At 45.9% G+C, this 72,089-nt stretch overlaps 1 protein-coding gene across 1 annotated transcript; it reads left to right on the top strand.

Moving 5' to 3' along the window:
- Positions 1-16,738: 16,738 nt before the first annotated feature.
- On the top strand, positions 16,739-63,414 carry sspn (sarcospan (Kras oncogene-associated gene)). The gene is made up of 3 exons (XM_041201903.1): positions 16,739-17,305; positions 36,431-36,517; positions 61,441-63,414. Exons 1-3 carry the CDS (start codon positions 17,024-17,026, stop codon positions 61,801-61,803), a joined length of 732 nt encoding a protein of 243 aa, XP_041057837.1. The 5' UTR covers positions 16,739-17,023; the 3' UTR covers positions 61,804-63,414.
- Positions 63,415-72,089: the final 8,675 nt, after the last annotated feature.

Genomic DNA, 72,089 nt, shown 5'->3' with positions numbered 1-72,089 from the left:
CCAGCGACGCCCACATCCTATGAGTGAATAAAAAAAAGGAACCAGGGTTGATTCCCCAGCTTGATGGTAAGGGTAGAGTGGGGGATATGCTGGGCAATGAGGCTACAGATTGTGCTTTTATACAATTTTGCTGCTGCTTATGACCCACAGTGCCTCATGCATGCCCAATTTAAGTTGCTTAATCTGTTCTGAATCTATACCATTTAATATGGTGGTAGCGCCACACAACACAACTGAGGGCAATATCAGTGTGAAGAATTGAAGGACCTCTATCTGAATACTACCAGCATTCTTTAACAAGATGGATGAATTGATAGCACAAATAGAAATAAATGGGTATAATATGAAAGCCATTACATAGACACAGTTGGAAGGGAGCAAGGCTTGGACCTGAATATTCAAAGGTATTTGACATTTCAGAAGGACAGGAGGAAGGAAAAGGAGGTGGGGTAGCTCTGTTCATAAAGGACAAGATCAGTATAGTAATCTTGGTTCAGAAGATCAAGATGTAGAATCAGATTGGGTGGAGATAAGAAATAGCAAAGGAAATAATTCACTTTTGGGAGTATAGGCCTTCTAACAGTAACTGTACAGTAGGACAGAGTATACATCAAGATATAATGGGAGCTTGCAAGAAACGTGCTGCAATAATCACAAGTGATTTCTAATACTCACACTGATTGGGCAAATCAAATTGGCAAAAGTAGCCAGGATGATGAGTTCATAGAGTGTATTTGGGACAGTTCCTTAGAACAATACATTTTGCAACCTGCCAGGATCCAGACGATTTTGGATCTGGTATCGTGTTATGAGACAGGATTAATTAATGACCACCTCATAGTAAAGGATCCTCTAGGCAAGAGTGGTCATAACATGATAGAATTTTGCATTCAATTTGAAAGTGAGAAATGTGTGTCCATAATTAGTGTCTTAAACTTAAATGAAGATCATTACAAGGGTATGAAGACAGGGTTGGCTAAAATGGACTAGGTAAATAGGTTAAAAGGTAAGGCAAGAAGTAGACTTGTAAGGAGATATTTCATAACTCTCAACAAAGATATAATCAATTGAGGAAGAAAGACCATCAGAAGGGCACACAATCCATAGCTTATTAAGGAAGTTAAGGATGGTTTCAAATTGAAAGAAAAGGTGTAAATTTCTGCAAAGATTAGTGATAGGTCAGAGGACTAGGAAAGTTTTAAAAACCAGCAAAGACTGACTAAAAAAATAATTAAGTTAGAGAACTTGGAGTATGAGGGAAAACTAGCAAGGAATATAAAAACAGAGGGCAAACGCTTCTACAAGTATATAAAAAGGAAGAGAGTAGTTAAAGTGAGCATTGGTCCCTTAGGGAATGAGACTGGGGAAATAATAATGGGAAATGAGGAAATGGCAGAGGCTTGAAGACATATCTTTCATAGTGGAAGACACAAAGAACAACCCAAGAATAGTAGAAAATCAAAAGGGAGGGAGGAACTTAAAACAATCACTAGAGAAAAAGTAATGGAACACCAATAGGACTGAAGGCTGACAAGTCCCCTGGTCCTGATAACCTGCATCCCAAGGACTTAAAATAAGTGGCTGCAGAGATAGGGGTTCATTGGTTGTAATCTTCCAAAATTCCCTACATTCTGCAAAGGTTCCAGCAGATTGAAAAACTGCAAATGTAACACTTCTGTTCAAGAAAGAAGGGAAACAGAAAGCATGAAGCTATAGTAATAAAAACAGAACATGCTGGAAGAACTCAGCAGGTCTGGCAGCATCTGTGGAGAGTTCTGAAAAAGAGTCATATGGATACGAAATGTTAACTCTGTTTTTCTCTCCACAAATGCTGCCAGACCTGCTGAGTTTTTCCAGCATTTTCTGTTTTTATTTCAGATTTCCACATCTGCAGTATTTTGCTTTTATCTTAGCAGGAAACTATAGGCCGGTTAGCCTAATGTCTTTCATTGGGAAACTACTAAAATCCATTATTAAAGAGGAAGTAGCAGGACATTTAGAAAATCAGAATACAATCAGGCAGGGTCAACATGGTTTTGTGAAAGGGAAATAGTTTTTGACAAATTTATTAGAGTTCCTTGAGGACGTAACAAGCAGGACCGATAGAGAGGAACCAATAGGTGTAGTGCATTTGGATTTCCAAAAGGCATTCAATAAGTTGCCACATAAAAGTCCCATACAAAATAAGAACTCATGATGTTGGGGGTGATATATTAGTATGGATAGAAGACTGGCTAACTAACAGGAAACAGAGTCAGGGTAAATGGGCCATTTTCAGGATGGTAAACTAATTAGTGAGTGCCACAGGGATCAGAGCTGGGGTCTTAACTATTTGCAATGTATATTAATGATTTGGATGAAGGGACTGGCTGTATTAAAGCCAAATTTGCTGATGATATGAAGATAGGAAAGCAAGTTTTGGGGAGGATAAAAAGAGTCTACAAAGGAATATAAATAAGTGAGTAGGTAAAAATTTGGCAGATGGAGTATAATGTGGAAAAATGTGAAGCTGTTCACTTTGGCAGGAAGAATAGAAAAGTAGAGTATCATTTAAATGGAGAGAGACTGCAGAATGCTCCAGTACAGATAGGGATCTGGGTGTCCTTGTACAAGAATCACAAAATGTCAACATGCAGATACAGCAACTAATTAGGAAGGCAAGCAGAATGTTGGCCTTTATTGCCAGGGGCATGGAGTATAAATGTAGGAAGTCTTACTACAGCTGTACAGGGCATTGGTGAGGCTACATACAGGCCATTGGTGAGGCAACACCCAGAGTTCAGTGTACAGTTTTGGTCACCTTACTTAAGGAGGAACACACTGTCATTGGAAACAATTTAAAGAAGGTGACTCCTGGGATGAAAGGCTTGTGGTCGTATGAGGAAGGGTTAGGAACATAGGAGCAAGAGTAGGCCATTTGGCCTGTCGAGCCTGCTTCACCATTCAAACAGATCATGGCTAAGCAACTACCTCTACGCCATTTTTCCCCACTATCTCTATGTCGCTTGATGTCATTACCATCCAGGAGTCTATCGATTTCTGTATGGAACATGTTCAATGATTGAATTCCAAAGATTCACCACCCACTGAGTGAAGAAATTCCTCCTCATCCCAATCTTAAATGTCCTACCCCTTATCCTGAGATTATGTCCCCTGGTTTTAGACTCACCAGCCAGGAGAAACATCCTGTCCACATGCACCTTGTCACACCCTGTAAGAATTTTGCAATTTTGAGATCACCTCTCATTCTTTGAAACTCTAGAGAATGCCGGCCCAGTTTGGTGATCCTCTGTTACACTCCCTCCACGGTAAGTATATCGTTTCTTAGATAAGGAGACCAAGACTGTACACCATACTCCAGGTGAGGTCTCACCAAAGCTCTAGACAATTGCAGCAAGACTCCTTGCTCCTGTATTCAATTCCTCTTGTGGTGAAGGCTAATTGTTTGCTGCACCTGCATGCTAGCTTTTAGTGATTCATGAACAAGGGCACCCAGGTCCCTTTGGACATCAACACTTGCCAACCTCTCACCATTTCTGAAATACTCAGCCTTTCTGTTTTTTACTACCAAAGTGGATAACTTCACACTTATTCACATTATATTCCATCTGCCATGTTCTAGCCCATTCACTTAACCTGATGAAATCCCTTGAAGCCTCCTTGCATCCTCCTCACAACTTACATTCCCACCTAGTTTTGTGTCATCAGTAAGTTTAGAAATATTATACATGGTCCCCAGATCCAAATCATTTATATAGATTGTGAACAGCTGTGGACCTAGCAGGGATCCTTGTGGTACCCCATGAGTAACAGCCTGCCATCCTGAGAATGATCTGTTTACTCCTACTCTCTGTTTTCTGTCTGTTAACAATTCTCAGTCCATACCAGTACATTTCCCCCAATCCCATGTGCTCTAATTTTGTTTGCTAACCTCCTGTGTGGGACCTTATCAAAAGCTTTCTGAAAATTCAACTACAACACATCCACTGGCTCCCCTTTATCTATGCTGCCAGTAACATCCTCAAAAAAACTCTAACAGGTTTGTCAAACATAATTTTCCTCTCATAAATCCATGTCAACTCTGCCCAATCATAACATTATTTTTTAAGTGTCCAGTTATCACATCTTTTATAACAGATTCTAACATTTTCCCACTACTAATGTCAAACTAACAGGTCTATAGTTCTCCATTTTCTCCCTCCCTTGTTTTTTAAATAATGAGGTTACATTTGCTACTTTCCAGTCTGCGGGAATATTTCCAGAAGCTACTGAATTTTGAAAGATAACCACCAATGCATCTGTTATCTCTCTAGCCACCTCTTTCAGCACTTAGCTCATCTGGTCCAGGGGCTTTATCAACCTTCAATCCAGTTAACTTTTCAAATACTACCTCTTTATTAACACTAATTTCTTTCAGTTCCTCATTTTCAAAAATCCCTTGGTTCCCTAGTATCTCTGGGAGATTTTCTGTATCTTCCTCCATGAAGACAAATACAAAATAATTGTTTAGTTTCTCCACCATTTCCCTATTCTCCACTATAAATTCTCCTGTCTCCACCTATAATGGGCCCACATTTGTCCTTGCTAATCTTTTCCTTTCCACATACCTAAAGAAGCCTTTATGTTTCTTGCTAAATTGCATTCATATTCTCTTTTCCCTTTCTTTATCAGTTTCTTAGTCCTCCTTTGCCAATCCTTGGGTTTACCACCTTTTGGCAGCATTATAAGCCTCTTAGTTTGATCTAATACAAACTTTAGTTTCTTTTGTTAACCATGGTTAATTTAGCTTTCTTGCTGGGTTTTTGTGTCTAAGAAAAATTTATATTTGTTGTTGACCATGTAGTAGTTCTTTAAATGCTAGCCATTGCCTGTCTGCAGTCAAATCTTTTAATGCATTTTCCCAGGTGATGGCGTTGCAGTTGGCTGCCATATGACCAGATTTGGCACAGAAATGACAAACATTGAGTTGCCTGGCATAGACAGGGTAGGCGCAGCTCCCCCTGATAGTGGAGCTGGACAGAGGGTGGAGGACTGCTCCCTTATCATCCATCTTCAGAGTCACCTTGACCTGCCGTTTGCTGGTCCAAATCCTGAAGGCATCCTTGACCTCAGTGCAGTTGCCCACCTTGCCGACATGCCTGGCAAGCAAGGTGAGCATGTCAATAACAGGAACATGGGAGTTGTAGAGGTGCACGGTCACCACTTGGAACTGTTGTGATGGCAGAGTACACAGCGGCTCTGTCCCTGAGGGTTCTCAGCTGTGGCTGGTCTCTCTTCTTCTCAAACACTTTCAGGAACTCCATTCAGGCAGCAACATTCTTGAAGACCACGTCAACGTATCCAGCGCTGGGGAACTCCTGCAGTCAGTGGATATGTGCAGCTTTGAATCTACAGAAATCTACAGGATTCCAAGAGGATTCTCTTCATGAAGAAAATGGACGTACCTCCTTCAATGTCTTTCGCCACCACCCTAATGGTGTTACTTACCCACTGGTTTGGGCTTGACTGGTTGCAGCCAGTTCCCGATGTTAGGCACTGAAACCCCTTCAAGGAGAACAAACAAACCCAGGGGCAGGAAATTCCCCTCATCAGGCGGGCGCGGGTACAGCCGCGAAACCTGCTGCCCGCACTGGCCGGGAAGGGCAGATGGGGGTGGGACCTGTTGGCCGCCGGGTCCAATGGTGACCTGGCAGCCAGTTTAAAAGCAGCCCAGGCAGTGACAGAAAGGCTGCCAGGGAAAGACTTCTGTCTGCCGTTCTAATGATGGACTCGAGTGAGGCTGCAAACGCCAGGTGGGAGGGCAGGTTGGGTGGGCACTCGGCCCCTCTCCCACTTTCCTGATGACTGACTTGCTGTACTCGTGTAGAAGGTTACTGCCAGGAGGGGCGCCCTTGTCCCCAGAGGAGGAAGCCACTGCACCTTACCAAGGGGGCATGGGAGGAGGTGGCAGCACTGGTCAGCAGCCATAACAGGGTGCAGCACTTCTGGGTGCAGTGCCAGAAGCGCTTCAATGACCTGCTGTGCTCAGGAAGGATGAGTACCGTGTCGGTATGGGTCAGTGTGCAGAAGTGTTAAGCTGTGGCCGTTCCTCCTGTGGACCTCAGGGGTGTTAGAGTCTGAGTGCCAACTGTCAATGATGTCGGAGCTGGCCAAGGGGGTGAGCCCTGGCTGCTTGGACTGAGTGCCTTGTGGCTCGAAGGCCATGACTCAGATGTGCCCTGCGACCTGTTCCTCAGGTGGGGTTGGCCAGGCTGCAATGGTGCTGCAGGTAGAGAATGGACTAATCAATGCTCCTCTGTCCTTTCAGGAGAAGACAAGCCATAATCAAGCCAAGATGGCACCCACTGATGGAGAGCACCCCCCAACCTCCTGCTGCTCAGCAGGTTCGAGCGAGGTGCCCTGGAACTCGAGAGCCGGCACGCTCCCCGTGCAACCGGGCGTGGAGAGGCAGGGATGCTGGACAAAGGTTAGAGTGCAGTGCACAGAGGTGAGAATTTTGGATTGTGCATCCATTCTAGTGTAGTCTCTTCATTGATAGGAGCCTCGAACCTGGAGTCCCCATTGATCATTGAAAGATGATGGCACCATGATGCAGATCTCCATTGTCTCTCCAGGGTGCCTGGCAGGCACAGTGACAGGGTGATGACGTAAACTAATGACATGTCCTTCTTCTCCCTTTTAGGTTCACCAGCAGGCGTTCATTCTGCAGACCCCGAAGGGCCACCCCTGACACTGGAGGACCATAGGGCTTCATTTTCACCTGCATCACACCCGCTCTCTGAAGCAGGTACCAGCGACTTGGTGGGCATTAGAGTGTCAGCTAGTACATCGGAGAACATTGATGAGGGCACTTCACACTTACTTGAGGGACAGGCGGAGGCAGAGATTGCTGAGGGTGCTGGCAGTCGGGGGACTGCTGGGGACCAGGACAATCCTTACTTGAAGGCTGATGATGAGCCTCTGGAGTTGTCCATTAGGCGGCAGATGCTGGATGACCAGCGGGATGTGTGGAAGGATCTGGCAGAGATCCATGAGGGTCTGTGTCATGGCCTCCGTGATGGAGGAGTCCGTGCGGAGCATGAGCACTGCGTTGACCCTCATGGCCGAGCGCATTGACTCCTCCATTGAGAGTGGCGACTCTTAGGGAGAGGCAGCTCCAGGGACAGAATGAAGGGTTCCTGGTGTTGCGCTTGGACCTGCAAGCCCTCACACAGGTAATGGCCTCAGGTGGTCAGTGTCTGTTTGGGAGATGGTTGAGACACCCAGTATCCCAGCTAGGTGCCCATCCATCAATGATGTGCAGGGAGGTCCAAAGCGACCTCACGTTGGCACACGAGCTGCCTGTCGTCTCTGTGGGCTCCTCTCAGGGCACTCTGTATGATGACAGCAGCTCCTCTGCCCCTCTGCCAGTGACTGTGGCATCTGATGAGGCTGCGGCAACTGGAGAGATGCCAGGCGTGTCACTGGCTGCTGCCTGCCAGACAGGCTCCACTGGTCAAAGGATGATTGCCAAGTTCATCAAGGCCAACAGGACAGCAGAGTCAGCAGGCTGTCTCCAATGCCAGTGCCAGTAAGGGGGGAGCACCAAGATGTAGCACTTGCAGTTAAGGGCACCATGAGCACAAGATGGACAGGTCATGGGTGATTTTATGTTCATTTCTGTTTACTTTACCTAAACTGTCTGGGATTGAAGACCAGAAACATTTATGTAAATAGTTTTGAAGTGTCACAAGGAGATAACTTTTGTTTTTGTCGTCATGGCCTGAGTATGCTTCACCTTTTTATTTTATTGGTGCAGAGAACACCAGTATGTAATGCTGGACGTGGATGGTTCTGAACTTTATTGCACAGGCACTGAGTGTTCTTCGTGTTAAAATGAAAGGCTCCTTTCGGACATCCGGGATGGAAGAGGCAGCCCTGGCATGTGTTTGAAGCTGATCTTTTGCAGCTTAGCTGAAGGAGTGTTGGATCAAGGTGTCCCTGGTGTCCCTGGAGGTTACCGAGCTCTGGCTCCACACTCTCAGCATTCTCCTCACTGTGCTTATCTTCTGATTCATGACTGAACTCATCATCTGTGGCCTGTGCATCTGCATCAAGATCCTCTTCCTCCAGTGGCTCCCCCCTTGCCAGTGCCAGATTGTGGAGTGTGCAGCATGCAACCACTATCAGTGACACCCGCTCTGGGGGTTATTGGAGTGTTCCCCCTGAACGGTCCAGGCATCGGAAGTGCATCTTGAGAAGACCTATGGTCCTCTCTACTGCCACCCTTGTGGAGGCGTGGCTCCTATTGCAACACTGCTCTTGGGTGGCTGAGAGTCACCCAGCAGCCATCCATCCAGTCGGGCTGGAACAATGAACAGCCAGTGTCTGAGGATTTACACGTCATGGGAGCTGCCAGGGTACCTTGCACAGACTTGCAGAATCTGCATCCTATGGTCACACACTGTCTATATGTTCATGGAGTGGAAGCCCTTCCTGTTGACGAAGGCACCCGGCTGACCCGCTGGCACCTTGATGGCCACAGTTGATCGCACCCTGGATGTGGGGGAACCCAGCAATCACTGCAAAACCTCTGACTCGTCCAGCTTGGCTGGCTTCATCTGTATGGTAAAAAATAAAGATCAGTACCCGCCTGAACCAAGCTTCTGTTACCAGCTGGGCAGCTGATTGGGAGACTCCACACAGATCCCCCACTGACCCCTGGAAAGAGCTGGAGGCATAGAAGTTGAGGGCCACTGTGACTTTCAGAGCTACTGGCATGGGGTGTCCACCCACACAGTTGGAGCTGATCTCAGGCCCAATCATCTGGCAAATGGAGGTCACAGTCTCCCTTGAGAGGCGGAGCTTCCTTCGGCATTGCACCTCAGACTTATTGAGGTAACTGCATTGCCGCCTGTAAACCCTGGCAACAGGATAGTGTGTCTTCTGTGGCCCCTTCCCCCTTGGACTTCCTGCTGGCCCTGCACCCCTTGTGTCTGCACCTCTCCTCCCACAGGTCTCTCCCCTGGAAGCTGAATAGGGACACCTGGCCTCCTCTCCATTCTACCCCTCTCTTCCTCCTCAATCCCCATTACCAGGGTAAGGGAAGGCTGTCTGATACCTGGAAGGGTCCACACGGTCAAAATCCTCCAGGAACCTGGCAAACAGCAATGAGGCCTGAAATGAGGCCTAAAATGCTAGAATGAAGCCGTGAACAGAGGTGAAGCTGCCAAGTACCAATAAGCAACTAGCTGCAAACTATCTCCAAAACTGCTCACTACTCACACTGGCAATGCTGCTGCTGACCCTTTTTATCCCGCCTGGGATGAGGTTTATGAAAATGTCTATACAATTCCCAGCCCCTCGGTGCCCTGTGGCAGAAAGGTCTTAGACAGTGACCTTTCCCCATTGCGCCTTTGTGGTGGCTGCCCCAAGCTTAAATGCGTCCCTCAGCACGTAGTCCTGGACTTTGGAATGTTCCAATCTGCAACACTCGGTCGGGGACAACTCTTTGCGCTGGAAAACCAACAAGTTTCAGGCAGACCAAAGAGTGTCTTTCACCAAGTTGATGATCCTCCAGCTGCAGTTGATGTTTGTCTCGGTGTGTGTCCCTGGGAACAGCCCGTAGAGCACAGAGTCCTGTGTCACAGAACTGCTCAGGATGAACCTTGACAGAAACCACTGCATCTCTCTCCAGACCTTCTTTGCAAAGGCACAATCCACAAGGAGGTGAACAACAGTCTCTTCCCCACCACAGCCACCTCGAGGGCAACGTGCCAAGGGGGTGAGACTCCTGGCGTGTTGGAAGGATCTGATGGGGAGGGCCTTTCTCACTACCAGACAATCTACATCTTGGTGCTTGTTGGAAAGTTCTGGCGATGAGGCATTCTGCCAAATGACTTTGCGAGTCTGCTCGGGGAACCATCCCACAGGATCCACCATCTACTTTTCCCTCAGGGCCTCTAAGACGTTACATGCCGACCACTGCCTGATGGACTTGTAGTCAAAGGTGTTTCGCTGCATAAATTGTTCCATGTGTACCAGGTTGTACGGCACGGTCCAACTACTTGGAGCGTTCCACAGCAGCGTGGCCAGACCCATCCTTCACAACACCAGGGACAGGTAGAACCTCAGCACCTAGTGAGACTTGGTGTTTGCATATTGAGGGTCTACGAACTGCTTGATGCAGCTGCACACAAAGGTGGCCATCAGTATGAGGGCAATGTTGGGCACATTTCTCCCCCTTTATCTAGAGGCTTGTACATTGTGTCCCTGCGGACATAATCCATTTTCAATCTCCAGACAAAGTGAAAGATGGCTCAGGTGATTGCCGCAGCGCTGGAGTGTGGCATGGGCCAGACCTGCGCCATGTACAGCAACAGTAAGAGTGCCTCACACCTGATGACCAGGTTCTTACCCACAATGGCGAGGGAGCATCACGCTCACATGCTCATTTTCTTACCACCAGAGCCACTCGCTCCTTCCAGTTTCTAATGCACAACCTGATCCCTCCGAACCATATCCCCAGCACTTTAAGGCATTCTGACCTGATAGTAAAGGGGATGAAGAATCAATCAGCCCAGTTCCCAAAGAACATGGCCTCACTTTTGCCATGATTTATCTTCACTCCTGAGGCCAGTTCAAACTGGTCACAGATGTGGATCAGTCTGCGGATCCCGGCAGAAGATGGCGACATCATCCATGTACAGGGAGGCTTTGATCTGAGTGCCTCCACTACCTGGGATCATCACTTCTCTTATGCCCAGATCCTTCCTGATGGACTCAGCAAACGGTTCTATGCAACACACAAACAGGACAGAAGAGAGAGGGCAACCTTGCCTGACTCCAGATTTAATTGGAAAGCTATCTGATTCCCATCCATTGATTGAGACTGCGCTACTGATGTTAGTGTAGAGCAGTTAGATCCAGTTGCCGATTCCCTCCCCAAACCCCATTTTGGAGAGCACATCCACCATGTAGGTGTGCGATATTCTGTCAAAGGCCTTCTCCTGATCCAGGCTGATGAGGCAGGTATCCACACCCCTGTCCTGCACATAGGCAATCGTATCCCTGAGCAGCACGAGGCTGTTAGAGATCTTCCTGCCCGGCACAGTGCAGGTCTGGTCAGGGTGGATCACCAATTCCAGAGTGGATTTGACCCGATTGGCAATGACCTTGGACAGAGTCTTATAGTCCACATTCAACAGTGAAATGGGTCATAAATTTCTAATTTCCTCCCTTCCCCCCTTGTGCTTGTAAATGAGGGTGATAATGCCTTTCCTAATGGATTCTGATATGCTGCTGGCCAGAAGCATACCTTGTACACTTCTAGCAGGTCTGGGCCGATCCAGTCCCACAGAGCTGAATACAACTCCGCCAGTAAACCATCACTTCCGGGAGTTTTAGTCTTCTCAAAGGACTCAAGGGCCTTAGTTCATCAGGAGTTAGTGGTTTGTCCAGACTCTCCTGAGTACTGTCGTCTAAGACCTTCGTGATAGAGGACAGGTAGGACTGGGAGGCTGTGCTGTCTGTGGGCTTCACATCATACAATCAAACAATACAATAAAAGGATTTGCTGACCATCAAAATGTTGGACTGTGATGACTTTACTGAGCTGTCTTCTATCTTCAGGCTGCTGATCACAGAGCTCTCTCTGTGTATCTTTTGGAAGAAGAAATGTGAACACATCTCATCCTGCTCCACGGAGCTGACACTGGACCGGAAGATGATCTTGGAGGCCCCTGTGGCAAAGAGCGAGGGTTGCTGGCTCCTCACCGCTTGGAGTTCCTCCTTGACATCGACACCCATCGACTGTAGCCGGAGCAGGTTCTGCATGTTTTTCTGGAGTCGGGACATTTCCCTCTGTTCCTTTCCAGCCTTCTGGAGACATTTCAAACACATGTCCAGGTGATCATGTTCTCTCTGCTACCAGTTACATATCCCTGACTGCCTCTGGATCCAGCTCTCAAGCAGATTGGGCCTATACTCACTGGAGTTTAGAAGAATGAGAGGTGATCTTACTGAAATATAACAGATTCTGAGGGGGCTTGACAGGGTAGATGCTGAATGGGACTTGGTATGAGTTACGATACAGGCGGTAGAATAATTGTATTCCACGTTTGCATGATTTATTCACTTACAGTGACAGACTAATTTCTTACTGGTTCCTCTGCACTGTAAGTAGTTCATTTTTAAACACAAAAATATCTTGCAAATGATTAAGAAAATTATGAATTTTAATATAGGATAGCACAAAGGTACTTCTTACACCTTATTAATTAAGGGTGATTATTTGTCATTAAGTCCTAATACTCATGTGAGCCTGAACAAGTGGATGTTAATTGTGTAATGAGAAGCAGTTTCCCTGTCCAATAAATGTTGTTACCAGCATTTAAGACTTCAAGAAAGATGATTTAATAAATAATGTGCTGGTGGGTCATTACATTAACTGGAATTGAACATAACATTCTTCACAACCAGACACAGTTTTAACGCACTCTTTAATTAAGATAAAATAAGCTGATGTTGCTGTCTCGAAGAAAAGGAACTGGAATTCTACTGGAGCAAAATCAGAGCAATGCAGGACTTTGTGGCTGAAATTAGTGCCAAATATGCCAAGTGGAGTGCCTAGTAAATCGGTGAGATCTATCTTTGTTGTATCTGCTATTTAAAGGATAGTTCATAGTTTATATTGATCGCAATTTGTCTATTCATTAATGTTTAATTCATGTTGATTTTGGCTTGATTGTTAAAAGTTACAAAACTTGAAATGTTGTCCATTGGTTTTTCATTGGTCTCCATGGGGACCATAACATGTCGCGAGAGTGACGCAGATTGGGCACGGGGTCAGGACTCGAAATTCTTCGGGATGGCGGTTCCCCACCCCGCATTGAAAATCCAGCCCCTGATCTCTCTGTGACTAACATAGCCCCTAAACCAAATGTCAGTGACAAGCTCAGAAATACCTGGATTATAGGCCCTGCAAGTTACAGGAAATATCTCTCTCTTGATTCGTTAACACGCTGTTTAGATATAACGGGCAAACATTTCAAAAAAATTTACAAACTACCATTAATAAAATGACAGTGCGTATTAAAACACTCATTAAAAATAATTTTTACTTGAAATGGCGAGTGTAACACATCAGCACCAACTCATGAGTTATCCAATATGCCTTATGTAGAGCATAACTTATCATATTGCTCCATTAGTCACGACATAGTCTCCATCTGTTCTTACATTTTGGCACTCCCAATGAATCATCAAAACTAAAAATAGAAACTAACTCCCTGACAAATTATCAAAATATGAAGGAGGGGTGAAATTCCTCTCTTAATAGAAATGGAGATTGACTCCATTATTAACACTTAGCACTATAATGAGCTTGTACTTTCAGAAACTACATGTTTAAAAACCACGCACTGCCACAGTTTTTGGGAGGAGGTCATTAACATGTTCCCATGTTCTTTCTCCAATGTTTCAGTGCTTCGATACAGATATTCCTGCTTCTCCCAATAGCATGATCAGTACTGCTGAGTCTACCATGCTGGTAGGGTTGAGATTTTTGTTGGACGGATCATGATCACGTACAGTCAGCTGTTCAGTGGCCTGGGTGACACAGAGGCACCTCCCAAAGTATGTATGCACTGAGCTGCAGTATAGCAGAGGCAAGGGTCAGAAGTGCAGAAGTGGTGATTGAACAGAAAGACAACAGTTGGAGATCATTAACAGAAAAAAACTGTTAAATGGGAAGAGGTGATTGGAGTAACAGAGAAACCACTAGGAACAGCTACAGAGAAAGAAGGAACAGAGTAATTGAGAGAAAGCAGGAGCAACAGCAGAGAGCAGGAACAACTTAATGTAACAGAAGACATAGGAGCAAGGAGTAGGCTACCTGACCCCTTGAGTCTGCTCCGTCATTCATTAAGGTCACGATTAAACTTATACATCACTTCCACTTTTCTGCCCTAACCCCATATTCATTTTTTGAATATTAAAATATGAATGAAAGGGTGAAAGCCGTTGTTTAATGGAAATGGAGATTGACTCCATCATTAACACTAACCACTAACAAACTTGCACTCTCAGAAACCATACACTTATTCCACACATTGCCACAGTTTTAGATACACTCATCGACTGAGCATCTACCGAACTCTGGAGTAGAGAATTCTGAAGATTCACAACCCTCTGGGTGAAGAGATGTCTCCATAATCCTAAACAGCCAATCCCTTATCCTGAGGCTATGACTCCTAATTCTAATCTCTCCAGCCAAGGGAAACAACCTCTCAGCATCTACCCTGTCAAGCCCCCGGAGACATTTACCGATTTCAATGAAATCTTCTCTCATTTTTCTAAACTCCAGAGAGTAGTGGCCCATTCCACCAAATCCCTCATCATAAGACAACCCTCTTATCCCAGGAATCAGTCTAGTGAAGGTTTGTTGCATTCCCTGCAAGGCAAGCATATTATTCCTTAGGCAAGGGGACTAAAACTCTACACTATACTTAGAGTGTAGTCTCACCATAGCCCTGTACAATTGCAGTAAAATTTCCATACTCTTGTACTCCAACCATCTTGCAATAAAGGTGAATGTACCATTCTCCAGGAGGTATTGTGGTGCAGTGGGTACAGTCCCTGCCTCTAAAGCAGAAACTCTGGGCTCAAGTCCCACTCCAGGACTTGATAGCCAAGGAAGGTTCATTCATAAAATGGCTAAACAGTTAATTATCAACATGAAAATATTCCCAACACACAGCAATGGTAAGAGTGAGAGATTCCTAGTCAACCATGTGATGGAAAGAAAATTGGAGACTCTGCTATCACTACCCACGCTTGAAGCATGGACAAAAGAGCTGAACTGATGAGGTGAGAGGGACTCCCCTGACATCAGGCAGCATTTGACTGAGTGTTTCTTTATACTCTTTTGAGGAAAAATCAAACTAACAAATGGCCAAATTAACACATCAAATTAAATTGATAGCCCCTTAAAGGGGCACTGTAACAAAAGGCAAAATCTTAGAGGAAGCTTATCAAAATCAAATCAAAATGTGGCTGATGATGCATACAGTGCCCACTGGTCATGCAAGGCCTCAATCATGCCAGTGGACACTGCATGCTCCCTCTCCAAGGACACCCAACCGCGAGGGGCACACAGTTGGGTGGGATGGCCCCCTCGACTGCCTGCTGCCTGGACCTGTTAATGGTGGTGTCTCTTTATACCCTTTTAAAAGCAAACAAATGAACAAAAATGGGGACAAATTAACAAAAGGTCAAATAAAATAATAAGGAGTTTCCCAGGGGTGTCCTCGGCCCAACTATCTTCAACTGCTTCATCAATGACCTTCTCTCCATCATAAGGTCAGAAGTGGGAATGTTTGCTGATGATTGCACAATGTTCAGCACCATTCGCAACTCCTCAGATAGTGAAGCAGTCCCTGTCCATATACAGTATGACCCGGACAATATTCAAGCTTGGGCTGATAAGTGGCAAGTAACATTCTTGCTACACAAGTGCCAGACAATGACCATCTCCAACAAGACAGAACCCAACCATCGCCCCTTGACATTCAATGGCACTCCAATCGCTGGATCCCCCATCATCAACACCCTGGGAGTTACCATTGACCAGAAACTGAACTGGACTAGCCATATAAATACTGTGGCTACAAGAGCAGGTCAAAGGCTAGGAATCCTGTGGAGAGTAACTTGCCTCCTGACTCCCAAAAGTCTGTTGACCATCTACAAGGCACAAGTCAGGAGTATGATGGAATACTCCCCATTTACCTGGGTGAGTGCAGCTCCCACAACACTCAAGAAGCTTGACACTGTCCAGGACAAAGCAGCCAGCTTGATCAGAACCCCATCCACCACCTTAAACATTTGAATCTTGATAGGTTTTCACAGCAATCGATGATAGTTTCAAGGTCACGATTACTGAGGGTAGCTTTCAATTCCAGATTTATTAATTGAATTTAACTTCCATGAACTGCCATGGTGGGATTTGAACCAAGCTCCCCAGACCATTATCCTGGGCTCTGAATTACTCACCAATGACATTACCACTACAGCTGGGGTACATGGGGAGAAACTATCCTCACTGGCTGGGGAGTCTAGGACTAGGTGAGGCTTTGGAGAGTCAGGAAGTGAGTACTCCGCAAAGCCTGTCCACCATTTACAATGCACAAGTCAGGAGTGTGATGGAATACTCTCCACTTGCCTGGATGAGTACAGCTCGAGCAACACACAAGAAGCTTGACCCGGTCCAGGACAAAGCAGCCGCTTGATTGGCGCCCCATTCGCTCCCTCCACCACCGACACACAGTGGCAGCAGTGTGTACCATCTACAAGATGCACTGCAGCACCTTCCAAACCCATGACCACTACCACCTAGAAGGGCAAGGGCAGCAGACACATGGGAACATCACCACCTTGAAGCTCCCCTCCAAAGCCACTCATCATCCTGACTTGGAAATATATCGGCCATCCCTTCACTGTCACTGGGTAAAAATCTAGGAACACCCTCCCTAACAGCACTGTGGATGTACCTACCCCACATGGACTGCAACCGTTCAATAAGGGTAATTGAGGATGGGCAATAAATTCTGGCCTAGCCAGTGACGCCCACATCCTGAGAAGCAATAAGAAAAATACAGGCTAGACTTGAATCTTCTTGCTGCATTTTCCGGTTAGATTCTGTTTTCCGTTGTAAAACTGAAAATAATCAAGAATTGCCCCTTCCCCCCACCCCTGCTCTCTACCTAATGCAAACAACAAGCGGTTGCGCTGAGTGGAGTTTGTTCAGAGCGTCTTGAGGCCCCACTCCGTGGGGTGTTTGAATCCCCCTCGCCTTCCCCCTCCTGTTGGTCTATATGTGGGAACCGAAGGGCTGAGAACTGCCCCCTAAATGTTTTCCGTATATTCGTCCAGACTCAGCAAAGGGACTGTCATCGATCTGAAAACACCAACGCCTTAAGTTCACACATTATCTTCACCAATTCTGCTCCCTTTGAAAACACAGACACACATCAGATAAACAGAAACCATGGGAACGGACGACAAGAACAAGAAAAAACAGGACAAAGCCGGGGAGACCAAGAACACCGAGCCGGTGAAAGAGAAAATCGGAGCGGCGGGGAAGGGCAGGACAGAAGCCAAAGCAGCTGGCGATGAAGATTCTCATAAGTGTTGTGGCTGTCGCTTCCCCGTTCTAATCGCCTTATTGCAACTGGTCCTGGGCATTGCCATTGCAGTGGTCGCCTTCATAATGAAAAGTATCAGCTCCTCCTTGCTGGCCAGAGACACCCCGTACTGGGTTGGCATCATTGTAAGCAGTGTTTTTTCTTCCCCTCCCCTCTCCCAATATATAAAAAAGCTAAAATCACTGCCTTTTAGCAATCCGCCTCATGACTCATTGATCCAGGGTGGCTAAAGGGGGGGGGGGGGGGTGGGGGGCAACGGAGCGAACTATTGCATGCCAGACATTATTGCTAAAAGCGCTTAGATCTGCATGGTCGATGCTTGTGTGAGCAGAGCGGGTGTTTTGGTCGAGGGAATGCCTGCTTCTGGCTGTCTTAGTGAACAGAACCTTCTGTAAGCTGCGGCGAATACATTGTGTCTTGTGACAATCGCTGAGATACAATGTGGCATTGTGATTAAAAGTCTGCAACAAAGTGTAACATTGTACAGGAGCAAGGCAAATAAGGAATAGGTCAAAGGTAACTTTCGTGAGAGCGCCAGTCACTTTTGTGTCATGTTGCTAACCAAACAAATACTCGTGGGAGTGTTTCTAAAGATATACAATAAATATGTAGAAAGTTAGTTACTTTTATTCCCCTCAAACACGATGCAAAGCTTCTGACTATTATCACCCACTTTATAAAAAGCAATATTCGGTATTATAACTGGGACACAAGTTACAATACACACAAGTTATTAGGAAATTAGCAAAACAGTGATTGGAGTTGAGAGAGACAGATACAATTCTGACGGGTTTGGTAAACAAACGATGTTGAATAATAAATAGCCGTTGTGTTAGACTGCAGGTCAATTTTAGACAGTATAGTGGGTGGAGTGGGGGCTGTTTCACAATCCTTATTGTCGTCTGGGAGGAATGACGAATCGGAATTGTGTTTCGAATACATAAAGCCAACATTTTTACAACAATTTTTCGTGCCAGTTATTCCAACATTGAAATAATCAAAAATCCTGTGACTGCATGTACTTGTTGCCAATTTCATTGAGACTGCCAATTGGATAGTATCATACTACCATTGGAGGCACTCCAGTGCCAACAGGGCAGAATTGCAGTGTGACAAGTTTACATAGGCAGTTTCCATTATAAATATGGATATTGGCATTTATAATGTACAGCTTCACAATAGCGACTGATCTATATGTGTCTGGTTTGGTCCATCCTCTGAACCCTCGTTCACCTGAAGACACCAGTTTTTCTTGACTCACTGGGATTCATTTTAACTTTCCACTATAGTATAAACGGGACGATATTGCATCAGCTGACTGTTCTACACTTCTCCCAATTTACATCTTCATTTAAATCAATGTGAGATAGAATACATGAAATATAAAAGCATTGAGACCCTTACACCTTGAAATGTTGCATTTTGTCACAGATGCCAAGCAATCTGAGAAGCTTTAAGAGAATGATTTTGCATTGGTTTGTGGTCCCAGGTTATGCCTCGGAGTAATTGGCCAGTAATTGATCTTATAATATCCAATATACCGTGACCTGGAAGGGACAGGTTAAGTTACACACAACTACCCACACCAACAGAATACATTATGTCTCAATGTATCTTCTGATGTGATCATCTAAGTGAGCAATGTCATGGGATATCAGCTAAGGTAAATTGATCACAATAAGTCAAATGATGTATTGCTTGCTGTGACAGGGGAATCCCAGCATGTAACATACAATGTTGATTGTGCTGCTGAGGAAAGGTAACAGTCAAATTGCTGTTAAGTGAGGTCAGTCAGAGTTTAATTGTTAAGTGGGGAAAGTTGACAGAAGAAAAGGACCGTGTCAATGTCAAAAGCAAAATATTGCAGATGCTGGAAATCTGAAATAAAAACAGAAAAATGCTAGAAATACTCAGCAGGTCTGATAGCATCCATGGAGAGAGAAACAGAGTTAACATTTCAGATCGATAACGACCCTTCATCAGAACAGAAATGCTGAAAATCTTTTCTTCCACCAAACTTCATTTTCATTTGTAATAAAATGCAATGACCAATGACCAGAAATAATTGTGAATCAGGAGGTGAGAAGGAGGAAGGAACTTAAAACAATTGCAATCATCAGGGAAAGGGCACTAAGAAAATTATTAGAACTAAAAGCTGCCAAGTCCCCAGGTCCTGATGGACTTCAACCTAGAATCTTAAAAGAAGCGGCTGCTGAGATAGCACATGCATTGGTTTTAATTTTCCAAAATTCCCGAGATTCTGGAAAGATCCAATCAGATTGGAAAATAGTGAATGTGACCACAGCTCTATTGAAGAAAGGAAGGAGACAGGAAGCAGGAAACAACAGGCCAATTAGCTTAACATCTGTCATAGAGAAATTGCTGAAATCTATTATTAAGGAGGTTATAGCTAGGTACTTAGAAAATCTCAGTGCAATCAAGCACAGTCAATGTGGTTTTGTGAAAGGGAAACCATGTTTTTCTAATTTATTGGAGTTCTTTGAGGAAGTAACAAGCAATGTGGATAAAGGGGAATCTGTGGATGTGCTGTACTTAGATTTCCAGAAGGCATTTAACAAGGTGCCACACCAAAGGTTGCAAAATAAGAGCTCATGGTTTAGGGGATAACATATTAGCATGGGTAGAGGCTTTGAATCCATATGACTCTGGACTCATAATGTTAACTCTGCTTCTCTCTTCACAGATGCTGCCAGACCTGCTGAGTTGTTCCAGCATTTTCTGTTTTTAGTTCAGATATCCAGCATCCGCAGTATTTTCTTTGTTTAAATGTAGGGATGTTTTGTTACAGTTGTGCAGGGCATTGGTGAGACCATATTTAGAATACTGTGTACAGTTATGGCCTTCTTTTTAGGATAGGATATAAGTGCATTAGAAGCAGTTCAGAGAAGGTTCACTTGACTGACACCTGGGATGGGGGTGGGGGTATGTGGTTGGTTATCATATGAGAAAAGATTGGACAGGCTGGGCCCGTATCCATTGGAGTTTCGAAGATTGCAAAGTGATCTTGTTGAAACATGTAAGATGCTGAGGGGGTTTGACAGGGTGGATGCTGAAAGGATGTTCCTCTTGTGGGAGAGAATGGAACTAGGGGGCACAATTAAAAAATAAGGGGTCTCCCATTTAATAAGGAGATGAGAAGAAATGTTTTCTCTCAGAGGGTAGCCAATCTTTGGAACTCTCTTCCTCAGAGAGCGATGGAGGTGGGGTCATTGAATATTTTTAAGGCAGAAGTAGGTAGATTCTTGACTAACAAGGGAGTCAAAGGTTATTGGGGTAGGGGGAAGGTGGAGTTGAGGTTGCAATCAGATCAGCCATGAACTTTTTGAATGGCAAAGCAGGCCCGAGGGGCAGAATGTCCTGTTCCTGCTCCTAATTTGTATATTTTATGTTCATACACGTGATGCAAGAAGCTTATATAAATAACCACCATCTTTTGCATTGTTCTTTCAACCTTGGGACCTTAGTTTGAATTCAACCCAGGCTAATGGGAGGAAATCCTACTCTGCATGTAGACTATAAAGATCCTGGAGGAAATAAACTGGGCAGTTACAAACCATTTCCATGCAAGGCAGCAGCTTTCATACATTTCTATGTGTGAATCAACTGCAAATATTGACACACTCCTTGGGACCCCCTGTCCTAACTTTAAAAAGAAGCTACTGAAAGGCATTTTGAGGAATTTCCAGAGTTATGGACAAAAAACATCACTGCTTTTTCAAAGATCCAGCACAGACTTGAGGGGATGAATGAACTGCTGAGCTGTAAGTTTCTATGATGTTTTTATTGTGGGGAAAAAAACGATTCCATTGTATTGTAACAGAAAAAATGTCCCAGCAAAATCAGAAAAGAAAAATAGAATCCTGATTACAGTTTAGAAATGTAATGACTTCAGGAATTTCCCTTGCAGTTTGAAAGCTTTTAAGGTACAAGCCAACTGATGGTTTGGCACTAACTAGCTGGGTTAGTCTTGCTTCATTATTACTCTGACTGCAGCCTGGGCCCCCTTAGAAGCATTACCTCCTCATGATTAAACAGCCCTGTTGATATGGCGTTGCCAACTCTGGATGGATTTATTCCTGGAGCGTTCTCATGTGATCTCCTGCCTCCAACTGTCCCAAAGTCATACTTCCACCATTGATCCCCTAAAACTTCCATCCTTACCACCTTCCTTCACCAATTTCATGGCATGCAGACTGTTCATTACTTGATTGGATGACTCTTGACTGCCTATCAAACAGCGCTTTTTCCTCAATCTTGTATATTTTTATGCCTAATGAATGTAAGTATTCAAAAAAAATTAAGAAATACTTTTCTATGAATACCCCTGTATTTTTTCTCCCAGACGTTGCTGACAGCTGCGTCCTGGAGTTTAATCTTTAATTCCTGGATACTCCAACGCAATCTTGGAGGGCTGGCAACCCCCTCTTTATAGTATATGGTGCTCCCAGAATGATGAGGGGAAAACATTCCCACTTCCAGCCTTCTTCCTGGTCACCATTCCGCATTGCTGGTTCTCTAGTTTCAATTCCTTCTGTGTTAAATTGGCCTCTTCCAGTCATTTTAAAATTAAGTAAAATTGAGAAGGAATAATTTTTCGGACAACCAAGGTTGGTGCACTCTACAATACATTGAATCACATGTGCAGGCGTAAATGAGGATTGAGAGTGAATGTGGTCTTGGGGAATGGTGAAAAATGGGCAATAGAGAATTGGCAACTTTTGGAGCAGTATGTAAAATCAGTGGCTGATTCAATGTCACCCATTGTGCTATTACCCAAGACAAACTTCATTCCTGATGTCTGCTATTTCCCATGACGTTAATAGGAATGACAGAAATTGGAAGAGAGGAACAGTAAAAAAAAGTGGGAGGCAAAACATTTTGGGGGAGGAAACATGGTGCTAGAGGCCTTATTTTCAACTACAGCAAATTCCAACAATTTGGAATTTTTTGAACTTATCAAAATGCTGGAAGCAATTTTTCCTAAACTGACTCAATTTGCTATACAGGAAGTTCTTTACTCAGAGAGTGGTATGTGAACTTGCTACCACAAGGAGTGGTTGAGGTGACTAGTGTGCAGGCATTTAAGGGGAAGCTGGAGAAGTAACTGAGGGGAAAAGATTGGAAGGATATCCTGATTGGATTAGGTGAAGTAGGGTGGGACGTGGCTCATTTGGAGTATGCACCATTTGGGCCGAGAAGCCTGTTTCTGGGCTGTAAATTCCATCTATTTGCAAAGGGGGTAATCTGGCCCCAGTTTGCACCTTTAAGCAAGGTATTTAAGATCTCAAAGACTGCATGGATGTCTAGAGTGCGAAAGAGAGGAAGTGAACATATACTGTGGGCAGTGCTTTTCAGAAGTTGGGTTTAACATATCTGGCTGGGAAATTTTAAATGTAAACTCAGACAATATCAGTGAACCCAGGTAGTCTAAAACAACAAGATGTATAGGTAATACATTTAAATGCATCTGTACTAGATAGCTCAATGAGATTAAGTGACATTGAGGATCCTTCAGTTTTGAAACAAGAGCACTCCAGGGAATTATAGACCAGTTATCTTAATGTCAGTGGTAGAAAACATCATAGAAACTTACAGCTCAGGATTTCATTATTCCCCTCAGGTCTGTGCTGGATTTTTGAAAAAGCAGTGATGCTTTTTGTCCGTAACTCTGGAAATTCCTTATCCTCAATGACCTGTCCAACTCCCTTTTAAAATTTTTTCTGGAATCAGCTTCCACACCTTTTCAAGTAAAGCCTTTCAGATCCCAACAACTATCTGAATGAAAACATAATTCTAATCTCCCTTTTAGATCTTTTGCCAATGATTTTCAATATGTTACTTCAAGTTATTGAACCATTCACTAAATGGAATAATGTTTCTCTATCTACCCAATCAAAACATTTCAACATTTTGAAAACGTCTGTAAGTCACCTCATCTTAACATTCTCTGTTCCAAGTCGAACAATCCTAATGTTTCCAACCTTTCCTCATAACTGAAGTCCCTCATTCCTGGGAAACCTCTGTACCCTCTCTAAGGCCGTTACATCTTTCCTGAAGTATGTTGCCCAGAATCGTCTACAATTCTCCAGCTGAGGCCTAAGCAGTGATTTATAAAGTCCTAGGTGGATCTCCTTGCTTTTATATTTAATTCCTCTGTTGATAAACGCAAGTAATCCCCCGTCTGTTTTTTTTTTTAACTAATTTACCCTACCACCTTTAAGGGGGCCTGTGGACATGGGTTCAAATCCCACCAAGGCAGCTGGTGGAATTTAAATTCAATTAATAGAAACAAATCCAGAATATAATGCAAGCCTCAGTAATGGTGACCATGAAACTATCATCGATTGTCGTAAAAACCCATCTGGTTCACTAATGTCCTTTAGGAAGGAAATCTGTTGCCCTTACCTGGTCTGGCCTACATGTGACTCCAGACCCACAGCAATGTGGTTGACTTTTAATTGCCAACTGAAATGACCTAGCAAGCCATTCAGTGCAAGGACAATTAGGAATGGGCAACAAATGCCAGCCTTGCCAGTGATGCCCACGTCCCATTAAAGAATAAAAAATCTTTAATGATTTGTGTAAATGGGCACTAAGATCTCACTGCTCTTCTGCACTTATCAAAATCCTACTATTTACAATATACTGGCCCCCCAAAGTGCATCACTTCATACTTCTCCACATTGAACTCCATCTGTGATGCTGTAATAACCTGAAGCCTATAACTATTCTACATCACCATCTACTACTTTGACAAAGTTTTGTATTATCTCCAAACTTTATAGTGCTGCTTCTTACACTCGTGCCCACATTGTTTAGATAATGGTATCTTTACTCAAGGATGTAACAGAAGAACATTCAGAAATTGAAAATATAATTAAAAATAGTTAACATAGATTTCAAAATGCAAAAAATAATTTACAAGGATGATATTGTAACCAAGAGTTTATACCTGGTAGGTATGTTCAAATAGGATTTTTTCTCTAGCAAAGGCTGAAGGATGGCCCAATAGGTGTCTTCACCATTTTGAAAGGGTAGATGTAGAGAAGAATCAAGAAATAAGTGTCATGAATATAAGATAGTCACTATTAAATCCAATGGAAAATTTAGGAGAAGCTCCTTTACCCAAAGTGTGGTGAGAATGTGGAACTTGCCACCGCATGGGGTAGCCAAGGTGAACATTGTGGCTGCATTTAAAGGCAATCTAGATAAACGCATGATGTGTGATGTGGAATGGATTAGGAGAATATGCTGGTGGTGTTAGATGAAGATGGGTAGGAGGATGCTCATGTGGAGCATAAACACTGGTATGAACCTGTTGGGCTGAATGGCCTGATTCTGTGCTGGGAATTCTACACAAAAAGATGCAATTCAGTGCTATGAACTGTTGAAGTGGGAAAGCTCACTTTGGATCATTGCCTATGACTGGAGAGGCAGAATATGGACTTTCAACAAGAGTGCTTTTTGTTTCCAGACTGCTTCTTCTGTGGTGAGATGAAAAAATGTTATATTGTCCCTCCCAAACTTTTATCTCATTGTTGAGAGCCCCTTGGGTTAACTTCTCCTCACAATCCAAAACTCCCTAGTGCGAGAACATAAAGAAATCCTTGTTAAAACACTGGTCAATGTCGAAGTCTCTCCAATAATATATCTAATAATAAAGGTGCATGGCTTTTATTATTTTATAAATGTGTGATGGAGGGTTTGAATTTCACAGTTGTGATTTATTACACCAGCGGCTAATAAATTAACATTGATACCAATATAATAAAGATTAATGAACTGTGATAGGATAAAATTCCTATTGGGTAACATTTATTTCATAATATTGAGTATAAGATTGTCCTGTCCATGTTAATAACTAGTTTACTAGAACAATAGTTTAGTAGTTTTTGCTATAGCCATGAATGGGACATTATTTTATAGTTGGTTACTAATGGTAATGCAGACTTCTTGCTGGCATCTCATGGCTCCATGTGGACCTGGTTTTGTGAAGTATTCTGTTTTCCCCACAGCACAATTTCTTTATCTCCTTCATTGTGATAGCCCAGCTGCATCTTTGCTTTACTCTTCTGAAGCCCCCTCCTAGGCTAAACTTTGTTACAGTCCTCACGGAGGAATCATAAACCAAACTAACCAAATTTACCAAATGACCCCCAAAGAAGAAATTACCGACAAGATTTCACTTTTTGCAATTTTTATTTTAACACCAATCTGAATCAACATAAATTACACATGAATCAACAGGCAAACAATACTTCAAATGAAAAGATAAAATTCACCTTAAGTAGTTGATACAGCAAAGACCTGTTTTACACAACCACGAGCATCCACATCACTTCCCTCACAAATGTGGCACCATGTGACTATGCATTTCCACAATATGTTGTTGTTAATTCACACAGGGTAGGTCAGGAGCCCCACCCGACAACAGCTTTCACCTTCGAGTTTCATGAGTACGGTTCTAATCAACAAGACACACTTCTATGAACCCGCTCTCCTTTGGGTCACAACAGTCCTGATGGTGTAGCTTTCCAGACTTTTTTTCAGCTGACCAACCAATGTTAACAGCTTGGCCACTTCTGGGAAACAAAACCCAGCTCTTTAGGGTCTCCAAGGTATTCCCCACACCTTTCCAGGTTTTAGACCTTTTGAGCCAGCTTGCACAGGACCTCCAAGAGCTCCTGTCTCCTTTTCTGTCAAACAAAACAACTGACCTCTTCCTGAGTGATTTGGCAAACCAGTGCAACTGAGGAAACTGAGTGTAGACTTTGGGGCAGAAGTTTTACCTCAGTGGGTGGGCGCGTGCCCATTCTGCTTGAGTGTGAAATGACACATGATGATCTCGGGCAAGCTTCCCAACATCAACGGGCACGTCGTGCGATAGTTCGGTCGGCAGGCACGTGTGGGAATCGGCAGCGCACCCGCCGACAATTAGAAGACAAATAAAATTTTTTGCTGCCAGTTCAACCTTCTGGTTGGCAGGATGATGTTTCCAACAGCAAATAAAATTAAAATAAAAAATTTCCCATCCCATTCATAACATGTCCCTGCTCATGATAGAATCACATGAGGGGGCATGTTTTTTAACATTTAAAAATTCTTTATTTTTGTTTTTCAGAACTCTTCATCTCCCTGAGGCAGCTCTGTGCCCTCCTCCATCCCCCGTCCCCCTCACAGGCAGCGCTGAATGCTGCAGCACACGTTTCACACTGGGCGGGCCTTAATTGACCTGCCAGTGTGAAATCCCGGTCTGGCCCCGATTGTGGGCAGTGGTCGGCTTCTCGACTTCCCCCGTCCGCCCCTGCTGAGCCCACCCGACAAGGGCAAAATTCTGCCCTTGGAGCTTGGTGAGAGAGGGAGTTTATTGAAGGAGGTGTTTGTTTCCTTTTTCTATGTTTCTCACCCTGTAGGAAATGGTTCTTGCTCTACTGCAGGGAAAGGAGCTAGCTCTTTGGTGAGTATCTGGTGATGGCTAAGGTCTATTCAATTCCTAAGGTTTAAAATATTATACAAATTGGTGGTAAAGTTAACAAAATATATAAAAAAAGCAACGCATACAGTGAATAATATAATTAAGTAATTATTTAAAACACATTAAGAATGGCAGAACAGGTGATGTGTCAAGGCTGCAGCATGTAGGAGCTCCTAGATAACATTGTGATCCAGGACAAACACATCGACAGAAAGTGTTTGTGGCTCGAGGAACTTCGACTCAGAGTCATTGAGCTGGAGGCTGAGCTGCAGACTCTGCAACACATCAGGGAGGGGGAAAGTTACCTGGATGCCTTGTACCAGGGGGCAGTCACACCACTTAGGATAGGGTCTTCTGAGTTGTTCAGTGGTCAGGGACAGGAGGGTGCGACTGCGAGTGAGGCAGGTAAGGGGACCCAGAGGACAGAAGTGCAGGGGTGTGAGCCTCTACAATTGTCCAATAGGTTTGAGGTTCTTTCAGCTTGCTTGGATGAGAGTGGGGGCTGCAGGGTGGATGAACAAACTGACCATGGCACCATGGTACAGGAAGCCATTCAAGTGAGAGGAGCAAAAAAGAATGAGGTGGTAGTAGGGGGCAGGATAGTGAGGGGGATTAACACTGTTCTCTTTGGTAAAGAGCGAGAGTCCAGGCGGCTGTTTTGCCTGCCCAGTGCCACTGTTTGGGACATCTGCTCACGGCTGGAGAGGAGCTTGCAGTGGAAAGAGGAGGATCCAGTTGTTGTGGTCCATGTAGGTACCAGAGACATAGGTAGAATTAGGAAAGAGGTTCTGTATAGACAGTATGAGGAACCAGGCACTAAATTGAAAAGCAGAACCTCAAAGGTTATAATCTCTTGATTATTCCCCAAGCCAAGTGCAAATTGGCATAGGGTATATAAAATTAGAGAGATGAAAATGTGGCTCAAAGACAGGTGTGGGAGAAGTGGGTTCTGGTTTGTGGGGCACTGGCACCAGTACTGGGGAAAGTGGGGTCTGTACCATTGGGACAGTCTACACCTGAACTTGGCTGGGACCAGTGTTCTTGTGATCTGCATAACTAGAGATGTGGAGAGGGTTTAAAACTAAATAGTATGGCAAAGGATAAAATGTGGAAAGATGTGTTATATCAAAGAGTAGGGACAAGGTAAGAGAGGAGAATGGTAATATGGGAAATGAGAGTCAGAAAATGGCATGAAGGGACAGAGAGAAAAAAAACTTAAGAAAGCACAAAGAATCAAGGCTAGATGTCACAAAGATAACTAAAAGACAAAACTAAATACTTTGATTCTGAATGCGCGGAACATCCATACCAAAGTAAATGAATTGATAGTGCCCATTGAAGTAAATAAATATGGTCTGATAGCGCATACAGAGACCTGTCTACAAGATAACAAGGATTGGGCCCTGAATATTGAGGGGTATATGACCTTCAAGAAGAATAGGAAGCTAGGTAAAGGTGGAGGGGTAACACTATTAATCAAGGTTGGCATTGGTGCAATAGAGATGACCTTGGTTCAGGAGATCAGGATGTAGATTGGTTTGGTTGGAGATGAGGAATAGAAGGGGAAATAAGTCACTAATGGGAGTGGTCCACAGGCCCCCTAACAGTAACCACAATGTAGGACAAAGTATACAAGAAAAAATATTGGGTGCTTGTGATAAAGGATTGGTAATAATCATGGGTGACTTTAATCTACAAATAAACTGGAAAAAACAGATTGGCAGTAGTAGCTTGGATGAGTAGTTCATAGAATGCTTTTGAGATAGTTTTGTAGATCAGCATGTTCTGGAACCAACCAGAGGGCAGTTTATATTAGACTTAGTATTGTGTAATGTGACAGGATTGATTAATGAGCTCAGGGTAAAGGCACCCCTAGGTAGTTGTGACCACAACAGGATTGAATTTTGCATCCAGTTTGAAAGGGAGAAGAGTGGGGTCTAAGACTGGTATTTCAAACTTAAACAAGGGCAACTATGTGGGCAAAAATGCTGAGCTAGCTGAAGTTAACTGGAGTATTAGGCTAGGGGATAGTGAAGTGGCAGACATTTAAAGGGATTTTTCAGAATGCTCAGAATAAGTATATTCCTACTATAAAGAAAAGTTCTAAAGGAAGGACCTAAGATGTTAGGAATGCATCAAACTTAAGAAAAAGCACATAACTGCGCAAAAATGAGTAGCAGATCAGATGATTGGTCAGAATGTAAAGAATGGCAGAAAATGACTAAAAGGTTAATCAGGAGAAAGAAATTTGAATATGAGAGGAAGCTAGCGAGAAATGTAAAAACAGATAGCAAGAGTTTCTACAGGTAATTAAACAGGAAAAGAGTAAGTAAAATGAGCGTTGGTCCTCTAGAGAATGACAATGGAGAGTTAATAGTAGATAATAAGGAAATGGCAGATGAAATGAACAAATATTTTGCTTCTGTCTTCACTATAGAGGATATAAAAAACATTCCAGTCATAGCTATAAAACCGGAGGTGGAGGGGAGAGTGGGACTTGGTGAAATAACAGTCTCTAGGGAAGCGTTACTGAGCAAATTGATGAAGCTGCGGGCTGACAAGTCTCCAGGTCCTGATGGACTTCATTCTAGGGTCTTAAAAGAGGTGGCTAATGAGGTAGTAAGTGCATTGGTGTTAATTTTCCAAAATTCTCTAGATTCTGGAGAAGTTCCATCAGATTGGAAATTAGCAAATATAACCCCTCTATTCAAAAAGGGAGGAAGGCAGAAAACAGGAAACTATAGGCCAGTTAGCTTGACATCTGTCCTGGGGAAAGTGTTAGAATCGATCATTAAAGAAGTTATAACTGGGCACTTAGAAAAACTCAAGGTAATCAGAAAGAGTCAGCATGGTTTTGTGAAAGGGAAATCATGTTTAACCATTTTATTAGAGTTCTTTGATGGAGAATCAGGTGCTGTGGATAAAGGAGAGCCTGTAGACGTACTGGACTTGGATTAAACATTTGATAAGATGTCAAAGGCTATTGCAGAAAATGAAAACTCATGGGCCAGAATTTTTGGGTTGGCAAGTGGGGTCAGGGCCCGCTTGCCGACGCATAAAATGACACCTAAAATGGCAGGCGTCCCAGCATCACCGCATGTCATTTAGATTTTCAGATCGCCCATTTAAATATCAATTAAACTAATAAACTGAACTTCCTGTCCAACCTTAAAGTTGGCGGACAGGCGAAGAGCCCAGACGGCCTTCGCATTTTTTATGGGACCTCATCTATGGGCGGGCTGAGGTTTCATGAAGTGTTCATAAATTGAATAAAAGCTTTTATAAAAATTCATTGACATGTCCCAGCTCATAATACACTGTCACATGAGGGGACATGTCTTAAATGTTTTTCTTTTCTTGATTTAAATATTTAAAACTTAAACTAATCTCCTTGGGGTACAGAGGTGCCTTGGGGAGATTTCTGCTCTTTTTCGTGCTCATGCGTGGAAGAGCTCAGGCCCCAAATCAGGGAACTCCACCCACACAGGCATGTTACACGCCCAGCGTAATTGGCCCGCCCACATAAAATGGTGGCGCGGATCCGATCGGGGGGCGAGTATGCATAAATGGGACCGTTTTTGATTGGCAGGATATAGCTAGTGGGGTCCCGCAGGGTTCTATGCTGGGGTCTCAACTTTTTACAATTTATAGCAATGACTTAGATATAGGAAGCATAGGCATCATAGCTAAATTTGCAAATGACACAAAGATAGTTGGAAAGATGTTGTGAAGAGGACATAAGGAGTTTTTTTTAATTCATTCACAGGATGTGGGCTTTGCTGGCTGGGCCAGCATTTATTGCCCATCCCTAGTTGCCCTTGAGAAAGTGGTGGTGAGCTGCCTTCTTGAACTGCTGCAGTCCATGTGGTGTAGGTACACCCATAGTGCTGTTAGGGAGGGAGTTCCAGGATTTTGACCCAGCGACAGTGAAGGAACGGCAATATATTTCCAAGTCACGGTGGTGAGTGACTTGGAGGGGAACCCATGTTGGTGGTGTTCCCATGTTCCCATCTATCTGCTGCCCTTGTCCTTCTAGATGGTAGTGGTCGTGGGTTTGGTAGGTGCTTCTTGAAGGAGCCTTGAATTCCTGCAGTGCATCTTGTAGATGGTACACACTGCAGCCACTGTGCATCGGTGGTGGAGGGAGAGAATAATTTTGCAGACTTTTATAGATAAGTTGAGTGAGTGGGCAAAAATCAGGCAGATGGAGTATAATGTGGGAAAATGTGAAGTTGTTCACTTTGACAGGAAGAATAAAAAAGCAGAGTATTACTTAAATAGAGAACGACTGCAGAATTCAGAGGTGCAGAGGGATTTAGGTGTTCTCGTTCAGGCGTCAAAAAATGTTAGTTTGCAGGTGCAGTATGTAATCAAGAAGGCTAATGGGATTGTTTTCCTTCATTACGAGAGGAATTGAACATAAAAGTAAGGATGTTATGCTTCAGTTATACAGAGCATTGGTAAGACTGCACCTCGCATACTGTGTACAGTTTTGGTCTCCTTATTTAAGGAAGGATATAAATGCTTTGGGGGCAGCTCAAAGGAGGTTTACTAGATTGATTCCCAGAATGAGTGTGTTGTCTTGTGAGGAAAGGTTGGACAGACTGGACTTGTTTCCTCTGGAGTTCAGAAGAGTGAGGGGTGACTTGACTGAAGTACATAAGATCCTGAATGGTCTTGACAAGATGGATGTGGAAAGGATGTTCCCTCTTCTGGGTGAATCCAGACTAGCGGGCACTGCTTTAAAGTTAGGGATCACCCTTATAGGACAGAGATGAGGAAAACGTTTTTCTCTTAGAGGGTTTTGGGACTTTGGAACTCTTTTTAAGGTAGAGGTAGATAGATTCTTGTTATGCATGGGAATCAAGGGTTATTGGGGGTAGGTGGGAATGTAGAACTCAAAACACAAATAGATCAGCCATGATCTTATTGAATGGCGGAGCAGGCTCGAGGGGCCGAATGGCCTACTTCTGCTCGTATTTTGTATGTTTGTATGTTCTTCCCCTCACAAATTCTGTGTTCCTCTTTCTGTCTCCACCTGCTTTCTCTCTTTGTCTGCAGCTCTACACTGATCACCATCATCCTTCAATTCCTTTGCTTGTAACTCCTTTGTGTCTGCAACCTTCCTTTGTGTCTGCCAGCCATACAACTTGTTTCTAACTTCCTTCCAGTTGGTATTGCTTCCAGGTCACCAGATCACATGAACCAATATTTCTTATTACCCAAGAAAGATATAATTGATCCCTATACAATTGATGCAAACTCTTAAAAGGCTTTTTCAAACATTCTTAAAAACAATCGTAGATTCCACAGACCTTTTAATGGAATTACAAATTTTCCTTCCTGTACTTCTTCTAGGCCATAGGTCATTGCAGCTTAAAAGTGCAAGAAGACAAGAATTAGGAGTAGGCCATTCATCCCCTCGAGTCTGGTCTGCCATTCAATAACATCATGGCTGATTTGATTGTGTCTTAACCCCACATTCCTGACCTGCCCCCCCATAATCCTTGACTCCCCAATGCTCAAAAATCAAAAGCAAATTGTATCCTCATTAAAAAATGTTATTTTTTGCCTTGGCCATTTCTTGTCCAAATCTCAGATCCATAAACATAATTTTTATGGAATTCCCTGTTACCCTAAGATTGCTCCTTGTCCTGCCTTAATATGACTCTGTGAAGGTAGAGGGACAAATGCGCTCAGTTTCCCTCTCTGCAATTTCTGTTCATGTTTTGAACAAATGTCTCCAATACAGACTCAAATCGGTGTCATGTTGATCTATTATTGTAACATCTGATTAGACAGAGTGGGTCTTTAAGATAATGTTGGAAAAGAGAGAAGAGATTTAATCTATTTGCGCTTGGATAAGTAATAAGTATTGCTTATTGTAATACTTTGATGTAATGACAGCAATTGAGAGCAAAACTGATCTTAGTACTCAGACCTTGTCTGCTGAAGGCTTAAGAACATAGAAAGAGTAGGTGATTCAACCTCATGAGATTGTTGCACCATTCAATTAAATCATCAAAGACTTTCACCTCAACTCCATTCCCCTGGCCGTTGAAGAATATTTTGCTGTTTGCATGCTGAAAAATTTTTCCATGTATGCAATGTCACTCAGGATATTTCCTTTACACTGAAGGGCCTCCATCCTTGGGGTTTTGCCTAAAAGTCCTTTCTTGGCCATATGAACCTACAGCTGAGAGGTTGATTAGAGGCTTACCTGTAGGTCAAGTTAGAAGCTGCAGCATTGGGATAGACCATTCGGTTCATAGCTTCATTTATCCTCCACACAAGCAAATAATTCTGAGCACATTTGCCCATTTTGTCCCCATGTCCTTGCACACCCATTTATATTCGACCAACTATTCAATTCCATCTTGAATTTTATCATAGTTTCTGCTCCAGTCACTATCCCTGGAAGTGAATTCCACAGCCTCACAACTCTGTATGAAGAAATTGCTCCTGCCCTCTGTTCAAAGTCTCTTATATTTAATCTTGCATATATATCCCCTTTTTCATGACCCCTCAACTAATTGAACTTGGCCATTTGTCAGAGATTGGGGGCTGGATTTTTGCTACCGAGGTGGGTGACTCGAGTCAGGAATTTTCTCCATTCAGCGGACCGGTCTCAGTATAAAGAGCTCTGACAGACCCGATTTTCACTCTGGGGAGTCAGGGCAGGATAGAGTTGGGCCCACCGCCCCCAGAGGCAGGTCGGAGGTGGACATACAAGCAGCCGAGCAATGAGGCAGGCTGGTTAAAAGGTCCGCCTCTGTCCTTTGAGACTTCATCCCAGTTGCTAACATTTTAGGCCTTCTAGCCCTCACACCTCACACTCCTTCATCCCAACCAGCCACTCCTGTGCCACCTCCAGGCCCTCATATCCTCCATCCCAATTCATGACCTCACCCACTCCAATGGACCCTCATACCCTCCATGCCAACTTGTGCCTCCACACACACAGTCCCATGCCAGCTCAAAACCAACTTATGCCCTCCCAGCTTGGCTGAGAACCCAAACTCTATTAAAATGATTAACTTTGTTGTCACAGCTGGAGAGAACTGTTAACTTTGTTTGATTGACAGTTTTATGATGTTATAAGAAGCTATTTTTTCCCTGATCTCTTTTACCAATGGCTCAATGTTAACTATGCAAGGTAAAGAGGTGTCAATTGTTCATAACTCCTGTTATCTTAAAAATTCTGGTTGATTTCGACTTTCATCGGATTGCAGCAACGGCAGTTTTTTTCAAGAAAATTATGAATAGGTGCTTTTTTTAAACGGTTTCACACATGCCATTATTTCTATAGGGTTAATTGGTTCTGTACAGTGTATATGCTTGATGAATGAGCATGGAAATACCATGAGTTGACATTAAGGGTTTTGGGGGCATTGGGAGTGGGGGCAATGAGTTGGCATGAGGGACATAAGGGGCCATTGGAAGTAGGTCGGGAGTATGAGTTGGCATGGAGGGGGGTATGATTAAGACCTTTTGACCTTACCTTTCAAAAGGTTCCCTAATCCAGATTATGGTCCACAACTCCTCTGAGATCCGTGAACCACAAGTCATGGAGAAACTGGCCTGACTGCATGAAAATTACAGGGGTGCTAGGTGATGCCAACTCCACAATGGAGCCGGTTAGGTTGGGAGTTCAGGGTGTGGGCTCATTACCACATCCTAATCCCACACCACCAAACATTGGGGACGTCAGGAATGGGGACGGGAATCCCAGAATTGGGTCCCGTCCACCATTTTAAACTGGACCAGGAGTCCTTTACGATTCTGTGAAAATCTGGGCCCTGACATAAGGGGCTGAATTTTTCCAGTCCCTGGGAAGTGGGTTCGGAGTCAAGGCTGGGAGCAAAGCTGTAAGATAGCCTATTGGGTCGGCTATCTGATGCCTTCCTGTCTCTGCGTGGTCTTGCCATAGGCGGAGTCAATGTGGCACAAATTACCCACCTGGCAGCAATGGGTTGCCAATTAGGTCCATTAATGGGTCAATTGGGGGAATGTTGATGGCATTGCCAGGATTTTTCAGTCAGTGGACAGATCCCTCACCGAGGATAGGAGCCTCACACATAACGGGATGTGGCCTCCCAGCAGCAGGCTAGGGGCCCATCAGCATCTCCTCACCACCATCCCAACATGGATCTGCTGGGGTGCTATGGCTATAGCTGCACCTGCAAGTCATACTGTGGAAGAATTCCCCTGCCACAGTGATGGCCTGACAGCGGTGGCCACGCGTGATTTTTAATTTTTCCCAGCGCTGCAGAATGTGTCTCCATTTTGAGGTACCCTCAGCAGCTCCTTCCTCTCCCATTGTGGGTTCCGACTGGACATCACAGCAGGCCCTCTGATTGGGCTTCCTGCTTCTATAGCCTACTCGATGTTCTCAATTGGACAGGACTCTTGGAGGCAGCTTCTTAATTGCCTGCCTCCAGGAAGATCACAAGCAACATCCCAACTGGGAATTGAGGCTGTGTTGGTTCATGAGCCACCTGGGAAAAGCCAGCCTGAGGGTTGCACAACTGTCTAAAACTTCCTTTTTGATTCTTCCCCCGATTTCCAACTCAAGGCGATTACCTCCCTCTGCAAACTTGAGGAGAGGCAAATCAAACCTGCCCTCGAGTAGATAAAAAGCTTCAAGGCAAACATTTCTAGGGGCTGAGAGTCTTTGCACTTAAAACTCAACCTTTAAAATTTAACAAGACTGCTTTTAAGTTTGAACAGAGGGCCGTACATTTACATCCAGACTCTGAAACAGCCCTCTGAAGTGGCTCAGCAAGCCAATCATTTATAGCTGCACAGCCCTTCAAGGAGAAGACTCATCACCACCTACTCAAGGGCAACAAGCATGGACAATAAGTGCCAGTCTTGCCAGCGTAGTCCTCACCCTGAGAATAAAAATTAAACTGTTTCTCCATTGCACTATTTCCTGCCAGATGGTTATAGGCACTTCCTTTGAGTTTTCTCAGCTTTGAAAAACAGGTTCACTTGCCAATACATTGGAAGCCAAGAATATGGGGCCGTCTGGGGTTGGCATATTATAACTTCAGCCAAGGAAGGATTACTGGCGGTCATTTTTAACACTGACTCTTTATAAAGGGCTTCACGGAGGGAATTCCAGAGCAGGTAGGCTGGAGGACTGGAGTTCTTCAGTAATTCCTGATAGCATCAAGAATGGGCATAGGAAACTGCTCATCATATTTCATTTCTCAAGTGTCTAGGGATATGGTTCAGGGTTTTAATTTGAATGATTCTGGCATCCATACGGACTCAGTCTGTCACCACTCTTGTTCCTATCTGTTTTCTCATTTGGGATCTCAAGGCTGGGATGGATTGAGTTAGGTCACTGCCTGTCACTCATATCACCCAATATATGTTTCCCCATAATGTTTTATGTAAGATGGACATAAAACATCACTCAGAATTAAAAGCTAGCACAGACTCGGCTTGCCAAGAAGGATATATAACCACAGATTAACAGAACATGTTTTACTCTGAACAGAGTGCCAATTAATTAAGGCATGTTGCATTATAGATAAATGTTGAGGTTCCAGTCATTAAGCACCATATAAATATTGCTGGCCTAATATACATGTGGAAGATGGTTAACTGTCAGCACGTGCAAAGTATTCTAAAATCAGTGATTATTGCATAATGAGAAAAGACTGAGTAATATTCTGTAATAAGAAATAACAAGCTTTTAAAGAAAACAATATCTAAATATTTCAGTGGAATTTTTATTTTCCAGATCTGTTTGGCTGCATTGCTGGGATTTTATATGTACTGTATCACATACCAGGTTGATGAGAAGACATCACTACAGTTTATAGCTAAGGTAATTGATGACTGATGTAGTAATGAAATTGAATAACAATCTAATCAGCATTGAGCCCAGTCTCAGTAACCCGGGTTACATCGGGGTTTGATAACAGCCTTGTGCCTGCCAGTTTGTCCATTCCTTAATCTGGTGAGATATCATTTCACTTCACAAATATCAGGGAAATAATGTATTATCACTGGAGTTAATGGAACGGCTGAAGCTGATGAATTTGAGGTGTAATTGTTCCAAGCTGGTGTTGAAATTCTCCAGGCAGGTAATCTGTTTTTATACACATCCATTGTCAAGTTAAGGTGTGACAGAATAAAATAGCGCATTGTGGTGAAAAAAGTAATGAAGTATTTTTAAAGTTTTTTGTATCTTTAAAGAGTTTAAGTGTATCAAATCTCACTTGGTTGACTATCTTATCAATAGAACATTTCTCGTGAGTAAATAGAAAGTTAACTCCAGTTAATTAATTAATTAATTTCATTACATTACACTTGTCTCAATTTAATTTCATAGAACCGTAGAATGGTTACAGTACAGAAGGATGCCATTTGGCCCATCGTGTCTGTGCCAGCTCTCTGGAAGAGCTACTCAGTTAGTCCCGTTCTTCTGTCTTTTCCCCATAGCTCTGCAAATCTTTTCTCTTCAGATAATTATCCAATTCCCCTTTGAATGCCGTGATTGAATCCTCCTCCACCACACTCTCAGGCAGTGCATTCCGGATCCTAACCACTCGCTGCTTGAAAAAGTTTTCCCTGATGTTGTCCTTGCTTCTTTTGCTAATCATCTTAAATCAGTGTCCCCTGGTGCTTGACCCTTCCGTCAATGGGAACAGTTTCTCCCTATTCACTCTGTCCAGGCCCCTCTCGATTGGGAGGCGATGGAGTAGTGGTATTGTTACTGGACTAGGAATCCAGAGACCCAGGGTAATTCTCTGGGGACGTCTCGAATTTTGCCTCGGCAGATGGTGGAATTTTAATTCAGTAAAAACCTGGAATTAAAATTCTAATGAAACCATGAAACTACAATTGATTGTTGTAAAAACCCATCTGGTTCACTAATGCCCTTTAGGGAAGGAAAGCTGCCGTCCTTACATAGTCTGGCCTACATGTGACTCTGCCCTCTGAAATGGCCTAACAAGCCACTTAGTCGTATCTAACCACTACAGAGTCTTAAAAAAGGAACACAACTGGACGGGCCACCCAGCATCGGCCTAGGCATTGGAAACGACAAAGGCAAACTCAGTCCTGTTGACCCTGCAAAGTCCTCCTTACTAACATCTGGGGGATAGTGCCAAAGTTGGGAGATCTGTCCCACAGACTAGAAAAGCAATGGCCTGACATAGTCATCCTTATGGAATTATACCTTGCAGATAATGTCCCAGACACCACAACCACCATCCCTGTGTATGTCTTGTCCTACAGCAGGACAGGCCCAGCAGAAGTGACGTCATAGTGGTATACACTCGGGAGGGAGCTGCCCTAGGAGTTTTCAACATCCACTCCGGACCCCATGAAGTCTCATGGCATCAGGTCAAACATGGGCATGGAAACCTTCTGCTGAGTACCATGTAATGCCCTCCCTCAGCTGATGAATCAGTGCTCCTCCATGTTGAACACCACTTGGAGGAAGAACTGAGGGTGGCAAGGGCGCAGAATGTATTCTGGGTGGGGAACTTCAATGTCCATCACCAAGAGTGGCTCGACAGCACTACTACAGACCAAGTTGGCCGAGGCCTAAAGGACATAGCTAATAGACTGGGTCTGTGGCGGGTGGTGAGGGAACCAACAAGAGGGAAAAATATACTTGACCTCATCCTTACCAGCCTGCCTGCCGCAGATGCATCTGTCCATGACAGTATTGGTAGGAGTGACCACCGCACAGTCACTGTGGAGACGAAGTCCCACCTTCACATTGAGGATACCCTCCATTGTGTGGCACTACCACTGTGCTAAATGGGATAGATTTTGAACAGATCTAACAACTCAAGACTGGGCATCCATGAAGCACTGTGGGCCATCAGCAGCAGCAGAATTGTGCTCTAACACAATCTGTAACCTTATGGCCTGGCATATCCCCCACTCTACCATTACAATCAAGCCAGGGGATCAATCCTGGTTCAATGAAGAGTGTAGGAGGGCATGTCATGAGCAGCACCAGGCATACCTAAAAATGAGGTGCCAACCTGGTGAAGCTACAATGCAGGACTACTTGTGTGCCAAACAGCATAAGCTGCAAGTGATAGACGGGGCTAAGCGATTCCACAATCAATGGATCAGATCTAAGCTCTGCAGTCCTGCCACATCCAGTCATGAATGGTGGTGGATAATTAAACAACTCACCGGAGGAGGCTCCACAAATATCCCCATCCTCAATGATGGAGGAGCTGAGCACATCAGTGCAAAAGATAAGGCTGAAGTATTTGTTGTAATCTTCAGCCAGAAGTGCCGAGTGGATGATCCATCTCGACCTCCTCCGGAGGTCCCCAACCTCACAGATGTCAGTCTTCAGGCAATTCAAATAACTCCATATGATATCAAGAAACGGCTGAAGGCACTGGATACTGCATAGGCTGTGGGCCCTGACAATATCCCAGCAATAGTACTGAAGACTTCCGCTCCAGAACTTGCCGCACCCCTAGCCAAGCTGTTTCAGTACAGCTACAAAATTGGCATCTACTTGGCTATGTAGCCAGGTATATCCTGTACACAAAAAGCACGAGAAGTCCACCATGCCAATTACTGCCCCATTAGTCTACTCTTGATTGTCAGTAAAGTAATGGAAGGGGTTATCAACAGTGCTATCGAGTGGCGCTTGCTTAGCAATAACCTGCTCACTGACACCCAGTTTGGGTTCTGCCTGGGCCACTCAGCTCCTGACCTCTTTAGAGCCTTGGTTCAAACATGGACAAAAGAGCTGAACTCCTGAGGTGAGGTCTGGGTAACTGACTTTGACATCAAGGCCACATTTGACAGAGTGTGGCATCAAGGAGCCCTGGCAAAACTGGAGTCAATGGGAATCAGGGGGAAAGCTCTTTGCTGGTTGGAGTCATACCTAGCACAAAGGAAGTGGAAGGTTGTTGCAGGTCAGTCATCTCAGCTTCAGGACATCACTGCTGGAGTTCCTCAGGTCCTAGGCCCAGCCATCTTCAACTGCTTCATCAATGACCTTCCTTCCATCATAAGGTCAGAGGTGGGGATGTTCGCTGATGATTACACAATGTTCAGCACCATTTGCAACCCCCCAGATACTGAAGCAGTCCATGTCCAAATGCAGCAAGACCTGGACAATATCCAAGCTTGGGCTGACAAGTGACAAGTAACATTCACACCACATAAATGCCAGGCAATGACCGTCTCCAATGAGAGAATCTAACCATTGCCCTTGATGGTGAATGGCATTACCATCACTGAATCCCCCAATATCAACATCCTGTGGTTACCATTGACCAGAAGCTGAACTGTACTAGCCATATAAATACCGTGGCTAGAAGAGCAGGTTGGAGGTTGGGATTTCTGCAGAGACTAACTCACCTCCTGACTCCCCAAAGCTTGTCCACCATCTACAAAGCACAAGTTAGGAGTATGATGGAATACGCCCCACTTGCCTGGATGAGTGCAGCTCCCACAACACTCAAGAAGCTTGACACCATCCAGGACAAAGCAGCCTGCCTGATTGCTACCACAACCACAAACATTCTCTCTCTCCATCACCAATGCACAGTAGCAGCGTGTACCATCTACAAGATGCACTGCAGGAACTCACCAAGGCTCCTTACACAGCACCTTCCAAACTCACATCCAATACTATCTAGAAGGACAAGGGCAGTAGATACATGGAAACACCACCACCTGGACGTTCCCCTTCAAGCTACTCACCATCCTGACTGTGAAATATATCATCCTTCACTGTCGCTGGGTCAAAATCCTGGAACTCCCTTCCAAACATCACTGTGGATGTACCTACACCACATGGACTGTAGTGGTTCAGCAATGCAACTCACCACCACCTTCTCAAGGGCAGCTAAGGATGGACAATAAATGCTGGCCTAACCAGAGAAGCGTGACTTAATAAAAAGAAACCTCCATCAAATCTCCTCTTCACCTTCACTTCCCTGAGTAGAACAGCCTTAGCTTCTCCAACCTATCCTCATAACTGAGGTCTCTCCCCAGGAACTATATTCGTAAGTTTGTTCTGCACTCTTTCCAATGCCTTCACGTCCTTCCTAACATGCGGTTCCAGGACTTCAATGAGTGTCTTTTAAAGATATATTTTTGGTTAAGAGTACCAACTTAGATCAGCTAGATTACCATAACGAGCAATATGAATAAATGATTTAACAAGGTACTAGCAGTTCTTGTATAAAATCCTCTGTCCATGACATCAGTTTTATTCATTAAATGTAAATGATGTAATTGGGATGGACATTGCCAGAGACTGTGAATTTCACTACCATTTACTCAGTCCCCACCACCAAGATAAGAAAGACACAACAAGAAGCTTAAGGAAACTAGAATTAGAAGTGAAGTAAGTATTAGACTAAATGACATTCCACTTGGGATTAGAAGAGATGTTTTATTGCTGGCAATCCCCATTATTTAAACTGATAGAAACAGATATTCTCCATGCACCATCCGGAGAAAGTGTTCCAAGATATATAAACACAAATGAGCTTTATTTCTTTTGACTTCAGAATTAATTTCCATGTAGATGATATATTCCACTGCTCCTGCAGATCCCCAGTTCCACTCCACTAGTGAAGCTGTACAGTCAACTGTCTAGGCCCTAAGCTCCCTAAAACTCTTCACCTTTTAACCTTTCTCTTTTCCTTATATACACTCCTTAAAATCTAGGTTTTTACTCATCCCCTATCTTAATATCTCCTTATATAACTCAGTATCAGATTCTGCTTGATAATACCCTTGTGAAGTGCCTCAGGAATGTTTTACTATGTCAAAGACACTGAATAAATACAAGTTGTTGTTAATCTTCACCCTTATCATTTACATCTCAAAATCATTGAAAGTGAATGCTGTGAAGTACAAAAAATGTTTGTCCTCTCAATTTTTATTTTGCCAGTGCGATTGTAAACATTGCCAGCCTCCAAGCCACTCCTCCTGGCCAATTGTTCTTGTACAGAGACAGCTACACTGTAGGAGTTTGCCAGTGCGGTGGGCATGAAGTAGGAAGAACCACATGGGCTAGGGTTAATCTTTCTGTTGGCTAGGTGAAGGGTGGGTGTCAGCCTAGGTGCCATTAGGTCTCAGTTGGTAGCATTCTTGCCTCTGAGTCAGAAGGTTGTGGCTTAAAGTACCCCCAAAAACACAGAAATCAAAGCTGACACTCCAGTGCAGTACTGAGGGAGTGTTGCACTGTTGGAGGGACCATCTGTTAGGTTGATGTAAAAAATTCCATGGCACAATTTCAGAGGAGAACAGGGGAATTCTCCCTGGTGTCCTGGCCAATGTTTATCCTCAATCAACATTACTAAAATGGATGATTATATTGCTGGTTGTGGGAGCTTACTTTCTCATATTGGCTACTGTGTGTCCCACATTACAATAGCGATTGTATTTTGAAACAGTATTTCATTGGCTGAAAAGTACTTTGAGGTGCCCCGTGGTCATGGAAGGCACTATATAAATGCAAACCTTTCTTTTATTTCTTATTTTTAAAAATGTTGTTGTCGGAATGCCTGACCAGTGGGGCTGCAGATTACCTGTGCCTGATTTCGCCCCAAGTCATTGGGGAATATGCAAGACTTGCTGCATTCTCCCACTTTCCAGTGGTATGGCAACCTGACCAAGATCAGGAGGTTGCCATGTTGGGAGATTCATGTCCCCTCAGGCCTTTGAATCCAGGCTGCATTAGGCAGGTACTTCAACCAGCAGCACCTCCCACCAGTTAAAACATCTGGTGCTCACATCCAGAATTAATCTCGCAATAACAGATTGAACATGTAGTGACATCAGAACAAGTTAGCTGTACTTTAATGCTTGTGTTATAAGTGGCGTGATGCTGTATTATTGTATTAAGGCACTAGAATAGTTTAGGATGCATTAAGGTTTTTAGTTCTCCAGAGGTTAAGCTATGGACTTCAGTTTGATTGTGAGGGTGGAGGGGGAGTTGGGAGGAAGGGAGACCACAATGTACAGGACAGGTATTCCCATTTATGGAAGGAAGGGCAAGTTAAAAGAATAAGTCAATCTAAACTGCAACACCAAAGAGCTCAAGTACAAGCCATTACCCTAGCTTAAATCCATGCATATCGTCAATGGACTTAATTAGGATGCTTTAGCCTCATGCTTAAAGTTCACCATCTGTAACATTTGAGGAATGTGCTTAGTCTATAAGTCTTTTCAAGCCCTTTGCTCACAATCCAAATCCTTTGGATCAGCATCACAGGAATTGAGAGCCAGACCTCCGCATTTTTGCAGCTGGATTTCAACATTGTAGATCAATCCAAAACTCCTTCCCTGAGTTCCAGCTGTGAAGCTCCATGAATCTCCTGGCCATGAAGTGTTCAGTCAAATTACACTGCGATGCACAGCACTGGCCCTGGTTCAGGTGCAGATATTAAAATGTTTTATATGGTCAATTATGGGGTATGGAATACTTTACTGCTTGGAGCAGTGAGTATTTTTGATGCTCACTTTTGAGTGAGGTAGAATATGGTCAGTTGATTTTATTCTGCCCAATTAGTCTTAAGATCGACATTATTACTTGTACTGACTGTTGTATTTTTGACATCAGTATCCGTTACCAACCATCGTGAATTAGTCCCCTTCTTATGCCAGCCACGTTTATAGTCTTTCTGATCGAGTTTGCTACCTTAATGCTAATCTGGGCTATATTGTGGCACAGTTTCAAAAAATACAAAGCAAACACTTGCATTTATATAATGCCTGTCACAACCTTTGGACGTCCCAATGTGTTTTGTAGCTAATAAAGTACTTTTGAAGTGTCGTCATTGTGTAACAGCCAATTTGCACACAGCAAGCTCCCATAAACAGCAATTAGATCACCTGGTTTAGTGATGTTGTTGGAGGGAGAAAAGTTGGCTAGAACAGTGGTGAGAAACTCTCTTGTTCTTTCTGGGAATAGCGCCATGGAGTGGTGTCACTGCAAAGTTCTCATTGTGCACTAGCCAACATTTTGTACCTTACCAACATCAGGAAAAACCGGGTGCCTTGTCATAAATCTCTTTGCTGTTTCTGGGATCTTGCTGTGCACAAAGAGGTTGCCACGTTTCCCTACATCAACAGGGCGACTACACTTCTAAAATATTTCTTTGTCTATAAAGCGCTCATACACATACTGATCAGGAATCGAGTGAACCGTGAGGTAAGTAACCAGAACAGAGGGAGAGTTGGGACCCAGCATAGGGTAGGGAAAGGTTAGTATTATTAAAACTTCGAGTGGAATAGATTTTCTTCAAAAGTTCCACATTTTAAAATCACATCAAATATTTGCTGTCGACCCTGTTCCTGACAGGCTGCAGTTGTGCAGGTTTATACAGTTCCCAACGCCTGCCAGCCCTAATGAAAATTTCAAGAGTGAGCTCCTTAATTACAGGTACATAAATGCATCCAATTAACAATGCAAGCAATTTCACTTTTCTGTCCTTCCCCCACCCGCATGTTCTCCTCCTGTCCAACAAAAATCGGCAGACTCGGGATTACAGGTGAGCCATCACAACACATGACCTTTGGCACCATTTTATTGGTCGCCCACATCTGTGCCAACCCAATTCGGCACCTGAAAACTCAGCCCTTTGACCCTGCGCTGTGCAAAGGAAATCTTGCTGGGGAGTATTGCTAGGGTTGTCAACTGTGATTAAGCGTATTCCTAGAGGCTCCATCACATGACTTGCCCTCACACTCCAGCCATTAGTCGGCCAACACATCCATCCTTGTGACATACGGCCTTCCTACGCCAACTGGAAAGCAAAAAGACTCATTACCCAATTGGATGATGCTTGACTGTCAGCCAAACACCCTTTTTTCTGCATTTTCACTATTTTTATATCTGGTAAAGAGAAAAGCTCAAAGAAAATGACAAAAAAAACCGGTCTTTTTTAAGGTCCTGATGATTTTTCTCCAGGGTTGCACACAGCAGTGTCCTGGAGATTGATTTTCAATTCCTGGAGATTCCAGGAGGGTTGGCAACCCTAACTAACTAGGTCCAGCTGAGGAAAGCGAATGTGTAAGCAAGATCTGTGTTAGAGTTACAGTGAATGTACAGCACAGAGCTTGGGCCCATGCTGGAGTTTATGCTTCAGTCGAGCCTCCTCGCACCCTTTTTTATCTCACCCCATTGGCGTAACAACAAAAACAGCAACAACTTGTGTTTGCATCTCATATCCTTCTATTCCTTTCTACCATGTACTCCTCTTTACTTCTCCCCTTAACTGCATCTATGCTATTCCCCTCACCCACTTCATGTGGTAGCGAGGTCCAAATTCTCACCATTTTCTGTGTAAAGAAGTTTCTCCTGAATTCCTTACTGTATTTATTAGTGACTATCTTGTATTTATGGTCCTTCGTTTTTGTCTCCCCAACAGTGGAAACCTCTTGAAGTGATTACAGTGTTTTTATTGGATTTAGTGGTGTAGTAGGTGTAGTAAAGAGGTACTAGGATAACGGTTGTGAATTAAAAGTCTCCCCATCGCAAGTCGTGAAATTAAAATTCAGTAAAATCTGGAAACTTGTGGTCTGGTAGATTATTGCAAAAACAATAATGTCCTTCATGGTCTTGTTGCCATGTGGCTTAGTGCCTCTCTGAGTTGTGGGTAAGTCCCTCTCTAGAGTCTTGAGCACATAATCTGAACTGACCCTCCAGTGTGATATTGAGGGAATGCTGCACTGTTGGAGGTGCAGCTCAGGCTGATGATGCTGATCTGCTACTTCTGGCTCCATAGGAAGGGTTATTTAAAAGAAGAATAATTAGCTTGTGTTGCTTACAAATTTGTTGGCTGTTGTGGCTTTCTGTGGAGGGGCATGTTGGGGAGTTGGGGGGGGTGGGGGGGCGGGTGGAGAGGGGAGGGGCAGGAAAGAGTGGGCAGTGTGGGGGATGCCAAAGAATCCTGAGCAGAACAGGCGGACAAGTGACTCATTTCTGGATGTGGTAATTCACCAAGTGTCAGGCCCAAATTTTCATAATTGAGAGCTGCGTTTCACCCCATTCCCCACAAAGCCCTTGGAGTGCGGGCAGGTTGACAGACAGGGGTAGAGTAAAATTGGGCACCATGAGAATGGCACTGTGCACATCACTTACCTGCCCTGCCTGCCCCTGCAGGTGTTTTACCCATGGTGGGGGTGGCATCAGGTGGTCCACTCGCCAATGAGGAATTGAGGCCCTTTAAGTGGCCTCCTCCTGTCACCAGTGAGATTTTCATACAGCGGGGAGGCCTATGCCAAGTGTCTGGGCTGCCCAGTAAAAGCTGGTGGCTGGGCCAGGAAGTGTACCTCCTGTTTGGGCACCATTGTGCCCAACAAAGCTCCCCCCCCGCCCCCAAGGTTTCTTGCTGCACCTGCATTTTCCCTCCCACCTGCCCTGCCCACCCCAGCCCCCACCCACTTGCCCGGGTCCTGCCTTATTCTGGGCTTTTGCCTCCTCTTTGTTAAGGGTTTTGCCCTAGCCCCAGCGCTGGCCACCACTCCCAGAGGTGCTGCTGGGGCAAAATACTGCTGGCCATTTGATTGGCTGGCAGCTCTCTGAGGCGGGTCTTCCTCTCAGATGGGGGTGGAAGTCCCATCTCAAGCCAACAATAGATCCAATGACTGTTAAATGGCTACGTGGTGAGTGCAAGTCAGTTGCAGGCGGGGTAGCCGCCAACATTTACTCTTTGGGGGTGGGGATTCTGCCTGATGCATAAAATTCAATTCTCATGCCTGCCTTAGATATCTGGGGATATGGGACGCACTAATCCCTGCACTGATAGGGCACAACCTGTTCCACTGCCAAACTGGTTTGACTTGCACTTGCTTTACAACTGAAATCTGGGCAGAAAGTGCACCAACGTCTACCCCTTAAGTTTCTAACTGTTGGGACATTGTGAATCCAGCCACGAACAGGCCTCTCTTTTTGAACAGGACAGTTAAGTTCAGGCTGAGAGACACAAGCACAGCTCTGACTGGCCCTAAATCAGGTCTGTGTAATTGAAACCCTCTGACAATCTTGGCTTCTAACTAAATTTAGCCCTCGCAGCTTCGTTCAGCCCTCCCATGTTTACTGAGATGGTCCGGGTGGAGCCTGGGTGGGGAAACCTGGACTTTGTTTAAACTATGACACAAGCTTTTAAATCAGCACCACTTAAAAACAATGTTGAAATTAGGCAATTAATTAACATTTGATGGTCTGAGGGATTAAATAACCACAGCCAGGTCAATCATCTTATCCAGTGAAACTTAAGTAACTGCTACTTGATGATACTTGTGTTACACTGCTTGCTTGTGTGTGTGTGTGTGTGTGTGTGTGTATATCTGTGTGCATGTGCATATGTGTGCGCATGTGCAGTTGCACATGTGGGTTTGTGTGTGCAGGGGTGTGTGTTTGTGTGTCTGCATGTGTGTATGTATGTGCATGTGTGTGTTTGTGTGTGTGTGCACGCATGTGTATGTGTGTATGCACGTGTGTGTGTGTGCACGTGTTTGTATGCATGCACATGTGTGTGTGTGTGTGTGTGTGTGTGTGTGTCTGTGCGCACGTGCCTAAGATATGCATATGAGGAGGCTTTTCTAGCCAAGACAATCGAGCACTTTTGGAGTGTGCTATGTGCCATGTATTATGTTGGCATTTTGCCTTGGCAGTGTAACTCCAATGTTCAAATGATGCACAGGATTTCCCACACACCTTTTCAGTGTTAAGCACTGCATTGTCACTCCTCATTGCTTGACAGTTAAGGTAAAGACCCAGAAACTGTAGCTTCTCATTTTCAGATGAAAAGCAGCTATTGGAGGTTCCAATATGGCATGCGACATGGGCATTCTTATTCCACTCTGGATATGAGCCACATGACAGATTGATTAGGCTTCCACTTAGCCTCGGGCACCTACCCGAAACTGAGGTTAGGCCATTGCCTATGCAGTGCCTGGTTCCACATTAAAACTGCAGGAAACTGCCGGACCAGAGTGTGCCTCCCTACTTGAACTATGTTGGGCCTCTGGCCAGTGTTCCAACCAGCAGATATTTTCCCCTCGCCCCCATGCCCAAGACCAGCATGCTACCTCTAGCACTCACAATTTGCCAAGGCTGTGCTAACAATCCTGGCAGATTTATTTGGCGTGGTCTTGCCCCCAGATCTTTATGCTTGTGCATCCCATGTTTCCCCAGGCAGGATTCAGTTCCTGAGCCCAAATGTTTGGGAAACGCAAATGTGCACAATTTCATTGTAGCCTGGAGCAGCATGAAACAGACAGTATAACTCCAGTCTGCTTACACAGGTACTTGTAACTCATTGCAAGGAGAAAATGGCAAGCAAAAAAAGTACGTTTGACTTAAAGAATATCTATAGCACCGTTCGCAGTCTCAGAAGCAGCTTGTAGTCAATGAAATACTTTAGGAGTGTAGTTGCTGTCATAACGTGGGGAACAAGTCAGCCACATTGTGCACAAGTAGATTCCACAAATGGTAATGAGATAAATGACCAGATAGAGTGTTAGTAACATTGGCCAGGGAACCAGGGGACGCAAAAATAAAAGCAAAATACTGCAGATACTGGAGATCTGAAATAAAAACAGGAAGTGGTGGAAAAACTCAGCCAGCCTGGGCAGCATCTGTGGAGAGAGAAACAGAGTTAAGGGCCTGAATTTTTCAGTCGGTGGGTGGGCTCGGTGGGAGCGGGCGGGGGTGGGTGGGCTCGGTGGGCGGGCTCGGTAGGAGCGGGCAGGGGTGGGAGGGCTCGGTGGGCGGGCCCGGTGGGAGGGCTCGGTGGGAGGGCTCAGTGGGAGCGGGCGGGGGTGGGCGGGCTCGGTGGGAGGGCTCGGTGGGCGGGCTCGGTGGGAGCGGGCGGGGGTGGCTGTGGAGCCGACCTATGCCCGCGATCAGCTCTATGCCACCACATTAAGGCCCACCCAACGTAAGACGCAAGCAGTAACGCTACCTGTGCGGGTGGGGGAGGAGGCATGCGCATGAAAGAGCACTTCAATCTCCCTGAGGCATGGAGCTCCCTCAGGGAGATTGAAGCGCTTTTGAAATAAATAAATAAATGGATCGAAAATTTAGTTAAACATGTCCCCTCATGTGACTGTGTCACCTGAGATGGGACATGTTTTTATATTTCAGAAAAAATGTTTATTTAATTCACAGAAGCTTTATGAACCTCGTCCTGCTTGGCCTTTTCGCCTGCCCGCCAATCTTAAGGTTGGACGGGCAGCGTCAACAATGACCTTCGTTACTGCCTTAATAAGTCATTTAAATATCAGCGGGCATGCAGCTGACCCTGGCCGAATGAAACATTGCGAGACAGCGCGATGACGGGACGCACGCCTGGCATCATCGTGCGTCATTTTACGCATGTCAGGCCCACCCCCCCCGACGCCGACTGAAAAATTCAGGCCAATGCTTCAAGTCCAATAGACTCTTCAAGGAGCTCCAGGGGAACTCCCCTGCTCTCCTTTGGAATAGTAACATAGGATCTTCTATGTCCTTCTGAACATGCAGGCCGACCTCCATTTAATCTGAAAGATGGTACCTCGTCAGTGCAGCAGTCCCTCAGTACTGCATGGGGCCTATCAACCTGGGTTATGTTCTTAATTATCTGGAGTGGCAACTGAACATTCCTTGTAGCACTTTTCACAATATTTCTTCCAAAGAGATTTTTAAATAATATCAACAACCTGTATTTATATAGCACCTTTAACATAGTAAAACATCCCAAGGTGCTTCACCGGGGCATCATCAAACAAAATCTGACATTTGTCACATAACGAGACATTTTTACAGATGGCCAAATGCTTGGTCAAAAATGTAGATTGTAAAAAGCATCTGAAAAAGAAGAAATGGAGGCAGAGAGATTCAGGGTGGGAATTACAGAGCTTAGGGTCAAGGCAGCTGAAGGCACAGCTATGAATGGTGGAGCAATTAAAGTCAGGCGATGCACAAGAGGCCAGAATTGGAAAAGTATAGAAATCTTGGAGAGATGTCGGACTGGAGATTACAGAGCTTGGGAAGGGCTAGACTATGGAGGGATTTAAAAATACCTGTGAGAATTTTTAAACTGTGTGTGATGACGTTGCCACTTCTAACACTTGTAGAGTCAAACTTCATTCTGCTGGTCCAATACTACAGCCAGGCCCTTAATAAATACAGTCCGTGCTCAGCAATCAGACTTGATTAATGATCACTAGTGTGGGACTCAGTTACACACCAGATCAACACCTGTCCCATCTGATCTGAACCCAGCTCAGGCTGGCAGAATAAAAACTATAGAGCTCGAATTTGAGCTGTAGGGGAAAAAACACCCTGTCCAATTTCCTTTTCCAAGGACTTCTATTAACTGCTGATTTGTTAGTGCCCATTTTGTGTGATTGCCCGAGGTGAATATACATCTCTCTGGGGAAATGAGTATGGAAAAGTATGAAAGTAGGGAAGTCTTACTACGATTGTATAGGGCATTTATGTGCCCACATCTGGAGTACTATGCACAGTTTTGGTCTCTTTACCTAAGGAAGGAAATACTTGCTTTGGAAGCAGTTCAGGGAAGGTTTACTTGGCTGATTCCTGGGGTGAGATGTTACCTTATAAGGAAAATATCTTATAATGAACAGGTTGCGCCTATACCAGGCTGGTCCAGCCTTTTCATGTGAGGGGCCACGTTTCTATTTTTTTCTCTCTCCAATGAGCAAATTTTGGAAAGATAAGGTTTGGCACAACTTTAAGCATGAATTTCAAAAAAAGCTGAGCAAACATAAAGCAATGTCAAAGCAAAAAATTGATAAGTTAAAAAAGAGAGTAATTAATAAAAACGACTGCTAGAGTGTGAGGTGTTGAGTGTGTGTGTGTCTGGCCCACTCCCACTCTCAGAGTGCTCACTCACTTACCCTCACCCACTGAGTGGGTGTGAGTATGTGTTGGTGTGTGAGGGTTTGGTGAGTGAGAATCCTGAGACTAGGGATGGAATTTTATGGCCCTGTCGTGGTGGGCTGTAAAATGTAGCAAGCTGTTCAAAAGTCCATTGACTTCCATAAGACCGTAAAATCTAGCCCTAGGAGTGAGCCACACACACTCTCCCATCTCTCACACATTCACTCACTCTCTTTCACACATACACACACTCTCTGTATCATTTTAAAGACAGCAGAACTTCTCAGTGCTTTCTCATTGTGGGTCTTTATTAAACTGATCTCAGAATGGCAGCTTTACAGAGATTGCCTCATGGCAGAGGTCACCTAACTACATCAAGCCAGATAGGACATGTATGTTATGACATGGTAGATGATGTGTGCCAGGTGGATCAAATCCATGAGGGAAACTTGATCATGTGGTCACAACTATTTTACAATTTGTATCTTATTTCAAGATGTGTGTCCTGAATTAAGAAGTAATAAGACTACCACAACTTCAGAGGTTTTTCAAAAACTAAGTTAAACATTTATTAACAAAAGAAAGGATTTCAAGCACATACATAGGTCTACAAATTACTACTATAATAACTCCTAAACCCCCAATTAATCTGGCTCCCAATTACACCTTCATTAAAGCAACAGTAAAAACAAATGGATTTAAACAGATCCAGGCAGAGCAAATAATACCCTGGATAGAAGAATTCAAAGTGTGTTTTCTCAGCTTCAGTTCCTGCCGACAGCAATTTGATGCACAGAGGCTGGAGGCTTTTCACACTTGTGTTAGATCTTAGACTGCCTTTCCCTCTAACACATAGCCTCATCTCCTTTTTGCATGTTTCTCCCTTTTAAATGCAAATTCCATTGTTCGATATGTCCTTGGAACTTTACCTTTCTCATAATATGATTCTTTTCATAATGTTAATATTATCACTAACCTTTGGGAAAAATAAACACACTGTTCAGCTTAGCTTCCTCTAGCTAGGTGTAATATCCTACCATCTCTTTGAAATTCAAACTACCCTAATTTATTTATAAATGTAAATTTTCCTCATACCTCACATTCTAAAACTTCAGCCATGTTTATGTATTTAACATTTCAAACCTAGCTTTCTTTCTGATGACTCAAAGCCTCCAGACCAGCTGTCTCAAATTCAATTAAATCCCCCTACACACGTATAAATACAGAGAAAATATCCAAACCTCACAATTAACTTACCTTTACAATAAATCACAATAATATTATGAGAATTGTTATATTTTAATGACTCCCTCCTCCTTACGGGAAAATGAATTGTCATAATTTAAAAAGATGGTTTAATTTTCTTAACCCATCTTACACTACCTATGTTTATCTAATTACTCACACTATTACATTAACAAATGCATGCATTAACATAACAATATATGTAAATCTTTGGTATCAATAGAAATCATTCTAGTCCCGTGTCCAGGTTTTAAATGTCCAATTTTCCCTTTGAGCTTCAAACTCTTGACAATGCATCTGCAATTAGATTTTCTCGTTCAGCCACATGTATGACCTGTAGATTAAATGGTTGCGGTAATAAACTCCATCTGAATAGCCTTGCACTTCTGTCTTGAAATTTGTCCAAAAACTTTAAGACCAGAATCTTGCCCTCGGCGGGGGCGGGCATGGGCAGTCAGAAGCCGAACACCGACCCTGATTAGCTCTGCACCACAATTTCATGCTGGTAGGCCAATTAAGGCCCACCCAGCATGAAACGCGAGCAGTAGCGCTCAGCGCTGCCTGTGCAGGCGGACGCAGGAGTGCGAGTGGGGTGAGCATTAACTTCACGCATGCGCGTGAGTGAGTACTGTATAATCTCCCTGAGGCACGGAGCTGCCTCGGGGTGATGAAGAGATAGTTTTTAAAATTTTAAAATAAAAATGTAATGAAACATGTCCCCTCATAGTGTCATGTTATTTGCTAAATTTTAAAACTTTTATTTTATTATTATTTGCTTTTGGAAACCTCAACCCGACTGTGGATGAGGTTTGCAAAAAAAATGCAAAGGCCACTTGGCCTTTTCGCCAGTCTGCCAACCATCAGATTGCACAGGCAGTGAATAAATGAATTGAATTGATTAATTAATGGCCTTAACAGGCCTTTTAATTGTCGGCGGGTGCACTGCCAACTTCTCATGTGTCTGCCGAGCAAACTATCGCACAACTGCGCATTGACGTCAGCACGCTCGGCCAACATCAACGCGCGTCATTTCACGTTCAAGCGTTTCAGGCATGCACCCACCTGCAAGGTGAAAATTTATGCCCTAAAGGATTGTGGTCTGTAAAACCAATTCTTTCTGACAATGGCAATGGCGTAGTGGTATTATTGCTGGAGACCCAGGGTAATGCTCTGGGGACCTGGGTTCGAATCCCGCCAAGTCAGATGGTGGAATTTGAATTCAATTAAAAAAATCTGGAATTAAAAGTCTAATGATGACCATGAAACCATTGTCGATTGTCATGATGACCCATCTGGTTAACTAATGTCCTTTAGGGAAAGAAACCTGCCGTCCTTACCTGGTCTGGCCTACATGTGACTGCAGACCCACAGCAATGTGGTTAACTCTTAAATGCCCTCTGAAATGGCCAAGCAAGCTGCTCAGTTGTATCAAACCACTACAAAGTCATAAAAAAGGAATGAAACTGGACGGACCACCCAACATCGACCTAGTCACTGGAAAAGACAACGGCAAACTCTGCCCTGCAAAGTCCTCCTTATTAACATCTGGGGGATAGTGCCAAAATTAGGAGAGCTATCTCACAAACTAGTCAAGCAACAGCCTGACATAGTCACCCTCATGGAAACATACCTTACAGATAATGCCCCAGACACCACCATCACCATCCCTGGGTAAGTCCTGTCCCACCGGCAGGACAGACCCAGCAGAGGTGGCAGCACAGTGGTATACAGTTGGGAGGGAGTTGCCCTGGGAGTCCTCAACATTGACTGCAGACCCCATGAAATCTCATGGCAACAGGACAAACATGGACAAGGAAACCTCCTGCTGATTACCTCAGCTGATGAATCAGAGCTCCTCCATGTTGAATACCACACAGAGGAAGCACTGAAGGTGGCAAGGGTGCAGAATGTACTCTGGGTGGGGGACTTCAATATCCATCACCAAGAGTGGCTCAGTAGCGCCACTACTGACTGAGCTGGCTGAGTCTGAAAGCACATAGCTGCTACACTGGGTCTGCGGCAGGTGGTGAGGGAACCAACAAGAAGGAAAAACGTACTAGACCTCATCCTCACCAACCTGCCTGCTGCAGGTGCATCTGTCCATGACAGTATCAGTAGGAGTAACCCTGCACAGTTGTTGTGGAAACAAAGTTCCACCTTCTGATTGAGGGTACCCTCCAGCGTGTTGTGTGGCACTACCACCATGCTAAATGGAGTAGACTTCGAACAGATCTAACAACTCAAGATTGGGCATCCATGAGGTGTTGTGGGTCATCAGCGGCAGCAGAATTGTACTCAAACACAATCTCATGACCCGTCATATCCCCCACTCTACCATTACCACCAAGCCAGGGGATCAACTCTGGTTCAATGTAGAATGCAGGAGGGCATGCCAGGAGCAGCACCAGGCATACCTAAAAATGAGGTGTCAACCTGATGAAGCTATAACACAGGACTGCTTGCATGCTAAACAGCATAAGCAGCAAGTTGGTAGACAGAGCTAAGCGATCCCACAACCAACAGATCAGGTCTAAGTTCTGCAGTCCTGCCGTATCTAATCGTGAATGGTGGTGGATAATTAAACAACTCACTGGAGGAGGAGGCTCCACAAATATCCCCATCCTCAATGATGGGAGAACCCAGACATCAGTGCAAAAGATAAGGCTGAAGCATTTGCTACAATCTTCAGCCAGAAGTGCAGAGTGGATGATCCATCTCGGCCTCCTCCAGAGGTCCCAGCATCACAGATGCCAGTCTTCAGCCAATTTGATTCACTCCATGTGATATCAAGAAACAGCTGAAGGCACTGGATACTGTAAAGGCAATGGGCCCTGACATTATTCTGGCAATAGTACTGAAGACCTGTGCTACAGAACTTGCCGCGCCCCTAGCCAAGCTGTTCCAGTACAGCTACAACTCTGGCATCTACCCAGCTATGTGGAAAATTGCCCAGATATGTCCTGTACACAAAAAGCAGGACAAATCCAACCCAGCCAATTACTGCCCCATCAGTCTACTCTCGATCATCAGTAAAGTAATGGAAGGGATCATCAACAATGCTATCAAGCAGCACTTGCTTAGTAATAATCTGTTCACTGAAGCCCAGTTTGGGTTCCACCAGGGCCAATCAGCTCCTGACCTCATTACAACTTTGGTTCAAACATGGACAAAAGAGCTGAACTGCCGAGGTGGGGTGAGAGTGACTGCCCTTGACATCAAGGCCGCATTTGACTGAGTGTGGCAGCAAGGAGCCCTAGCAAAACTGGAGTCGGGGGGAAACTCTCTGCTGGTAGGATTCATACCTAGTGTAAAGGAAGCTGCTTGTGGTTGTTGGAGGTCAGTCATCTCAGCTCCAGGACATCACCGCAGGAGTTCCTCGGGTTAGTATCCTCGGCCCAACCATCTTCAGCTGCTTCACCAATGATCTTCCTTCCATCATAAGGTCAGAAGTGGGGATGTTCGCTGATGAATGCACAAGGTTCAGCATCATTCGCAACTCCTCAGATACTGAAGCAGTCCATGTCCAAATGCAGCAAGACTTGGACAGTATCCAGGCTTGGGCTGACAAGTAACATTCACGCCACACAAGTGGCCAGGCAATGACCGTCTCCAACAAGAGAGAATCTAACCTTTGCCCCTTGATGTTCCGTGACATTCCCATCACTGAATCCTCCACTATCAACATCCTGGGGGTTACCATTGACCAGAAACTGAACTGGACCAGCCATATAAATACTGTGGCTACAAGAGCAGGTCAGATGCTAGGAATCCTCCAACGAGTAACTCACCTACTGACTCCCCAAAGCTTGTCCATCATCTACAAGGCACAAGTTAGGAGTATAATAGAATAATCCCCACTTGCCTGGATGAGTGCAGCTCCCACAACACTCGAGAAGCTTAACACCATCCAGGACAAAGCAGCCCACTTGATTGGCACCAAATCCACAAACATTCGCTCCTTGCACCACCAACACAGTAGCAGCAGTGTGTACCATCAACAAGATGCACTGCAGGAATTCACCAAGGCTCTTTCAACAGCACTTTCCAAACCCACGACCACTACCATCTATAAGGACAAGGGCAGCAGACACATGCGTATACCAAAAGAATTACTTCTCTAAGAGCTGCACATGTCGTCTTTATCTTTAATGCCCGCATCCACTGGTCAAAATTACTTTGTTTTACTCTCTCAAACTCTATATAAGTTTGCCCAGGCTGTTTCCTCATATTCCTAAATTTCTACCTGTATGCTTCAGGAACCAACTCATGTGCACTTGAATTAGCCTTTTTTTTAATCAGATCATAATTCACCGACATTTCTTCTGACAGTGAAGCATAAACCACGTGCTCTACCCACCAACCTGGATTGTAACAGCAATGTCCAGTTTTCTTGTAGCCACTTCATCTGTTTAGCTATCTTCCCAGCTGAAATAAAGAATGCTTCCACATCTCTTCCCTCAAACTTCAGAACAGCTTGCACAAATGTAAACATCTCCCCTCTAGGTTTTAGGTTAAAGGTTTCCTCATCATCAGAACTTTCCTTAGCATCTCTTTTTTTAAAATTCAGCTTTTTAAGCCAGTATACTCTGTTTCTCTCCTTCTCTATCTTCCTTTTCTAACGTCACCATTTCACATTCCCATTCCTGGAGGGACACACACACTCACACACTCACCACCCCCACCCCCACACACACACCCACCCACCCACCGACCGCCCCCCCACACACACACCCCCCCCACACACCCCCACACACACACCCACCCACCCCCACACACACACACACCCACCACCCCCACACACACACCCACCCACCCACCCCCACACACACACACCCACCATCCCCACCCCACACACCCACCATCCCCACACACATACCCACCACCCCCACACACACACCCACCCACCCCCACACACACACACACACCCACCCACCCCCACACACACACACACACACACACACACCCACCCACCCCCACACACACACACCCATCCAACCCCACCCACCCACCCCTACACACACCCACCCACCCCACCCCCCACACACATACACACACACACACCCCCCACACACACACCCACCCGCCCCCACACACACACACCCACGCACACACCCACACACACCCACACACATACCCACCCCCACACACACACACACCCCCACACACACACACACACCCACCCCCACACACACCCACCCCCACATACACACCCACCCCACCACCCACACACAACCCCCAACACACACACCCACCCACCCCCCCCCACACACCCACCCACCCCCCTCACACCCACCCCCACACACACACACCCACCCCCACACACACACACCCACCCACCCCCACACACACACACCCACCCACCCCCACACACACACCCACCCACCCCCACACACACACACCCACCCCCACACACACACACCCACCCCCACACACACACCCACCCACCCCCAAACACACACACCCACCCCCACACACACCCACCCACCCCCACACACACCCACCCCCACACACACACCCACCCCACCACACACACACAACCCCCCCCCAACACACACACACCCACACACCCACCCACCCCCACACACCCACCCCCACACACACACACACCCACCCCCACACACACACCCAACCCCACACACACACACCCACCCCCCTCACACCCACCCCCACACACACACACCCACCCCCACACACACACCCACCCACCCCCACACACACACCCACCCCCACACACACACACCCACCCCCACACACACACACACCCACCCCCACACACACACACACCCACCCCCAAACACACACACCCACCCCCACACACACACACCCACCCCCACACACACACCCACCCACCCCCACACACACCCACCCCCACACACACACCCACCCCACCACACACACACAACCCCCCCAACACACACACACCCACACACACACCCACCCCCACACACCCACCCCCACACACACCCACCCCCACACACACACCCAACCCCACACACACACACCCACCCCCCCCACACACACACCCACCCCCACACACACACCCACCCCCACACACACACACACCTACCCCCACACACACACCCACCCCCACACACACACCCACCCCCACACACACCCACACACCCCCACAGACACACACGCACCCACACACACAGACACACACCCACCCACACACACACTCACCTACACATCCACCCACTCCCACACACACACCCACACATCCACCCCTACACACACACCTACCCCCACACACACACCCACCCACCCCCACACACACACACCCCCACACACACACCCACCCCACCACACACACACAACCCCCCCAACACACACACCCACACACCCACCCCCACACACACACCCACCCACCCCCACACACACACACCCACCCACCCCTACACACACACCCCCCCACACACACACCCACCCCACCACACACACACAACCCCCCCAACACACACACCCACACACCCACCCACCCCCCCCACCCACCCCCACACACACACCCACCCACCCCCACACACACACACCCACCACCCCCCCACACACACCCACCCCACCACACACACACACACACACCCACCCCCACACACACCCACCACCCCCACATACACACCCACCCCCACACCCACACACCCACCCCCACACACACACACACCCACCCCCACACACACACCCACACATCCACCCACCCACCCCCACACACGCACCCACACATCCACCCACCCACTCCCATACACGCACCCACATATCCACCCACCCACCCCCACACACGCACCCACACATCCACCCACCCACCCCCACACACACACCCACACATCCACCCACCCACCCCCACACACACACCCACACATCCACCCACCCACCCCCACACACACACCCACCCACCCACCCCCAAACACACACCCACCCATCCCCATACACACACACACACACACACACACGCCCACCCACTCCCACACAGATACGCCCACTCACTCCCATACACACACCACCCAGCCCCACACACACACAGCCACCTCCCCACACACCCACCCACCCCCACACACCCCAAGAGGTCCCCAAGACATCTCCCCTGTGCCACACAGTATTGCCCCCTTGGGCATGGCGGCCATGTCTCTCCCCTGGGCCTCGCAGCCAGTGTCTCTACCATGGGCTCTGCAGCCAGAATTTCTCCCTGGGGCCCTGCAACATCTCTCCTCCCCAGGACCCACAGCATCGCTCCCCTGGCCCCCTGGGCCCCGCAGCCAGCGTTCCTCTTCTGGGCTGCACAGCCTCTCTTCCCCAGGCCCTGCAGCATCTCATCCCTGGGCCCCGCAGCCAGCTTCTCTCTCTCTCTTCCCTTCTCTCTCCCTCTTTCCCTCTCTCTCTCTCCCTCTTTCTCTCTCCGCCTCCCTGAAAACCTTTCTTCTCAGCACAATCCCTGGTGTTCGCCGCTCCTCCAGTCACGGATTGTTTCTCTCCCACGTTTGCTGTTGATAGGCTCACTAGCACGCTCGCAAGATCTTCCAGTCGCTGGGCACTGGTCAGCAGCTGGCATTCTGCATGGGTCACTGGTTGTGTAACAGCTGGTGAGAGCAGGCATCATGATGTCAGTATCGGTTTGAGCTCCATAAACAGTTTCTATGGCCTGAATTTTCAGCTCTGTGGGCGGGGGTGATTGGCGAGCCCAGGATCGGAGAGGAAATGGACGCTGACTGCGATCAACACCACCCGCCTCCCCTCCCCCTCCCCTGACTGCGATTTCACGCTGGCTGGCTAATTAACAGCCAGGGTGAACCGTGCACTGAAAAGCTCAGCGCTGCCGGGTTGAGAGCGGGAAGAGGGTGGGCGATGACATCAACGCGGGTGCATGCCAGAGAGCTGCCTCAGGGAGCTGAAGACCTGAAACAGCAAAAATAAAGGTTTCAAAAGCTTAAAAAAGTGCCCTTGCATCATAATCAGTCGCCTGAAAATTTAGCTAGTGAAAATGCTGTCCGCAGAAATTTATTTATATTTCATTTCATCTCAGAAATCTAATTCTGCCCATGGATGAGGTTCGATGAAAAATGCAAAGGCTGCCTGGCTGATTCGCTCATCCACCAACCATAAGGTTGGACGGGCTACATAAAATGACAGACAACTGCGCTGTTAATGGGCTTAATTGCCCCTTTAATTGTTGGCAGGCACGCTTCCGACTTTGGCGCACGTCCACCAACCGAAATATTGTGCGAGCACAGGACAATGTCGGGGCGCTTGCCTGATATCATCTCGAGCGATTTCATGCCCGATCGGATCAGGCGCCACCTACCCAATCAGTGTAAAATTCAGCGCATGACAGTATCTTTGAGTCCAATCTGAAGAAAATGCCAAAAGACAGAGAATTCTTCCAGCCTGCTCAGAAAATTGGCCTAACAACCTTGCTCAATTGTTCAGCAGAAATGTACCTACAAACAGGTTCAAAAGACAGACAGAAAAAGATCAAATGGTCCATCCAACCTGCCCCATATAGTGATGATGCCTGTTACATATTGGCTTCAACATTCACTCCCTCCAATGCCGACGCACAGTGGCAGCAGTGTGCACCATCTACAAGATTCACTGCAGCAACTCACCAAGGCTCCTTCAACAGCACCTTCCAAACCCGCGACCTCTACACCAATAAGGACAAGTGTAGCAGATAGATGGGAACATCACCACCTGCAAGTTCCCCTCCAAATCACTTACCATCCTGACTTGAAAATAAATCGCCATTCCTTCTCTGTCGCTGGGTCAAAATCCTGGAACTCCCTTCCTAACATCACAAGATGGGGTAACTTCACCACACGGACTGCAGCGGTTCAAGAAGGCGGCCCAACACTGCCTTCCCAAGGACAACCGGGTATGGGCAATAATTGTTCTGGAATGAGCCTTTGCAAAGCAGGTCTGGGAAGAGATATAATGGTTATTGTTTAGGTTCATTCTGAGCAGCTAAGTGAGGCAGGACTCTGCCCTACGGTCTGTTTCCGGGGACGTACAATGAGATAAACATCAACTGCTGATGGTGATTCATCAACCTGATGAAATACACTCTTTGATTTGCCCAAAACTTGCTGGTTTTCCAGCGCAGGGAGCTGTCAATGACCGAGTGTTGCAGACTGGTACATGTCAAGGTTCAGGACTACGTGCCGATGGACGCATTAAAGCTTGGGGCAGCCGCGGTGAAGGCTCAGTGGGGAAGGCCTCTGTCTAAGGCCCTCCCTCTGTTGTACAGCAGGAGACTGGAGACTGCGTAAAACCCCTTGGGGTGTATACTTGACATGAAATGATTATTGTAAATGTAAGCTGCAATTCTAAGTGTAGTGTGGCACCTTCAACTATCATAAATCATATTGAAAGCAAGGTGGTTTGTACTTTATGTTCAGTACATTTGAACTGTTATGTAAAATACCTTTACAAATGTTATGAATAAAATATATTTTTGGGAAAAAAATAAATGCTGACCTTGCCAGCAACCTGGGAATGGATAATAAGAAAACACACAGGAACAGGAATGGGCCATTCAGCCCTCGAGCCTGTTTTACCATTCTGTACTTCAATCCTCATAAAAGGGGAACATTAACATTGAACAGTGATAAAGCTATATTAAAGTTACTTCTATCTGTACTACTTTCAACGAAAATGCATTTGCCTTCTTTCTGCAGTTGATGTACTTCTTGCTGTGTGCCCTTGGTCTGATACTCTGTATCTCAGCTGTGGCTTTTGCAGCTCACCATTACAATCAGATCACCATGTTTACCTGCCAGATGAATGCCGGACAGTGCATCTGCAAGCAGGATCCAGATGACCAGATTGCTCGTACCTTCCAGTATGATGATGTGCCTGACTGTGAGTCTGTCACCAGAACTGTCAAACTCTACCTGCTCCTACAGATCGTTCTCAACTTAACCTTGGCCATCGTCTGCCTTCTGGGATGTTATGTGATGTGGAAACACAGATACCAGGTGTTCTTTGTGGGTCTTCGCTATCACCCCTTTAAGACCAATCAGCAGCAGCCAAAGGTATAACTCGGGTGTTAGCAGGCCAATGACGCCTAACAGTGAACCTGATGCACGTTTGTGGAAAGATGGGAAATTACTCCAGTATTAACTACTTTTTTGAAAGAGAAACTTGATTGTATAAATGAAAGTGTGTGTGATTTTAAGAAGTGATTTACTTATGCAGCAGGGTGTGTTTTAGGGAAGTGAATGATTTAAAAGTGGTCACATTAGTGAAGGCTCTTTATCTGCAGTATTGGTATTCAATGGATTGTTTGCTCCAGTATTGTGTACCCATGCAGTAATCCTAGTCTGACTACACATTGTTCACACTTAAACCCCAAGAGGATTTCTTAAACCCGCTATTGAGAAGTAAGGGAAGAAATTATAAAATGCCTTTGGCTCTGAGCGGTTAAAGAGATATTGTCACTGGAGCATGGTCACTTGTCTCTTCAGCCAGCTGCAGTACCTGGATATGCCCAAAATCGATTGAATTTCACTGATTATAAGTCAGATTGCCAACTGTGATTAAACGTGTTCCTGGAGGTTCCATCACATGCCCTCACACTCCAGCCATTAGTCGGCTAACACATCTATCCTTGTGACATACGGCCTTCCTACGCCAATTGGAAAGCAAAAAGACTCATTACCCAATTGGATGGTGCTTGACTGTCAGCCAAACAGCTTTTTTTTTCTAAATTTCAATATTTTTGTATTCATAAAAGAGAAATGTTCAAAGAAAATTAAAAGAAAATGATCTTTTTTATGACGATTTTTCTCCGGGATTACAAACAGCAGTGTCCTGGAGATTGATCTTCAATTCCTGGAGAGTCCAGGCCAATCCTGGAGGGTTAGCAACCCTAGTTATAGAGTAACTGTGCAACACAGAAACCATTGACATGCCCTGCTGCAAAACTATTTCTATTTTCCCCATTTTGAATCTTCTCCATCAGTCAGTCCTTGGTTGATAGGGTAGGGCATGTCAATGATATTCTCACAGCTCTTTGCTGCGAGCCCTTGTGAGCAATCCGATGGTTTCCTTCATTTGTTTATCCTAAACTACCTGGGGAGAGCAGTTGGACTCTGGGACCAAGATTGGGAATTCAGTGGATGAGAATAATGGGTGAGAGCTGGTATACGTGGCACCATTCTGTGGCACCATTTAAAACTGAGGCATCTCTGGCTGCGTTATGTATTCCAGCAGCTTTCAAACCAGCTCACAAGTTGCCAATGACCCTTTAAATTACTAAGGATTGTAGTGATCATTTTTATTTACATTTTTATCAGAAATGAATTCAACTTGTCTATGGAAAATTGAAATAGCTGCTCACGAGTCTATCTGAGAACGGGTCAATGCAAAGTCTTAGAGCAAAATCCATTATAATTTGAGATAATGAGCTGGTTTAGAATGTGCCTTCATGTGATCACCGTCTGCACCTTGTAACAGTTGGAATCTTTTGCAGACAGGCACTTGGATGGAAACCTGAGAATCTCAAAAAGAAACAGAGCATACGCACATGCACACGTGTACACACCATGCGCGGCACACACACAGACATGACACACACATGCAGACACACATGACACACACAGACATGACACACAGACATGACACACAGACATGACACATGCACACACACACAGACACAGATACACACAGACATAACACACACATGCACACACAGACACTGATACACACAGGCATGACACACACACATGCACACACAGGCACACACACAGATATGCACACACACATACAGCCACACAACGATACACACACACACAGATTCATAGACACACAGACTCACAGACACACACATGCACACATACAAAGACACACACACTTGCACACACACAGAAACATATACACATGGACACAGATACAGAGATATATGCACATATAGACACAAGCACACACATGGATAAACACGTAGAAACACACACACACACAGGCTCACATACCGACACACACACACACACACACACACACACACACACCTGGAATCACGCTGTCTTTAACCTTTTCCCAGGACCTGCCTCTGCTCTGCTCCAATCTATTAACCTGTTTCAGGTTACTGTAGGCAGACAGACTTTAATGGACAAAACAAAAATACAAGGGGATGACATTCGACAGATAAAAAAGAGGATTAATGGCCAAAACAGTGCAGATCCAAAACCATCTCCCATTGAATGGAAATTCGAGCAGAATACTCATTTATAACCCTGCCTACTTCTGGTTTTTAATGAAGTCGAGGGAGTTATTTTCTGAGTTGTGAGGGGCACTGGAGGGGATGTCAACGGCAGTGGCAATTTCATTCTGACTTTTTTAAAAGGTCGCAACATGTGTTATCAAGGGATTGATTTAAAAAAACGAGGATAACAAGGTATATACACAGCAAATGGTGCAAAATCAGGCTCCCTAAGTTACTGTATACTGAAACTTAAATACAAACCAGCAGTTTAATTTTATTACATTTTCAATGATTGTATCTCGTAATTATTTGGAATGCACGTTTTGTGGGATTTTTTGTTTTAACATGAAACTGTTGTGCTTTTCTGTGCAAGAGGACTCGAATGTGTTTTTTTTGTTGCATGTATCCTACTGTCCTCAAATGTAAAACACACAAAAGCATGAGATAGCTTTAGTTTAATTTACAAACCATTGCCTGAATATCTTAGCCCCCATGTTATGGTACTGGTGTGATTTAAGTCACCATCCTACCAGACATTTTTCTGGATTTTAAGTGTAAGCATCAACATCTGTTGAAGCACTTTTCTATATAATCTTTGTGTTTAAAAGGTTTATTTTCCCTCTACAAAATTTAGAAAAATAAATAAACATGCAATAAAAGCATATGCTGCTGTTTGACTTACATTGGTTTGATTTATGTCATTTTCCTTTAACGTAATGCTTGCTGGGTGCATTGTGAAGTTTATTAGGAGCTTTTAATGCAAAGGTACTATTTAAATTGGAATGGGTTCAGGGATCCTGCCCCACCCCGACCAGGGGACCAGCACCGTCCCGCCCCACCCCCACCAGGGGACCCGCACCATCCCGCCCCACCCCCACCAGGGGACCCGCACCATCCCACCCAATCCCCACCCCCACCAGGGCACCAGCACCATCCCACCCCATCCCCACCAAGGGACCCGCACCATCCCACCCCATCCCCACTCCCACCAGGGCACCAGCACCATCCCACCCAATCCCCACCAGCACCATCCCACACCATCCCCACCCCCACCAGGGCACCAGCACGATCCCACCCCATCCCCACCAGGGGACCCGCACCATCCCACCCCATCCCCACTCCCACCAGGGCACCAGCACCATCCCACCCCATCCCCACTCCCACCAGGGCACAGCACCATCCCACCCAATCCCCACCCCCACCAGGGCACCAGCACCATCCCACCCCATCCCCACCCCCACCAGGGCACCAGCACCATCCCACCCCATCCCCACCAGGGGACCTGCACCATCCCACCCCATCCCCACTCCCACCAGGGCACCAGCACCATCCCACCCAATCCCCACCCCCACCAGGGCACCAGCACCATCCCACCCTATCCCCACCCCCACCAGGGCACCAGCACCATCCCACTCAATCTCCACTCCCACCAGGGCACCAGCACCATCCCACTCAATCCCCACTCCCACCAGGGGACCTGCACCATCCCACTCCATCCCCACCCCCACCAGGGGACCAGCATCATCCCACCCCACCCCCACCAGGGGACCCGCACCATCCCACCCCATCCCCACCCCCACCAGGGGTCCTGCACCACCCCACCTTTCCCCATCATTCTTGCTTATCTGAAATCTCTCCATCCTTGTTCCTGTCTTCACCATAATCCTTTCCAATCCCTGTAACAACTCACCAAGTTTTCTTCAGCAGCATTTTCCCAAACTGTGACTCTCTCAACCCCCCCTTCCCCACAACCAGCGACAGGAGCAGCAGACGCATGAAAACACCATCACTTCCAAGCCACTCACCATCTTGACTTGGAAATATATCACCATTCCTTCACTGTCGCTGGATCAAAATCCTGGAACTCCCTCCTTAACAGCACTGTGGGTGTACCTACACCACATGGACTGCAGTGGTTCAAGAAGGCAGCTCACCACCACCTTCTCAAGGGCAATTAGGGATGGGCAATAAATGCTGGTTTAGCCTCATCCTCACTAAGCTGCCTGCCACAGATGCATCGGTCCATGACAGTATCGGTGGGAATGACCACCGCACAGTCCATGTGGAAACAAAGTCTTGTCTTAACATTGAGGATACTCTCCATCGTGTCATGTGGCACTACCACCGTGCTAAATGATTTCGAACAGACCTAGCAACTCAAGACTGGGCAACAATGACATGCTGTGGGACATCAGCAGCAGAATTGTACTCAAACACAATCTGTAACCTCATGGCCTGGCATATCCCCCACTCTTACCATTACCATCAAGCCAGGGGATCAACCCTGGTACAGGAGGACATGCCAGAAGCAGCACCAGGCATACCTAAAAATGAGGTGTCAACCTGGTGAAGTTCTAACACAGGACTACTTGTGTGCCAAACAACACAAGCAGCAAGCGATAGACAGAGCAAAGTGATTCCACAACCAACAGATCAGATCTAAGCTCTGCAGTCCTGCCACACGGAGTCGTGAATGGTGGTGGGCAATTAAACAACTGACTGGAGGAGAAGGCTCCACAAATATCCCCATGCTCAATGATGGAAGAGCCCAGCACATCAGAAAGACTTGTGCTCCAGAACTTGCTGCACCCCTAGCCAAGCCAAAACACTGGCATCTACCTGGCTATGTTGAAGATTGCCCAGGTATGTCCTGTACACAAAAAGCAGGACAAATCCAACCCAGCCAATTACTGCCCCATCAATCTACCCTTGATCATCAGTAAAATGACGGAAGGGGTCATCAACAATGCTATCAAGCAGCACTTGCTTAGCAATAACCTGCTCATTGATGCCCAGCTTGGGTTCTGCCAGGGTCACTCAGCTCCTGACCTCATTACAGCCTTGGTTCAAACACGGACAAAAGAGCTGAACTCCCAAGGTGAAGTGAGAGTGACTGCCCTTGACATCAAGGCCAGTGGTTGGAGTCATACCTAGCACAGAGGAAGATGGTTGTGGTTGTTGGAGGTCAATCATCTCAGCCGCAGGACATCACTGCAGGAATTCCTCAGGATAGTGTCCTAGAACCAACAATCTTCAGCTGCTTCATCAATGACCTTCCTTCCACCATACGGTCAGAAGTGGGGATGTTCGCTGATGATTGCACAATGTTCAGCACCATTCACGACTCCTCAGATACTGAAGCAGTCAATGTCCAAATGCAGCAAGACCTGGACAATATCCAGGCTTGGGCTAATAAGTGACAAGTAACATTGATACCACATGTGCCAAGCAATGACCATCTCCAACAAGAGAGAATCCAACCATCACCCCTTGATGTTCAATGGCATTACCATCACTGAATCCCCCACTATCAACATCCTGGTGTTACCATTGACCAGAAACTGAACTGGACCAGCCATATAAATACTGTGGCTACAAAAGCAGGTCAGAGGCTAGGAATCCTGTGGCAAGTAGCTCACTCCTTGACTCCCCAAAGCCTGTCCACCATCTACAAGGCACAAGTCAGGAGTGTGTTGGAATACTCCCCACTTGCCTGGATGAGTGCAGCTCCAACAACACTCAAGAAGTTTGACACCATCCAGGACAAAGCAGGCCACTTGATTGGCACCACATCCACAAACATTCACTCCTCCCACCACTGACGCACAGTAGCAGCAGTGTGTCCCATCTACAAGATGCTCTGCAGGAATTTACCAAGGCTCCTTCAACAGCACCTTCTAAACCCACCACCACTACCATCTAGAAGGCAAGGGCAGCAGACACATGGGAACACCATCACCTGGAAGTTCCCCTCCAAGCCACTCACCATCCTGACTTGGAAATATATCACCGTTCCTTCACTGTTGCTGGGTCAGAATCCTGGAACTCCCTCCCTAACAGCACTGTGGGTGTACCTACACCACATGGATTGCAGCGGTTCAAGAAGGCAGCTCACCACAACCTTCTCAAGGGCAGTTAGCGATGGGCAATAAATGCCTGAAATTCATTTTTAAAAAATTAGGCCCCATAGCTCATAAATAGAAGCATTGAGTACAAAGCAGGGAAGTTATGCTGATCCTTCATAAAGCTCTGGTTAGGCCCCAACTATAATAGTGCATCTGGTTCTGGTCACCCTGCATTTCAGGAAGGATGTGAGGATCCTTGTGAGGATCCTTGAGAGGGTGCAGAGGAGACTTACCGAATGGTTCCAGGTTTTAGTTACAAAGTTAAGTTGAAGAAGCTGAGGCTGTAAATTGAGGGGAGATTTGATGGAGGTGTATATGAGTACGGTAGGTTTGGATAAGGCGGACATAAGACAAAACAGGTCCCGTTAGCTGGTGGTACAAGGGCCAAGGGACACAGGTTGAAGGTTTTGGGAAAGAGATGCAGGAGGGATGTGAGGAGGGACATTTTTTACACAGTGAATGGTAATGACCTGGAACTTGCTGCCCACGACAGGGGTGGAAGAAACAATCAATGATTTCAAAAGGATGGGCGCATGGGAGAAATAAAATTAGAGGGCTACAGGGATCAAGCGGGGGAGTGGGACAGACTGGATTGTTCCGTGGAAATTCAGCATGGACATGAAGGGCTGAATGGCCTCATTCAGTGGCAAAGATGATTTTATGGCTCCATTTGCGTTTGCCATTTCTTCTCTAGGCCTCGCTGAAGGAAGCCTCTTGCTTGTCCTCAGCAAAGACGGGTTCATGGACGAAAATCAGCACGTGCTTCCTGTCTGCCACTTTAGGGCCTTAGCACTGCGCAGACAACTTTCCAACCAAGCTAAGCAGTCTGACAACACAGAGGCAATGGCGGGGTTGAGAGGGGCGGTGGAGAGGCACAGCTGGGTGTAATGCATGGGGAACTCAATGCCATGGAAGGTGTCCAGGGGAGGAAGGATTCATGGGATGGGAAGGAGTAAGGATGGAGGAAGAAGTAAGAGTGGAAGAAGGAGTCAGGAAAGGGGAAGGAGTAATGGGGGGGGATGGAGTCCCCAGGGGAGAAGCCTCGGGTGGGGCGGGGTGTGGGGAAGGAGTCTAGGGGTAGTTCTAAGCGGGGAGGAGATCCAACAGTGAGGGAGGGAGTTCTGAGGAGGGGAGGAGTTCCAAGGGGGGACAGAATCCAGAGGGGGGATGTCCAGATGAACGTGCAAGGGAGAGGTCTGTGGACTCAATGACTGCATCCAGGGGAGTAAAATGAGGGTAGGTGTGATAGGAGGGAATAGTGAATATGAGAGAGGGCAGAGTGAGGTGGTAGGGTGGGAGGGTGAGGATGCGATAGAAGGGCCAGGGTGGCGATTGGTGGGAACTCAGAGATGGACACAGACCCTGGGGGTGGGAAGGAGGAGGTTGGAGAGGTCAATGTGGATGGGGGTGGGATTCTCGGGGAGGAAGGGAAAGTGGATGTTCACCTGGACATCCTGGAAAGAAAAGGATTGCGGCCGGTAGGTGATGGTGAGCAGGTGTAATGTGATGCTAGGGCGTCGACAGTGATGGGGGAAAGGAAGTGGGTAACTGGTAGAGCAGGAAGGATGGGGGTCTGAAGGAGAATCTTAAATGCGCCTGCTTGTAAATCTGAAAGTGAAAGGAGCCTCATGTAGGCCGGCACAGCTGCTGCATGGGAGTGTGATCAGTAGGTGGACGGAGATGCAAGTCGGCTCAGATGGTCAACTGAAAGAGAACCCCAACTGGCAGCATTGAAAATGCTCAGTAAATTGAGGTGAGTGTGATACAGGAAGGATCTGCATGCATGGGAGAGTGCTTGCACGAGACTCTAAAAGGTCCTGCCACATACACCTCTCCCCCCAGATTCAGTGGTGGGCCGGCTGCGTGCAGCTGAACTGCTAGCCCCCCACCCCGCCCACCCCCCTCCCCGCCCGCTAGCAGTGCAGCTGCATACAGTGGGGGGAATGCAGGGGGAGGATTCACAAAGCTGAAAAACACCATTACACATTATTCAGTGAAAGTGAATATATTTTCAGATTATCAAGTGACAAAATGTGTGCACCTGTGCAACTACTTGTGATCAGAATTTCTTAACTTTTGAAAGCCTTACACTTCTAGGTGCTGCCCTGACATCCGCAGCAGGGGTGGGGACAGCCTGTGCAATGGTTGGCCCTGTTGCCTGTGATGACTTTGGTCTGCATCCTCTGGAGATCCAAGGCCTTGAGGGCCCCAGTTTGCTTTGCTGTCCTCCTGTGGGCCAACTGCTCCCTCTGTGGTGACAGAGGACAAGGTTGAGGGTGGGTCACAGGCAAAGGGGACTCGGAAGGAAAGGACAGCCTCTGAGATTCCTGAGTGGATGACCCAGAGGTGTCCAGCTGCTGCTCCTCCTCCCTTCGGGTGCCTGAGGGCCCCAGCCTGACTTCTTGAGGGGAAGAAACACCAGGAAGGACCTTGAGGTGCCTCGTTTCCTTTTCAGGTTGCCACTACAGGAACTCACCCACAGCTACTGCGATGGAGTGCAGGTCTGCATGCATCTCTGCATTCTGCTGTACCAGGGTCTCTATGGCATTGGCCACCGTCCCCATGGAGACCTCCATGTGCACACATATGGGCACCACTTCATCAGAGATCAGGTGGATGAACTCCTCTGACTCGCGAGCCACTCTGTTGAGGGTTTCCAACAGCTCTGCCTGATGTTTCCATGCCATCTGCTGGCTCTCCAGGATCAGTTGGAAAGCCAAGTCCAGAGGATCTCACGGACGCCTCTTCCAAAGCAGTCCTAGTGCCAGGGAGTTCGGCTGAACCTGCCTCCTCCTGCTGCGGACATGTGTCTATGTGGTGACCACCAGATTGTAAATCTGAGCCTGCTCTAGAGGTAGGTCCCACTGAGGTGTGTGTCTCTGTGCTGGTGGAGGGTGTGGGTAAGCACTGTGACAGGTCTTCCAGGCTGCTTATTTCCAGCTCTTCAAAGGAGGAGGTGTCCTCTTGGCTAGAGTTGAGGGACTGGCTGGCTGAGGGTATTGGTCGCTTGGCAGAGCTCCCTGTGATCTGAAGTAGAGATAGTTAGCGCATGGCAGCAGAGTCAAAAGCAGGAGAGAGAGCACTCACAGTTGCATTGAAAGAGGGATGATGTAGTGCAGGATCCTCACTGGGTGCAGGATACTCACTGGGTGTTCACCACCGACCTTACTGTCACTGCAGACGTGGTCCACATCCTCACCAGTCAGTGTGATGACACACTCCTCAAAGTGAGAGAGGGACTGAATGTGGGCCACTCCACTCCACTCTCCCTCCCCCCCCTCCACCCCCCACCCCACCACCCACCAACCCCCCAGTCTGGGACCTCTCCCTGCTGATGTGAGCCAGCTTCCCCTGCATGGAAACAGATGGAGAGAGTGTGAGCAGGACACATGGCGCTGAGTGAGCAGAGCCATGGACAGGCTGAGGACTTGAGCTCCAGAGGATATGAGGCTGGTGGAGATATGAGGGTGTGTGAGAGAGTTGATGCTGTTGTCCCTTGAGGTGTGAGATCCCTGTGGATGTTTAATGGGTTTGTGAGTGGGTGAGTTGAGAGTGATGAGAAGAGTGAGTTACCCTGGCAGAACGGATGAGACCATTTGTCCTCTTCGGGCACTGGATGGCTGTCCTCTTTTGCAAGGCATTGGCGTTGACCACCACTGCCACCATGCTGGGTTTGTCACTTTGCTTGGTGGCCTTCACCCAGAGTGGAGGTGGAGGGCATCGTGGCGGGCCTCTACAGCAACCAAAAGGCGCTCGAGGGACGTGCCACTGAAGTGGGGGGCTACAGTCCTCTTGCCTTTGGGGGCCATGTATTCTGTGCAGTCCTGGGCTAGAAACACTGAGAGTTGTGCGTGCACCGCTACAATTTAAATATAGCGCCTGGCATGAAGAAACAGAGAGGTGACAGCACGGCGGGCAAATGAGAGTCTGCCCATCACCAAAACGGTGTGTTTCCTGGGAATGAGGGATTCATGAAGTGGGATTAGGACGATACAGTGTGAAAAGCTGCCATGACGGCAGGTAAACATTCTTTTTCCCGCCCGCTATCATACTTAGTGCAAATCTGGGACGATTCTGCCCCTGGTCTAATTTAATATGCTACAACAATCTCTGTCTGTTTACATTTGAAATAGCTCATTAAACACTACAAGGTTCTGGATATTGATGGACCTAGAATATGTACACATCTCACTCTTGGTTCCAAACCTGGAATCTAGTT

This window comes from Carcharodon carcharias, chromosome 13 (genome assembly GCF_017639515.1).
Source record: "Carcharodon carcharias isolate sCarCar2 chromosome 13, sCarCar2.pri, whole genome shotgun sequence".
In the NCBI taxonomy this organism is placed as follows: domain Eukaryota; kingdom Metazoa; phylum Chordata; class Chondrichthyes; order Lamniformes; family Lamnidae; genus Carcharodon; species Carcharodon carcharias.
The sequence above is the reverse complement of the archived record's forward strand: the minus strand, read 5'-3'. Positions and strand labels throughout refer to the sequence as shown.

Coding starts and splice junctions, on each gene's coding strand:
- sspn (XM_041201903.1), top strand. CDS start 17,024: ATGGGAACGGACGACAAGAACAAGAAAAAACAGGACAAAGCCGGGGAG. Junction 17,306..36,430: donor CGTACTGGGTTGGCATCATT/GTAAGCAGTGTT, acceptor TTTATTTTCCAG/ATCTGTTTGGCTGCATTGCT. Junction 36,518..61,440: donor CACTACAGTTTATAGCTAAG/GTAATTGATGAC, acceptor TTCTTTCTGCAG/TTGATGTACTTCTTGCTGTG.